Consider the following 65,003-nt stretch of genomic DNA (forward strand, 5'->3'; position numbering starts at 1 on the left):
CATTAACATATCCAAATCAAAACATCTCATATCAAAGTCTCAAAACGACAACCAGATACAAAAAATATCATTTTCCTCGATATTGTCCTCGAAAGATACTTTCTGCTACACTTTCTAATTCATCCATACTTCTTCTTCTTTTCCTACATCAAAAAATAAAACATAAAAGTATCATTTTGTACAAATTAACTATAATATGTAAATACTTACTTCACCGCCATCCTTCTTCTGTTTGATAATTTACATGCTAAGTTATATGTTCAACAGTAGCTTCTGATATATAGTCTTTGTAACCTAGGAGTTAAAGGCAAATAAAATAATAAATTATATGTTTTACGTCGTTGTTAACTCTTATTGGTTCTCTTGTACCTAGCTTGATTACATAATTTATAAACATCTACATCTTGATCTTCTCCATAATATATCATACAATTATTTTTGCAAACATCAATCCTTTCCACTAGAAGACCTAATTCTTTCACAAGTTTTTTTATATTATAAAAATTATTAGGCATTATGTGATCACGTAATAATACCTCTTCAATAACTTAAACAAAATTATTAAAATAATCTTCAGATATATTATGCTTTGCCTTTACATTCAATTGTCTTGGAGTGAGAGATAATTTAGTATGACTATCACAACCAACCCACACAGGTTCATCTGCAGCACTTAATATTTCTTGAAATTTGAGATATGCCTCATTATTCACATTTTCATGAACACTTTATTCTTCTACCCCTCCAACGGTGATGTATAAGTAGTAAATATTTATTCCTCTGTTGGAAGACAACTAGAACTTGACAAACTCGATTCAGAAAAAAAATTATGACCCCCTGCATTAATTACCATCCTCTGATATGGATTTACTTGATTATAATAACTCTGATCACCATTAACCGAGACTTGTATGTTTTGTCTATAATCCTTGTTAGATATAAACGATTCACCATGATATGTCCAATTATATAATTCGAGGTAAACCAAATCTACAAAGATATTTTTGAACTTTATCAGACTATAAAAATTTATCATTGTGACATTTTCTGCACGAACATATAATCTTATCCTTATCCACATATTCAACATTATTACAAACAAAATTCAAAAATTATTCTAACCCAACAATAAATTCATCAGTTAAACCTCACGTTCAAGTTTATTATTTTTATATATCCAACTCCTTTTTTCTACATTTTTTCTATTTTTAATTTATTAACATATTAAACAAAACTACTGCATTTAAAACCTACTACCTCATTAACAACAATAACATAATTCAATCCTGCTAAATTTGTATAACAATAAGTAAAATTATACCTAAAACAGGTGAACCAAAAGCCAATGTATCCACATATTTTATGCCCACATCAAAATGAGACATGCACAAATAATATTACGAAGTCAACAATATAAAATATGTAAATTATATGTGTAATTGTATGTATTGACTAATAAATAGTAAGTGATTGCTAGTTCAGATGGGACTGAAATGGTTACAAAGCTTGCCTCAGCATCCGCGCATGGATCACCTCAATGGTTGTCGCACGCGGCTCACCTGTAGATTTGTATACTTGTTGTAGCGTGATTCCGGCTGCTGAGATTGCTTCTGTCGAAGGAACGATCACCAGAATTGGAAAGGCTCCTTATGTTCCACAAACCAAATCGCGATTTGGTGTTCTTCTTACCCTCTGGCAGTTTATCCTCCTCACCTCTGATCTTGGACGCAAACACACACTGAGCGCCTGATTCTCTTCGTAGGTTTCCCACATCACTTGTTCAGGGCTCTCCTCTCCCTTTAATAGGGAGAGGTTGTCACGCCCCGAGAAGGCCGTTCGAAAATTTCGGCAGCATCTCCCCAGTAATCGTGACAATTTCCCTAAATACATATAAATATACTCAGCCACAGGCGGCTGGAATAGGACTACTCGTCCAATCAACACACACAACCACAGACAATTATAAATAAGGCCCACACGGCCACACGACAGCTAACACATGCACACTAAACAATATAATGCGACAAAAGCAACACATACTAAGCGGAAACATCGAAATCCGAAACAACATCCGATAACAAATATAAATCCAACACACTACAGTCATAATAAATCCAAACTATAACGACATATCCATGAAATAGTGAATATACTAGAGACAACGACAGACCAAATGCAACTAACAGGAAAACCTTCCGAGTGAGATAGCAGCAGTCGACCGAAACTCCAAGCTCCAAGTACCTATCGGTTACCTGGGGAGAAAACAAAGTAACCCCAGGGTCTAGGTAGTGAGCATTAGATGCTCAGTGGGTACAGGAAATGTGCATGCAATATAATCATAAGGAACAGCAAGAATATACAAATCTGAATAGACATGTATAGAAGAAACAAGATAACACATATATGGTAGCAGGTATCAACAGGGTATCAAGAGTGTCAACGAATCAAGCATGGTATATCAACGAGGATGATATGAAAAGATCAATCTGTGCAACGGTCTAAAAATCAGGTACATGTAGCATGTATGTGATGTCATACAAGTGCAACAATCATAGCAAATAAATGCAACAATTAACATGCATATGAATAAAATAAGCTATGTAATAACCTACCAACAAATGCATGTAATATGCATCAACCATCGCAATCAAAAATAACAAGTCAAGTCACTGTCTGCACTCGTCGTCCCCAGCCACTCCTCTCGGAAATGAACATGAGGCGCACAACAGGACATACTGCGCAAACTCCAACAACTGACCACTAAAGATAAGTGAGGAGGGGCAGTGTGGCAGGAGGGCAATGTAGCCAGTCCTGATCGCACCCAACTGTAGTGCAACCTCTTACCTATGTGGCACCACAACACGGTGCAGGTAAGATCCAACAACAAACAACACCTACAACTACTATGAATGCATGATGATCATCCCAACATGTAATAACTAATTTAATTAGCATGCTCAACAAGAATCAGCAGGGATCAACATAGGTCAATGATATCATGGTTAAGATTATTCTAGTCGGGAATAGATCAGATGGAGATCATACAACAGGTAAGAAACAACGAATGGGATGAGTACCAACTGGGTAAATTCTACTGAAACAAAGGTATCAGCATGATATCAAATAGATCATTATAAGATTAAACAACAGGTATCAAGAAGTGATCATCAAGGGTATCAACCAAATACTATCTATAGAGCATGGATAATTAACAGAATAGATAGAAAAGCAACAATACATGCACAGAAAAGGAATTCCTGTATTGACCAAGTACAGGGTACCCACCTGATCAGATGATCGTCAACAAAGAACCCCTAGAACTATACTCCAAATATAATAGGACCAGTCAAGTCAAGGCCCTGCAACAAACATTAATACAACACTTAATATACTTTCCTATTAAATTTATCATAGTGTTTAAATTCTAAGTAGATCAACCTAATCACCATTCCCACAAAATAGGGTTTCAACCTAATTAACCTTCAACTTGATTCCACAACACAACACAAATAATCCAACAGTAACTAATATTAACCCCAATCCAAAATAGCTAATCAACTAAACAAAACCAAGTTATCTATATAGATCTACCCAACAAAGCTACAATCCATTGCTAATTAGGGAAAGCTTAACCGGATTTCAACAAGCTTACCTCGAAGATCAACTAATGCTGCCCTAGATCGGTCCCAATCAAGCCTTAGCTCACGGTTGATCTTCAATGGCTTCACCCCCTCCCACGGCTCTGTTCCAAAACAGGGAAATCAAATCACATGGCACTGCAAGGTATAGGGATCCCACCTAAAACCTTGGCTAAGCCACCTAAATCAAAATCTAGAACCCTTACCTTAGATTGAGCCCTATAGAGCCCTGATCAAACTTCGGGTCTTCTTCTTCTTGCTGCTGCCGGCCGGATCCAAGAACTCCCACCGGCTGACCAACTCCAAACAACTCTGAAAATCAGGAACAACTCAGATTTAAACTCAAGAAAACCCTAGCTAATTTCCCTTACCTTTCCGATCCGACGGCGCCCTTGTGCGATCGGGAGCAGCAAGCGGCGTCGGCGTCCCGCGACAGCAACTAAGGGCGTGGCGACGGCCGCACGATGGGGGAACGGCGAGGAAAAGAGGGGAGAAGCGGCGGCCCGCGGCGGTGGCTTCAGTTGGTGAGGAAGGCGGCGCGAACAGAACCACGTCGACGCGATGAGGAAGAAATAGAGGAGAGGAGAAGCGGCGGTGTCGGCGGCCCGCGACGATGGCTTCGGCTGGAGAGGGAGGCGGCGCGAGGCAACGCAAGAGAGGTGGCGTCGGGCGAAGATGAAGAGGAGCTCGCGACCGAGAGAACAGAGGAAACGGCGCGCGCGTTGGGAGAAGGCAAAACTCACGATTTTAGGTTTACTATAGGTTTCTGCACCGATTTTATTCCCTCTCTTAACGGGTCGGGTCAAATTTTAAACCCCTTAAGCCATATACCAAAACCCATTCCTAATTTCTATTAAGTAACCTAGGATTTGATGAACTAATCTCATCTACCAATTAACCCTTTTATATAACTTAGGGTTTTATTAATTAATCTAGAAAGAGATTAGGTTAATTTATTTACGAATAAACCCCTAATCTTCCGGTATTTTACATTCTCCCCCACTAACAAAAATTTGGTCCCCAAATTTATTATCTACATACTACGATACAAAATACCGTAAGGATATGACCGTCGAAATCCAATGGGCATCCCCTAATCTCCTGATCTGTAGTCAGCACTTTACCCGAAGGTAAAGAGACTGCCAACTATACGACCTAATCACCGAAATTTGTCTAACTCTTCCTAAAAATAATCTAGACATGAACGAATATAAACTATTTGTATCTATCAAGGTATCAACAATTATAACATAAACTAAACCATACCCCGAAAAACCGATCCGTCGGCCCGCTGAGCCTCATCTCGGGTAATGGCATACGCCCGACCAACCTCTGTGCTGGACGGCTGTGCGGCTGGCTGAGAGATAGGTGGCCTCCACTCGGTAGGAATCGGACTCTGAGGTACCGAAGGCGGCTGCTGGACGTAATAAGGAGGTACACTGTAAGTCTGTGCTGCTGGTGGTTGCTGCTGTACTGGAGTCGCCTCGTAACAGATCTCTGACTGGGAATCTACCGATAATAACATATACTCCCTCCCCTAGATATGATACATCCGTCCTGTAGTAGGTAGAGATCTCTGCGGCTGAGGTGCTCTAGATATCGATGGTACCCTCTGATGTCCCGGCTGAGAAGATTATCCTCCAGAGGCAGAAGTGTCCGTGCGCTCCAGCTGAGCTCTCCGAGGGCAGTCACCAATCATGTGACCAGGTTGTTTGCAATAATAGCAAACAGACTGATCTGACGGGCAATCAGAAACTCGATGACTATCCGATCCACAGTGAAAACATTTTCTCTCTGAAATTTCTTTCCTCTGGCTACCACTTGAAGGTCCCGCAGGTCGCTTGTCTTTCTGTTGGCCGGAAGAATCTTGTGTATCAGAACTCTGAGCTGGCCTCTTCTGACCAGAACTTCGTGAACTCTGCCCCTTTGATTTCTCTGTGTCTCTCTCCTGAGTCACCTGCCTCTGGGTCGACTCAATAAGCTGGCTCGGTCCAGTGCCTCTCTGTAAGTGGTGACGATGCAACAGGACATCTTCAGACGAATATAAGGCGCCAATCCTCGAATGAACTGCTGCATGCGGTCACGATCCCGTGCCACCATCTGAGGACAAAACTCTGAAAGCTTCGTGAATTCTGTATGGTACTCATTCACTGAACGATCTCCCTGCTTAAGCTGTAGAAATTTCTAACACTGATCCATACAAAAGGTCTCTGAAAAATATTCTTTTTCGAAGACCTCTCTGAACGATGACCAGGATAAACTTTGATCTCCAAGGATGGTCCTCTGAGTCTTCCACCACGTGACAGCCTGATCACGGAGATGGAATACAGCCAGCTCGACCTGCTTTGCCTCAGTGCAGGTAATATATGTGAAAACCTCGATCACGTTCTCCAGCCATGAACGTGCAAGCCATGGGTCAGATCCCCCATGGAATGTAGTCATCCGTTCCTTTACTGACTTGGCCAGCACTAAAATCCGGCTCCTAGATCCAGTCTGACTAGCTGCAACCGATACAGGATCCGGTATAGGTATCTCCGGAGCTCGAGTAGCTGGTATCTCCGGAACTTGAGGACTCTGCTCAGCTGAAGGAATATGGATAGGCTCCTGATGAACCATATCCTCCTCGAGAACCTCCGGATCCACATACCTAGCAGGTCGTCTCCGTAGCCGACCACGTCCACGATTTCCAGGGGCCATGATAACACCTGGTAATATACAACCACTATAAATTTTCTAGAACAAGAGTTAAATGTGCTAGAATTTTACTTACAACTTGCTTGGAAGGTTCGTGCCGCTGTCTGTCCATCTCTCATCTCGGATGTTGGCGATCTGGATCTCCGTCCTGCGATCCGGATTCTATCCGCTCCGAAGAGCATAGAACCCCACAGAACAAAAATTTATCCCGCCTTGGATCAATTGACAAAGTCTACAAAAAGACTAGATCAATTGATCCTTCAGGATCGCCGATTCCTAAATTATTATCTACGGTATACTACTAATTCTAGTAAAATTAAAACTGCGGAAAAATATAAATTTTACCAGAACCTCGAAGATGACCTCGCTGCCTTCCGCTGTATTCCTTTCTTCTTCCTGGACGTTGGGTGGACAACGATCCTCCAGGAATAAGGACTGCAACCTCCGGATGAAGAACCTTGGATCTTGTCTCTTCTTCTCGCTGCAACTTCACCTTGTCTCTTCCCTTTGCTAGGATCCGGCCACCACTTGGACAAAGAGGTTCGGCCACCTCAAGAGAAGAAGTAGAAGGGGCGGTGGAAGAAGAAGAAGAAGGAAGAAGAGAAGGGGAAGAGCTAGGGCCGGCGGCACCAAGGAGAAGAGAAGAGGAGGGTATCCGAAATCGTTTCGGTATAACTTCCCCTCTCTTGAATGAATTGTCTTGTTGCCGCCCACCCCCTCTTCTTTTATAGCCTCACGCCCAAGACCAAGCACCCTTTGCCAATTCTTAAGAATTATTCCAATTTGAATTAATTCCATGAATTATTTCCAAATTATAGAAACATCTTAAATCTAGGCCCTTGGATTAGCTTGCTTGGTTTCTAGCCGTTAGATCTTTTCAGAAATAATTAAAATAATTATTTCCAACCTTATCTATTAGTGGCCGGCCATATATGAATTAATTCCATGAATTAATTCTATATTAAAAGGAAATAAAACTTAAACCGAAGAGATCTCATCCATCGGATGCAACTTAATCTCATCTAACGGTTACGATATAATCTCCTTTAATATAACTTGATCTCTTCGATCCAATGGCCATGAATACTTCTCTTGGGCGTGGGGTTCATATGAACCATGTCTGGTTCACCTCGTGAACCGGTTCTTCCTTCCAAAGAGAATTAAAACCGAACCGGATAGATCTCGTCCATCGGAGACGACTTAATCTCATCCAACGGTTCTAATCTATTCTCTTCTATTCCTCTTTATTTATTTCGATCCAATGGATGCAACTTGATCTAATCCCACGGATACAAGCTGATCTCATCCATTAACTCATCCTACGGTCGAGAACTAATCTCATCCAACGGTCGAGATTAAATCTCATCCGACGGCTGAGAACTAATCTCATCCGTTTGATTGCATCCTTTTGAAGATGTCTTTAGGCTACAGCGGGGACCTCGAGGAGGTATTGGATCTGGCCTTCTGATGGGTTTCGGATCCCGTATTCAACCCCGAATACACACCTACATCCATCAACAACGATCCATTCCACTAGAGGATCATTGTTGCACTACCAATCCAATCCCCAAATTACATTATGGGTTCCTTCTTATTATTTTATGCATTGCTCCCCGTGTTTAAGATATCGTATGTCCGTCAATTATCTGAGTTCACTGACAACTCAATAATCGACATCTAAGACCTTGAATAGTACCACTCAACCTTATTGTCAGCCGGACCAAGTCCACTTGCAAGATTTGACTTGACAATCCTTATGAGCTCTCCAAGGGGACATCATCAGCCCTACTGGGACACGGATTCCTTCTATAATTAATGGCACACCGTATAGATAGTAACATCACCCAACTTACCGAGAATAATTGATCTGACGGAAAGATCTCACCCTTTGGTAAATCAAAGCAATAATTACTACCTATAGGTGCCCATTTATTACATCGGGATTAAGAGTGCATAATTTATAATAACAGAGGTCTTGTTCAATTTGTGAGTCAGAGTAAATCGAACAACCTCAATGGTCCTACTCAATACACACAAAGTGCACTAGTGTAATTCTACAGTCAAGACAGACAGTCACCGAATTACACTACAACCGTTCCCGATGGGTTGTCCAACGCCATCTTGGTTGTGAGCCTTAGTTTATAATTCACAAGGGACTGATAATCATGGTCTTCTGTGTCTCACAGACACCAAGTTATCTACAATGTGAATTAAGAGGACTTTATTGCAAAATACACTATTGCAATCATTTGACCAAAACATGATTTCTTATTTCATAAATGTCTTTTTATATACAAAAGACAAGTCTTTTCAGTATACTTCCTAACACGTTGGCGGGTGGTTCGCGAGAGAAAGGGAGAGGCGGCTGGTTCGCGAGAGAAAATAGCGAGAAAGAGGGGCGGCGGCGGTTGTTTCGATCGGGAGAGAAAAGAAAGGGTAAAGGGGAGTTAGGTTAAGTGAAATTTAGCGACGAAAGCTTTTCGTCGCCAAGTTCGTCGCCAATTTGGCGATGAAGACTCAGTTCGTCGCTAAATTAGTGACGAACAGACGGTTCGTCACCAAATTAGCGACGAACGGACGGTTCGTCATCAATTTGGCGATGAAACATGATTTTCGTCGCCAAATTGGCGACGAATAGTTTTTTCATCGTGGATTTTACGACGAAACCATTTTTCATCGCAAACTTCATCACAAAATAAAAAAAATTCCCTTTTATGTTTTTTGGATGATTATCTCATATATACAAAAAAATATCGATCCAATCAGTTTGATTCATAAATACATATGACCTGTCATCAAACAATCACATCCAATCCAAAATACACCAATACAAATCAATCAATAACCTCCATTGATTACATCCAAATATCAATAACATACAAAGATTCATAACAACATCCACAATCCATTACATGCATAATATATAATCCATCCAACTCATACAATCCATGTCTATATATAAGTCCAACCAACAGTCATAACAATCCCGAAAATCCATAAAAGTATTGATATAAGCAAGATCAAGTCTTGTTTTCTTTTGCAATCAAGTGACTCATCTTTGTAATCAAGTCACTCATCCGGGTCATCCTGACCCCGCCAGCTACTTGAAGATGATGGGGGCGGTGAAGCTCGGAATTGACATACTCGCCTCAGGCTCTGTTCCACCTCCCACTCGCTAAGCATCTCATCAGCTTGCCGCGCTCCCATCGTGCCCTCAGCCATGTTTTGTTGAAGCTGATGGGTGTGACTATGTGTCTCCGCAATTTCCCGCTCCAATCTTTGTGCATTGCTGGTAGCTCTGGTCAATTCTTGTTCCAACAGCCAGATTCGTTTGTTTGCCACATTGCGCTCTTGTTCACGCGCGAAGGACTCACCACGAAAATGGGCAGCCCTCTGAGCCCAAGTTCTAGCTTCTTGCTCAGCCTCTTCCTTCTCTTGGGTCAATTGTTTCAATCGTTGGAGTAGAGCAACATGATCCATAGCTTGAGAAAATTCAATAACAGAGGAACAAGGATATGAGGGGATGTTTGAAAAAATATAGCTAATCAGGCCCACCGCCGGCCAGCGCCGCCATGCAACGCTGGCCAGCGCCGCCCTGCGTCGGCCAGCGCCGCCCAGTGCCGGCCAGCCGCCAGCAACCACGTGGCCAGTGGCCAACAACGGCGTGGGCACCAGCGTCCGCGCGCAGCAACCGCACAGGCACGCCCAGCGCGGGCTGCGGCCTAGTGCCGACCAGCGGCAGGCAGGGACCGGCCAGCGGCCGGCCGACGGCGGCGATGGCCCCTACAGCTGTCCGATGGCCAAAAGCAAACAAAACGCGAATGAAAAATAAGGAAGAGGAGGAATGAAGAAGCTTACCACACATGACGGGCAAAGATCCGGTCAGAAAAGATGAGATTTGGCTGTTTGCCATGGTTGAAAGCGGCGGAGGTAGCGATTTGGCGTGGAAAGCGATGGAGGAAGAAGATGTGCAGATTTAGGGATCATTAAAGAATTTGGCGATGAAACAATTTCGTCACCAAATTCGTCGTCGATTGGCGACGAATAGCCTGTTCGTCGTCAAAATCGACGTTGAACATGCTATTTGTCGCCAAAATCGGCGACGAAAGCGTTGTTTGTCGCAGATTTTGTGACGAACACGCTGTTCGTCACCGATTTTGCCGATGAAAGCTGCCTTTGTCGCTGATTTTGGCGACGAACGAGCCAGTTCGTCGCCGATTTTGCGACGAACAGGATGTTCATCGCCAAATGTCCGTGATTTTGAATTTACTCCGCGGTTTTGCGATGATTTATTGTTTCATCACCAATTTACGATGAATTTGACAACGAATTTTATTTTTCCAATGAAATTGGCGATGAAATTAATTTGTTGCTAATGTAGCAACAAATCTTGATTTGTTGCAAATGTCGTTGCTAATTAGCAAGGAAAAATGGTTTCGTCGCAGAATTTGTTGTAAATTTGCGACAAAAAAATTTCGTCCCTAAAAATCTATGTTTTTGTAGTGTTAGAGATTTTAGAATACCTTATAAAGATACACTTCATACCCCTAGGTCCTAGTTTTCCATATTTGTGAGTACGATCATGAACATAGGCAGCTGACCGCCAAGGTCTCAAATTACTTAAATCTGATTTTCTGTCTATCCAGCATTCATAAGGTGTAGAAGGAACAGATTTAGAAGGCACTCGGTTAAGTATATAGATTTCTACTAATAATGCATCTCCCCAATAAGAAATTGGCAAATTAGCTTGAGCCATCATAGACCTAACCATATCTAGAAGAGTTCGATTTCTTCTTTCAGCAATCCCATTTTGTTGTGGAGTTCCTGGGATTGTTAGCTGTCTAATAATTCTTTTATCATTACATATTGTCTTGAACTGATCAGACAAATACTCACCTCCACGGTCAGTGCATAAGGTTTTAACCTTACGATCCAGTTGATTCTCAACTTCGTTCATATAACGTTTGAAGCAATCCAATGCTTCATATTTATGAAAAATCAAATACACATGACCAAAACGTGTGAAGTCATCAATAAATGTAATGAAATAGAAAGCTCTATGTCTAGCCTTCACATTCATTGGACCACCAATATCCGAATAAATTAATTGCAATGGTGATTCAGCTCTAATAGCCTTATCAAATGATTTTCTAGTTGATTTTCCAGTAAGACAATGCTCACACACAGACAAGTTTATCTTAGCATGAGTGCCTAACGGACCCTCTTTAGCTAATCTATTCATTCATTCTTGTCCAATATGTCCTAGTCTAGCATGTTAAACTTCATCATTAATATCAGCATCACTAGTAAGAGCAATGTTTGAAAAATTACCATCAATTCCATAATTAGAATTCGGTTCTACATCAAGAACCATAAAATCATTTGTTAAAAAAATCATAACCTATTAACACAGAGTTAATTCGAAGTTCCATACACCGGCTGTAAAAACTAATACAATAACCTAATCCAAGAAGACAATTAACAGAAACTAAATTCTGTCTAATATCAGGTGCATAAAGGACATCATGTAGAAGCAACGTATGTCCACCACGTAGGTTGAGTTTGCAAGAGCCAACTCCTTTGACCTCAATCCTTGCATTGTTTCCTACATATATTCATTTGTGGCCAGCTGGTACTCAACGGTACTCTACGAATGTAGCTCGCTCACGTGCTACATGGTTTGTTGCTCTCGAATCTATAATCCACAAAGGATAAGAATCAGTTAACAACACTATACTAGCAACATTATGCTCATGAATAGAAAATGAACATGGATATACCTTCTTTGACTCAGTACATTCCCGAGCAAAGTGACCCTTCTTGCCATATTTATAGCAAATCAATTTTCTTTTCGGTTTCTTTCCATGTTTATTTCCTTTGAATTGTTTCTTGTTTGGGTCCAGCCCAGCACCAGTTTCTTTTCCTTTTCCCTTCTTGAACCATTTTTTCTTGTTTTTATATCCAAACGTTCTAATAGAACCTTCAGCTACAAAAGCTTGTCCAGAGATCCTTGCGGATTCAATTCTCTCCGCTCTAATTCAACATGGCGTGAGACATCAGAAAAAGTCTTAATACTTTCACTATGTGTAAGATTCTGTTTCATTGTCTCCCAAGATTCAGGAAGGGAACGGATTACTGCCTGAACCTGTTGTTCATCAGTCAACTCATGACCAGCAGTCTTTAACTCCCGAATCGTATTGGCCATTTCCCTCAGATGTTGGGCCATGGATATATTCGGGTGTTTCTTGTAACTGTCAAATTTAATTGTTAGTTGTCGAAGTTACTCAGGCTTACTCCACTATATTTTTCTCTAAGGGCAACCCAGATAGCATGAGCAGAGGGTAATGATTCATACTAAAAAACCAGGTCATCTACCATTGAACTTATCAATATACCCTTAGCAGTAGAGTCTTTTTTCTTTCATGTTTTATAGACTTCAATATCACGTCTATGCTGTGCTGTTGGACCATCAACAAGTTCTTCCATAACCTGATTGATATAGTTTCTAGAACTTCTTGTTCCTCAAGTACATATCGTATCTTGAGATGTCATATTTTGTAATTTTCACCATTTAATTTTTCTCCTTTGTTGAGTTCAGCTATGATGTTTTTAGTAGTCATGATCTATTATAAATAAACACATTATTAGTTATTCAGTATAAATCATATGTATGTAATTTTTAATTGACTCAATGCAAATCTGAGTTGGTATACAAAATCAAGTGACAACTATGTTTTCACTCATCATTTGTATTGCCCAATCTAATCAACATTGATCAATTATATTATATACATCCCATCTAATGAATTAATCATTAAATAAACATCATAAAATATCAATAAATTTGACTTTTCGCAGCGCGCAATTTAGCTATCCGCAGCGCACATCGCGTGCTGCATAACTCTAAGCTGTTAAAACTTCTAATACATCCGCAGCGCGCGGGCTGCGCGCTGCGGAAAGGTGCATCCGCAGCACGCGGGCCGCGCACTGCGGAAAGGTGCATCCGCAGCACGCGGGCCGCGCGCTGCGGAAAGATGCACCATTCCGCAGCGCACGGCCCGCGTGCTGCGGATGCACCTTTCCGCAGCGCGCAGCCCGCGCGCTGTGGATAATTATATTTTTAAAATATAATATACCTACTATATACACAAATATATAATACAAATATAAATAATTATAACCTGCTCAAAGTTCTAACATTTATAATCCAACATACACATATCAGATAACATCACATTCACAATTATAAAATCAGAGCCCAAATATATCAAAGATAATCATCTACATTTAGTTAGACAAAATAATCCAAGTTCATGTTCATCTTTACTACAAACAGTATATGGATTCGTCCAAATCAGTCAGACAAAACTATAAACATTGATGCCCAAGCTACTATGCTTCCTATTGCATCCTCAAGATCCACCAAGAGGAACGTGATGTACTTTTGCTTTTGGATCCGTAGATGCAATTCGACCTTCTGCAACAGCTCCATCAACAGACCAATGAAGCAGCTTACATTTAGCATTAACACTGATATCTCCAGCAGTCATCTTCTTTAGTTTTGACTATATCACAATAAAAAATAATTAATTATTAAAAAAATTTTATAATAGAACATGCTATAAATAATAAATGAAAGTATAATATTGTGTTAAGATAGTTACCTGAACTGCAATATTGTTATCGCCACTAATATAATTTCCAACACCGCTTCCAATGCCACCACTAGCAACCTAATTTGACAAACAAATTAGTTATTGTTAGTCTAATACACAATAAGATTATCTTATAATATCAAATGTAGTATGATAAAATATACATGTATATAACAATAGAATTGATCAGATTGTTCCGTAACTACACAATACCAATCAGATTCCATAAATACCTAAGTTGGGAAAAAAACATAAACACCAATCAGATTCCATAAATACCAATCATGCATTTAAAACAGAAATACCAATCAGCAATTCATCAGAAGAAATACAATATAATTCTATAATAAAAATAGCCACATTACTAACCTGTTCCTTTTCGTTTTGTAACTTTATAGTTTGAAAGTAGGACCTCATTTCTTGCATTTCTTCTTGAAGATTATGCACTATACTTTCAAGATGCTTAACAGTTGATTTTTTTTTCCACAAAAGCTCTGACTTTTGATGGTTTAACTCCAAAGCCCATTCCACGCACTCTACCTCGAGATTCCTTGCCAAATACACGACTAATTGCATTATCGGCAATGTTAGTTGTGTTTAAAGCTTCGGGTGGGCATTCTTCTATTTCTTTCTGCAAATAGCAATATACAAATATTGTAAAATAAAAAATTTTGATTACTAGTGCTAGCATAGGTATGAAAACTCTTATTACTATTTTATCTCCAATAGCTTGACTAATAGGTTCCCCATTTTTCTTCTTGTGACCTTCAATCCAAACTTGTGACCTTGTAATTGTTGTATCTGCAGGACCTTAAGTATTTGACATATATAAATATATAAAAATTGTTAGAAATAAATAATAATATATAAGCACATGTATAGAAATTTTGGATTCATAATTGTTGATAAATAATAACACTTACCATAATGCTCAATGGAACTCTCAATTTACACTCCATATAATTTCATTCTTAGAATCACAAAGTGGGGTTAGAACAATCATTACAACCAAGTCTATATCTCTCATATGTGCTCAATGGAACTCTCAATTTGGTAGCAATTAGTAGATAAGAAAATCCAGTCTCTAGGTTGATGAGCTTTAGACTAGTAAATAACTACAAAGGGACATATCCAAATAGAAGTCTTAATATTTTTGTTGATTGGCAAAATGTTCTTATTATGTTTATCGGGTTTATCTATTGGTTGCATGTTTATCTTATTATGTTCTTATCTTAGGTTCGTATAATCAGTTTTAATTCATGAGCATAAGCTGTGGTCAGTAGTATGCAGCAAGTTCTTTTGAAGGGGTAAAGTTATTAGGGTGCTTTTCTAAGGTTGAGTCTTGTGGCTCAATTAAATGCCCCTTATTGTGAAGAATTGCTGTGAAAAATGATGTTGGTTGCCATTTGGGTAGCAGATATGCTCCATATGGGAACCGAGTCAATATAACACCCTTCGGAGTTAGTTTACATGACAGTTGATGGCTCTTCAAATTTAAGTGAAGAAGAAGCTTTGGGTGCTATGACTAAAACCTAAGTAAAATTTTACAACTCTTTGAATCATAAAACTTATAGCTTCCTAATTTAAAACCTTCGAATCATAACTCTATTTGGCTTCTTAGTAGTAAATTTTACATTCCTTATCATTGCATCGAATCGTAAAGGCTTAGTAAAGGTGATTCATAACTGGTTAAAGACTGATAGACTTGCTCTAATACAATAAATATTGCCCTGATACAGAATTCAAGGAACAGACATTCGAAAAAAGGTCTTTCGTGCACAAGTAAATAGTCTAATAGTTAAATTTACGGATAAATACTATGTTTACCTGAACAAAAGGAGGAACACAAACAGAAAGGAAAACAATGAAACTCAAACTTTGCTTGTTTATTTGGAAGGAAATATACAAGATGACAATTCCTCTAATCTATTTCCACCTACACATGAAGTTTAAGCATTTAATAAATTGAGCAAACATATTCCTGTTTCATTTCCCTCCTAGTAACCTCCTTCAAGTAAACACAGCAAAAAGGATGGGAGTTAGTCACACCTTAACTTTGTCCCAACTCTGGAGTGAAAATCCTCAAGTGTTTCGACAAACAATTTTGAATCGGCAATGACATCCTCATACTTAGCCAAGGGCTCAGGATAGTGATGATCCACCATCACAATCTCCAAATCATGCTTGCCCTTCTCAGCATCTTCCCCTCCCCTCTGATCACTTTCCTCCATTCGAACTGCACGAGCAAAACCAAAATTAGCTCAGATAACAAACAGCATTCTGCTAGAAAATCGCAATGAGACTCTTAATCCCACTTGCCCAAATGAGTTCAGAACTGCTAGCCCTAAAATGCCGGATAGGGTTTAAAAGGGAACAACTTTTGCCCGACGGAGCCATTCCCACCAGAGAAACAACATCCACAGATCCATGAAGCAAGAAAGGAGGTAACTTTATGATTCTCGCGAAGGGGGAATCTCGCGAAGGGGGTCGGCCGAGCGCGCGAGCGCGAGCGCGAGCGCGAGAGATCGGTGTCGGAGGGGGAATCTCGCAAAGAAGAGACGCGGTCGCGACTCGATCGGGAGCGAAAAAAACCTAAGGACGGGAGCGAATAGTAGTCTTTTAGTAAAATAGGATTTTTAATATTTTTTTTAATAGCGTATTATCCATGTGGGCTGTTAATATTATTTTTTTAACCCTCTTTTAACACGTATAATTTTTACACGCTGTAAAAAAATATTATTCGCAGCGCACAGTTATACACGCGCTGTTAAATATAAAATATAATATATTATCCGCAGCGCACATATTAGGTGCGCCGTAAAAATCACTATTAACAGCACGCTATAATTGTGCGTCGTTAATGACGTGCTGTGGAAAGTCACATTTGTTATAGTAGAGAGAAGGCCGGAGAGAAAGCTAGCCGAGAGGAAGTCAAGTGGAGCTCGCTGCCGGTAGGAGAGAAGCTGGAGAGAAAGCAGCTCACCGAGAGAAAGCCGAGAGAGGAGAAAGCAGCTCACCGGAGGAGATCGATGGAAATAGCCTCACCGTCGGGAGGAGACAAGGCCAGAACTATCGCCGGGACAAGAAAGCCCGCCGGGAGAAGAGATCGCCGAGAGAAGGGAAGAGGTGTCGCCGAAGAAGAACACGCGCGCGTGGAGAAAAGAGAGGTTAGGGAATCGTAAATCGCGACTTTAGCGACGGATATTTATTTTCGTCGTTATTTCTCCGCTAAATAGCGACGGAGAATAAATTTTGATCGCTAATTTTTATTTAACGACGGATTTAATTTATCTGTCGCTAAATTTAACGACGGAAAAAATTCTATCACTAATTCCGTCACTATTCTATAATATTTTTGTAGTGATATAATCTAATCGGTATTATAAGTAGAATTCTATTAGATCCACTTTCATACTTGATTACTCGAATATTCATATTTGATTATCTAATTAAATAATTTAAAAAATCTCTCTATACCCTCCGAGTGGAATGTAGAATCCTTTATGAAAATTGAAAAAAATATTCATATTTAATTATCTAATTAAATAATTTAAAAAATCTCTCAATACCTGCTAGTGGAATATAGAATCCTCTATGAAAATTGAAGAAAATTATTATCCCTAATTACAATAGGTCTTCTCCATTTTCCCTATGGAAGTGTGAATTTACGATCCCACCTCAATCAAAGCTCAATCAAGGGGTGAAAGCGACAATTCATTTTTGTATGGAGTTAAACGTGTATCCACTGACTCGACGAGAAAGTGACACTAGAGTAACCATATGTATATGATTCCATCGAATATTCACATGGCAGCACTTTAAACCAGCATATGCATAGATACTATGATTTCTAGTTGTTTAATGCTTAAACTAACAGTATGAATGGCATATTAAATCATGCCATAATTCCTAACTTAAATTTAAGCAAATTAATCAGATCGAACATACGAAGTTCATGAGAAGTAATTAAAAGATATCCCACGCACCTATATGTTCAGATTCAGCAACAACGCTTACTCTTCATGACCAGTTCCTCCTCTCCTCCTCTTCCTTTTCAGGTTGCCTGCTTTCATGTAATCTCGATCGAGTGAATCTAGAGAGGACCATAAAAAGCATAAGTTGTTTTGGAAGTTACTTTGTAGCGTATTCAATCGTCAACCTTCGGAAAGACCAGAGCTTGATAGGATCGTTCATGCATGGATGGATATTGGAGGGAGGCTGAATGCAAGAAATTGCACGATCCATTGTTTCATACAAATTTGCGTGATTCGGAGGACTCTGGATCGCTGCAGGGTCTCTGTACTTCCTGGAAGGAGCCATTATTCGTCCCGGGGCCGATCATCGTCGGCGGCGGGCCGTCGGGGCTGGCCGTGGCCGCTTGTCTAAATGCGAAGGGCATCCCGAGCGTGGTCCTGGAGCGAGCCCACTGCATCGCCTCGCTGTGGCAGCTCAAAACATACGACCGCCTCCGACTCCACCTGCCCAAGAAGCATTGCGAGCTGCCCCTGACGCCCTTCCCCTCCTGGTTCCCCACCTACCCGACCAAGCATCAGTTCGTGGCCTACCTCGAGGCCTACGCTCGGGAGCACGGCGTCCGGCCGCACTTCAACGAGACGGTGGTCGCCGCCGACTACGACCAGGTGCTGGGCTTCTGGCGGGTGCGCACGACGAAGGGAGCGGCGGAGAGGCGGGAGTACTTGTGCCGGTGGCTGGTGGCGGCGACTGGGGAGAACGCGGAGGCGGTGGTGCCGGCGTTGGAAGGAAGGGCGGACTTCGGTGGGCCCATCGTGCACACCAGCGCGTACAAGAGCGGGGACGCGTTCCGCGGCAAGAGAGTGCTCGTCGTGGGGTGCGGCAACTCGGGCATGGAGGTGTGCTTGGACCTCTGCAACCACAACGCCAACCCTACCATCGTCGTAAGAGAGTCGGTGAGTGAGCCATTGATGACCATTAATTAATTATACTTTCCTCCTAAATTATTGCATGAACATCAGTTCGCATGGCATTGTACGTGCAGGTGCACGTCTTGCCCCGGGAAATGCTCGGTCGCTCCACTTTCGGGCTGTCCATGTGGCTTATCAAGTGGCTTCCTTTGTGGATGGTGGACGGATTGTTGCTGCTCCTCGCTCGGCTCATGCTCGGGAACACAGCCAAGTTTGGCCTGAGACGGCCGCAGCTCGGCCCCCTTCGCCTCAAGTCTCTCTCCGGCAAGACCCCTGTCCTCGACGTTGGCACGCTCGTCCTCATCAAATCCAAACACATAAAGGTATAGTATACGATATATACTAAATTAAAGATGACTGAATTAAGCTGGGCGAAGCCAATTTCCGGCGCTTTTATGTCGTGAACGCTGAATTTGCCGGCGTGACTGGTGTAGGTATTAACTTAAACACAGTAAATTGCGTCGCAAATCAGGGAGCAGTACACTCTACAGTGCCTGTTGTTAACTCGACGATCTACATATGCATTTTAATCGAGAAAAATCATTGATTAATGCAGGTGAGGCCAGCTGGCATAAAGAAGCTGATGAAACACGGGGCCGAGTTCGTCGACGGTACGACTGAGGAATTCGATGCGGTAATCTTAGCGACAGGTTATAAAAGCAACGTACCGTGTTGGCTAAAGGTACGCAGTACTAGCTCGATTTAAGTTGCATGCGTTTCTGTTCTGATGATTAATTTCCAGATACTGACGATCCACTGTGATAATTAATTAATGGCGTGGCATGCAGGAGAAAGATGAGTTGGGCAGTGGGTGGAAGGGGACGAGAGGGCTTTACGCTGTCGGATTCAGCAAACGGGGGCTTTTGGGCACCTCTCTGGATGCAAACAGGATTGCTGGAGATATTGAGGAACGCTGGAAGTCTGAATTGGAGAAGATAAAGTGACCTTAATTCACATGTTCGATTGCATTTTGATACAGTAATTCTAACCTTAGGTAACAAAAGATGGAGGAAAAGGAAAAGAAAATTGAGGTTTGTGTTACAAGTTACGTATAAATTTTGTGGCAGGGATCTTTCTTTCCGTTTCATTAAGTGAAAGTCACTTGGATTGAGTGAGTTTAGATTAGCTAGTGACGTACCAGTTTGCGTGGAAAATGTGTTTTTCCTCTCCTCTCTTTTTGTGTGTGTTTTTAATTAACTGTAAATATTAGCTAGCTAGTCATTATTATGACTGTTTTTTGTCTGGTAAAGGATTGGTTAATTAAATAGAATGCCTTAAGTTAGTATTTCTTAATTAATCTGTTTTCTTTCTCTCATCGTACTTCGGCTTGGTTTAACCGATTTGGAAAAAAAAGAAGATGTTATTATGCAATAAAAACCAAACGAGTTAACACAATAATACAATTAATTTGATAAGATAATAATTAATAAATGGGATTGACAAAGAGAATGTGTAAAGGTGAGGGAAGCTCTGGTCCTGACATGAAGATCCAGTGTCAGTGCAGATGATATTCAATCTTGTGGAACACGAGGCTGAATTCGATCCTTATTAATTATCTTTATCGTTGACAAAACTGCAGAATCCACATGATTAATTAAATCAAATGTGTGAACCATTAAAGTTTTAGGCACGGCTTTATCCTCTTCTTTCACACCTTCAATTCCTTGAACCATTTCGACTGCACGCACAAGCTAAGCCGACTGACTGATCGCCAAGTAAGAACTCAAAGAGGCAAACTTAGACAGCGATCGTCTCATGATTTATTCATTATATTTCCTCCCACTCAAAAGGGCAATCATGAGGTCGTAAACATGTCGAATTAATACTTCATGCATGTTATAGTGGGCGTTCAGAGCTAGGGTTGTGTTACATATATCTGCATGATCATGTGACTAATTACCTCACCACTTTGTCCTGTAGCTGAAGATTGAGATCAGAAGGAATAAATGCGAGAGACGTCTGTCGACCTGCTACGTGATAAATGAACGAAGTGCGAGTGGCGGTCCCAAAGCAAGACACACTGTGCATGGGACAGACTGCTACGCGCAGTCCCCTTCACACTTGATTGCACGAAGACAATTACAGATCCGCATATGAATCAGAGAATCATCTAACAGATTCATAAGATTTATGTTCTATTAAATAACAAGATGAAAATTGCACTTTAGCAATAAACTAGCTAGAACTATGGTATAAACAAGCACTTGGTTCCATGGCATGGTAGCAGAACATGCACTCATCATCTATTTCAGCATTTAAGAGAAATGCTCAACATCGTCATTGCAACCCCGGCCCTTCAAAAGGATGCGCACCTACGTGCATCTTAATCATAAGTGGAGCTAAAAGTGCAGTTGTAACAGCTCTGCCTCCCTGCACAGTATATGTATAGTTTGTTTTGGAGAATTTGGACTGCCCTAAGCCCTCAAGTTTCGTTCGTTCTCAAGTTAAATGATTCCTGCAGGCCCCCATTATTCTGACTTTGTTTTGTGGCAATGAATCATTCTATTTTGTCCCCCTGCATCAATCTCAGAGGGGTGGCCGGGCCTGCATTATATTGCCACTCCCAGCCTGTAGCCAATCGATCTGCATGCACCCCGATAACTGCCATATGGAAGCAAGGAAGCTTGCAGCCACTGGGAGCGATGGAATAGTGATTGAGCACATGGTGCTTGTGGATGCGAATGCAATCTGGAATCAGCTCAGTGAATATTTATGATGGGAGATATACACGACAAGTGGTGGAGGAAGAATCCAGGGGAGAAGATATGCTACGTACCATTATTTTTTTTAGTGACCATCTGGAGCTTTTTGCAGGAGAATGGACACTTCACCTGACACGAGCAATGAAAATTATAAGGTCTTCGACAACAATCTCTTTGCTCAACAAGATGGAGTGCTAGTAATGGCTGTGCCACTTAGTTACCACTCAGCGTCACCTCTGCTATCCATAGTTGGTTCCAATGCTTTTGATCTAGTGGCGTACTCCGACATTCTACCATCTTGTCTGGGAAAAAGTCGGCGGCCGTATGAAATTTAAACAGGGATAGCAACTGTTTTTTCCTGCTGATAGTGGAACAAATCTTGTTCCACCGATTCAGCTTATGGAACAAATCTTGGATGTAAATGCAAAAAATTATAGTAATATATTTATTAAACTCAAACGTATAAACTTCCAAGTTTCCCATTGGATTAATCTATTTGAAATTTTAGTATTATATTATGAGTTAATAAAATTGATGTTCATCTTGTTCCTTTAGCGAGGTCGCTAGTTCATTTAAATCAGAAACTGCAGGATGGCACTTTTAACTAAATAAGGAATAAGCGGGCCAACGAAGGAACAATAAACCAGATATGAAACGTAGCTTTAGCTGCATAAACAACATGATTCCCAGACGACTATTTAAGTTACATATATTATTTTCCCTTCAATGTTCAATTTAACATCATTTTGCAAAGTTGAAGGATGTAATCCCACTATTAGTCACTGCTAAACATGATACACGATTCACGAATTCACATCCCTTGCATGGACCTCGTTAGACCACCTTATGTCCAAGAAGTTTATATACATGTCATTTATAATTATCCCATTTTAGCAGCTTCCTAATCCCAATTGGTCAGTGAGGCAGTTCGCTCTCTTTGCTTCTAGAAGGACTTGATTACTGATTGCATGTCATTCTCCCAGTTCGCTTCTTTCTTGCAAGAAAAACGCTCACTTTGTATGGAAATGGACTACTGTTTTTGCAAATGATTGCTAGAATCACTACGGTATTCAATATTAGCCTGCTGATTCATGGGTGGTTCTTCATTAGGATCAATATCCACCATAAGCTGGTCGATAATAACACTGGCTGAGGAAGGCTGCAGTATGGGTTGTGCTGGCTGTGGAGAAACCAAATACTGGTTTAGAGCAGCCTCATATGCACCGCCAGTTAGGCTTCCTCTCATGCGTCCTGTAGGCCGCCAACTCTCATCATATTGAATCTCAGGCGACTGATCCAAGATTGATGAATGCACTACCCCATTTGTATCAGCAGCTGTTGAAATGGATGTCAATCTGGAGATGGGGGAATTCCTGGATGGCCATGGTTGAGCTGCTGCCTGCGTGATATGTGGGGAAGATAACAGCACATTGCGAGTAGCTGTGACAGTTGTTCTCCCTGAATATGTAGGAGGATGGGATGCTTGCTGGACCAAACCTGCAGGTACAGCAGAAGGCTGTGAAACCTCAGGTAGATTTGTAGAATGATGCCTTCTGTGATATACTATATGATTGGGATCAGGATTATAAGTGTTTGTTCCTTGCTGTTGGCCTTGTGGTGCCTGATTGGTACTCAGGCTTGGTGCTGGAAGGCCAACAACCGACAACTGTGATGAATTACTGTGGTGGTGGTGTTCCTGGTGAAACCAATTTGAACAATCATCTCAGATGGATAATTTCAACCAAAGATTTGACAATAAGAAACACTTTTATAGAAATTATAACAATCCTCTATCATATGCCAGAAACTAGATAGATATATTGACAAATTCAAGTAGTATATAAAGCAAAAGAGAATAAACAGCTTGTTAAAGGCACATGTCCAAGATCATGTTCTAAAGCTGATGTGTATAACAACATTGTGCCACGAAACAAACAAAATAAATTAACAATGTCAAGTAATTAAGAAAGGAGAAAAACCAGCATAGCAACCCTGCTAGGTCCAAAGGCACTTAGTTTTTAGCCATCAAGGCATAAAAATGACATATGTGAGGATAAGAACCTAGCAAGCATTTTAGCATCAGGGATGCACTATGCCTTGAGCCAATCGAGTGTATATGGTACCCATCAGTGGATCTACCCAACCTAAGGTAAATCTAGCATAAGATCAAAATGATATGCAAATTCCTTATTATACGCAACCTTAAAATACAAACTAATTTGTTTTGGAAGAGTACGTCCAAAGGTAATGCAAATAATACAACTTAAAATGAAATAACAATGTCTCCACAACCTTGTGGATATAACCACATAAGGTTAGACTTTGACAGCTGGAAGATTGTAGACAAGGAAAAATGATCCACAGCCTCCACTCAAGCCACATCCAAGATTAACTAACAAATCATGAGCTTTTTCTCTCATTAATAATCAAGCATCGAGACACGATTTAATAGGAGACGAAACATTATATCTACAATTTTCTCAATGAGCATGATTGGTATGGAAGTTCAAATTTGAAGATGGACCCATCTTAAAATAGAGAAAAAATAAGCAATACCAGGAAGGAGTGAGTGTACTAGAGAATGAAACTTAAAGAGGAACTTGCATGAATGATCGAGAAGATGGGAACCACCTAGAGGAAGAGGCCGAATATACTTATGTTTAGAAATATATAAGTTTCAACATAAATGTAAAAGAATCAGTTGCATCTTTCTGTTTTGATGACTAAACATAAAAGGCACCTTAATAAGATGATGATAATCTCACGCAAGGTATGTCAGCATAGATAAAATCATCTTTCCAACAAGAAATACTTATCAACCATAAGCCATTTCGCTATAGTCGTTTACAATGCTAGAGTGTGAGCTATGTCTCACGCAACTTATGTCAGCATAGATAAAATCATCTTTCCAACAAGAAAAACTTATCAACCATAAGCCGTTTCACTATAGTCGTTAACAATGCTAGAGTGTGAGCTATGTCACTTGCAATAATTCAAATTTAGTAGATTACCTGGGTCATGGGGTGAAGATGCAACAATGCTGAAGGTACATTAGAAATCTTTGAGGGTTGATCTATTTGCATCTCCTGACTGACTGAACTAAGTCTATTAGCCATCACTGTTATGCAGAATATGTTTGTAAGATAAAGAAGCATTTTTTTCTAACAGAAATTTTAGCGTTAGCAATCATAGGACTGAATCTCAACAAACCTGACTGCACCCTTCGTGATGAATTGTGTGATTGTGAATGTGAAGGAAGTGCCTGAATTACTGTTAGTGTTCTGCTAACTTGTCTTGGTATGGTTGGCCTACCTGTTTCGTTTGTAATTACAGCACCAGCCACATGTGATGACTGTAATTGCATGTTTTCAGCAAGTTGTATCATTTGAGATAGGGTAGATTGTGGAAGTTCAGGAACTGTTGGACCTCGAACAAAAGCTGGAGAAACAGCATCAGTTTGTACAGGGTTAAGCATAACATTGGTCATGTTGTTCTCCAAAATCCTCTGAGCATTAATAGCTACATCAGCTATTCTGTCTGATGTGAAGCATGAAAATACAGGCAAATTCCTGGGCCAAATACCATCACCTGCATAATGAGTTTCGTGTGTGCCTGCATAACTACTTGCAACTGATGCCGCAGGAGTATGACTGACTGCAAGGCCTTCGTTGTCCCTTAAAGGTTTCCTGTCTTCTGGCACAAAACTAGCATTTTCAGCTTTGTCCTCAGGCGTTTGCAAACTTACTTCTTGAATTCTTGCTATATCAGATGTATAATCTTCTTCCATGGTAAGATCTACAGTTGTACTATCATCATTCTCGATACTATCATCCTGAAGTTTGGACCCTTTTTGTGCTTGATTTTCAATCCCATTATGTTCAACATATTTCCATGACCCATCAGCATAAATAAGAATATCATTAACATGATTGCCAACCTCTTGTAGTATCTGCATATACAGAAGAAAATAATACACTTGTCCACGTAGTTAACATTGTTACTAAATCTTATCTTAAGTACATGCCTTGACCATTTTTTGATCGATACGCAAGTCAATGCAGCTAGTAGAACTGTTACAACAAGGGCAGCGCCAGCAAGGCTTCCGTGAGTTCATTTCCATGAAATTGTCATAATCAAAACACTGAAAACAAGATCAGAGTCAAAGAAAGGCATCCCTGCTTTTCTGACCTATCCAATCATCCAAAGGGCGTCTAACCTGATGATGTTTGCAGAGATATCCTTTAACAGGAATCATGATACGCTTAAAGCTGCATACAGTACATAGAAAAACTTTCATGATTACTAACCATTTGAACTCTCTCAGGAAAAGTCAGATGTTCATAAACATAGGCATTTCATTGTGTCATATTCAACTACATCTAGTAAACAAAGGAACTGAAAAAGGTGAGCTTAATTTAAAAGCTAGCAGTCTCCATGCATCAAAGCTTTATACCAACTCATCTAATTAAGATTATGGTGAACCAAGAGCTATAGAAAAATTTTGAGAATGCCATCAATCGTAAATATTGTGCTTTTAATTAGCCAAGATCTGCAGCCGTCATCCCCATAACTTGTGTCAGAACATTGGCTAAACATGTGGGACCTTGTACTTACTGCTGCCCTGGGTGTCTTGAGAAATCAAAACAGAGGGAGATGCTTGGGCCTTGATGGTCATCATTAATGAGTTGTGTCATTCGGAAAGATTGTTAAATTAATTTGATCCTATACTTTAGTTAGAACAATGTGACTAATAGCCTTATTCAGTTTGGCAGATTTGTAACTAAAGATTATAATAGGTAGTATTAATAATAATGAAAATATAATTATATCATATAACAAACATAGATTATAATAGGTAGCAGTGATAATACTGAAAGATTTAATGATATCATATAACAAACTTAGATCGTCTAGTGTTTAAGAATATACTCATTGAACAATATATATACCTCCTTTGTTCCTTATTTCCAATAGTTTAAACTGTAAAATTATTGTTTTCCTATTACAATCCTAATCTGAAACAGTGCACACTTAGGATTTGGGATGACCAGTCCAATGCTGAAATCAATTCTGCCAACTGTGTTTTCATCTACTGCTGGACTATACAAGGTGAAAGATAGCATTTCTTATTGATTGATTCACTTTGACTAATAAGTAATAGCATCACATCAAGAAACCACTATCAAATCCACTATACATAACTAAGAATATGCACTGACCTTATTGGGCAATTTAGTGTTATTCTTGATGGTCCTTCAATTACGTCAAGATCTGCAGTTAAATCAAGCAAAAGATTTAGTAGAACATCTAAATTTTAAATCAACAATTAGTTGACATAATTAATTGCATATAATAAACCGCAGAAAATATCTTTGATGTATCTAGTGAAATATTCCTTGCAGTGTTCTCTATTGATAAGAATCTACAACAGCATGCAATGACATAGAACTGATCCATGTTGGGTCAAACCAGGAAACCGCTCATTAAATTAAGTCAAACAATCATGAACAATATGTTCTACTTTAGCCTAACCAGGTAAAATCTCAGACAAGCATAGATCAAGAGATGCTACATTACAGGAACAATTCAGTGTATATATATGTACAAATGTGTATCAGCATCATGAAGGCATTCAGTACAATCGAGGATGCAACATGAAATGATTATTCCTTATACCCTGCTAACACATGCTCAATTACAAAAATTCATGCTACTATTACACTATTACATGTTGATTAGTGTTTATGGTCCATGTAGTTCCCTTTTTTGCTGAGGAAGGGGAAGGCCAATGGATGATTCATATAGTGTTGTTCATATGTTAATCATCTTTTCCTGTTGTATGACCATTCAACATGAAACATGTGTAGCATTTGTTATACGATGAATTGTTTAAGGTGATACAAGTTATTCATGTGCTACAAGTATCAATGATGAATAGGTCACTATGCCTTATTGATTTCTAGCTTGGATCATATATAACAGCTATATCTTGACAAGTCCATTAGGTCAATGAGATGATTTAAGGACCCAGGTGCTAGGTCAATCTCAACAATGAATTAATGGGTATGTTGGATGTTCGAAGTTTTTAGTGACAACAGCCATCCTATGCTTGTGCAGACATTTATATCGTTCTATGGTATTACTGAAGGAGAAACCAACTAGTCCTATTCTCAAACTGTTTTCATAGCATTTAGGGGTACCAGGATCATTGTCATCCTAACACAGGTGTTAAATTGATGCCTTATGTTGTGGGCTCAAGGTGGCATTGATGTATGACTTGCTAGCATGGACTTGCACTAATGAATGAGCGGGTATTGTGATAGCATGGAGTTGCATTGGTGTCTGGTATGAAGACGGTGACAATGTGGTTATATTTGGTGCATCATTTTAGCAACATGTACTGAGGTGCAGTATGATGGTGTAGTATAAGATACATGGTATTGCATGTGTTAGTACCATTCATGATTCTGGTTTGAAATGCATCAATTTCATACTTGCAATATTGCTCAGTTTTTCCTTTCTGACTTTCTTTGCCTCCAATTTCAGGAAAATTTGTTGAGTCGGCTATCCTGAATCTATAAGGAAAGTTATGATTTTGTGATTGTATATCCATGCAAAATGTTATGCTATCCTCAAGTATACTGACTTTGGGCAGGCATGACATTAAATTATAATTTCAAAGAAACAAAAGGAACTCTTGCTGTATCAATATTCGGCTACATAAATCATTCTCTCAAGTCCTCAATCCACATCATATCTTATATGAATAAACAGAACACCAAAATGGCCGCAAAGTCTGTTTCCTTGCCTGAAACAGGATTTTCAATCACTGGATGAGCATAATCTGGCAACTTCGGAGTACTTTTAGTCGTCTTGCTCATAAAAGCTATTGCAATAATGTAATTACCTGTTTTTGAATTGAAAAACATCTTAAGATTACATGCAGATTCATAACAAGTTACGAGTAGTATAACTTAATGCAAATTGAAACTTGAATCAGCGTACTGCTAAAATATCCAATAGCCTGGATAATGTTTGTGCCATACTTGAGCATCCTCGTAACATCAGTTGGAAACTGAGGTCCTGTATCCTGTTCAATATGCCAAAACAATACGATGATGACAACATTTTCCTTTTTAACGCTGGCAAACAATTAAAAAAAAAGTCACAAGCAGATCCGAGGAGTTACTGAAGCCCACAAACCATTGAAACATTTGTCCTCCTTTCAACACCCTTTCCATTTAACAAAAAACTGCAATAAAAAGCAGGTTTATTTATCAACTTGCTTAACTGTAAACTGGGCTGCAAAGACATATACCTCACATGCTGGGGGCTTATAATAGAGGACGATGATTCCAAATTATCTGTTTGAGCAACAAGTAGGTACTGCACAGAAAGCATATCATACCCTAACATCAAGCTCATCTTAGAATAACTTCTACTGCCAAGAACTTACTAGTACATTACAATGATCATGCAATTTTGAGATCATCAGGGGCAATATAAAAAGTTAATGTGTTAATCAAGCAGAATCCAGTATAAAGCATAATTTCCACTATTACATTACTGAAAATTATGCAGAAGTAACATGATAAATTGTGAGAATAATATTAAACCAAAAAACTAATGTTTACTCATATAAAATGGGTTTTTTCCTCTCTTTTTTTGTTTCACCAAAAAAATTATTTGAACTGTTATCTTATTAACTTCTATTATAGTGGCACCTTGACTCTCAAAGCCTCAAACACAGCAAAGCAAATCAAAACATGCTAATCGGCAACTGGTTAGCATTAACAACACCATCAAATTAGACAATCATGCCTTGAACAAGTCTAAAAGGTAGATGTGCGATCAAATGCCATAAGAATTAGAAACCTTTATTTAGTTTAATGCAATGCCAATCATTTTAAACTAAAAAAATTCATGTTTATTGGGAAATATATATATTTGCAAATATATATTTATTGGCTGAATCAGAAATTCAGAATGAAGAGAAAGAACACAAAAGATTGATGACTGATTAACACTAAAATTAAGCCATAGTAACCAATAGAAGATTTGTAAGGATAACAGGAAAATAAAGCAATATCCAATTATGAAATGAAAACATAACTAACAAAAAGAAAAAAAAATGTTCATCTACCACAAAATTGAAGATAAAAGGAAGGAATAGAACAATGAAGTGACCAAACACTCAGAAGTCAGAACAAAGAGGAATGCCCATGCATAGCATAAGGTTGCTAGATAAATTTTCGATATGATCTGTGTTTCATTTTCTACAATATGACTGCAAAAAATAAAGTGGAAAAACCTTCACTCATCTAGGCTAGAATATTACAAAATTCAACTAAAGAGGCCCACTTACAATCTTCTCATCCACAGGTATGTTCCTCGGAATGTGGAAATCAGACATTAGGATATCATAACCAAGCTGCAAGAAATTGTACCCGTGAATGAATACGGCAATTCAAGAACCAAATTAACAGAATTTCTACAGTAGAATAAACAAAACTAAAGAAAATGATCCAAAACAAAGATAAAATTAGCATTTTAGCAATATATGATCCCTAAATCTAGGACATATAAAAGAAATTTGCTTTTAACTAAGGTTTGCAAGTATGTACTACTTGATACACGCAATACAGACCAGTTCAAGCCACAAAGACTAGTGAAAGAATAAAACGGGCACAAATGTCATATATCACCTCATGCACCCAATAACAAGCAACATGGGGGAACAAAAAAATCAATAAGAGTGATTCAGATATAAATATAATACAAAATGCAGATAAGAAGAAATAATCATCAAAATCATATTGAATACACATGCACAAAGAAAATAAAATCTTAAAGAAACTCTCTGATTATCCCCAAACTGAGTACATATGAAACATGCATGATATTAAATTAGAAAAAGCATGGCTAAAAACATGAATGAAGTTTCACATTGTCAAGCGTAACATACTAATCATTTCAGAGTTTTTATTCCATAACCAGAAAACCATTTAGCATTCAAGAAATGAACAGTTCTTATCATTAAGATCCAAATCAAAAGCAAGCAAAAGTTGATTCACAACAAAGACAAACTGAGTTACGCTATTATTGTCAAGAGAGTACATAGCTGACACCTAAGCTTTCAACAGAGCACCAAATTCAAACTTGAACTACAAAATTTTCAATCCTGTTTCTCTATCTCAGGTAACCTAATAATTAGTAACTCCAAAAAACATGCCAACAGGACTTGACAGAAAACACCACCTGGCAACACCTGAAATCACCAAGGATATGAATTTTATACTTGGCTCATGTAGCAAATTCTACCGCTCTGCCCAGTTCCATTGGGTTGCCCAATGAAAGCAAGGTTCAAAATCACAAACCATGCCAGAGTTTCAGACTTTGACTGGAATGATATTATTCTTTATCGTATTGGGTTTCAACATTGGAGGGGAAGGAGAATTGGAGGGGAACGATGAAGAATTTTAAAAAAAAGATAGCACAACTATATAACTAAGTTTATAGTATCTCCTCTGAAATGATACAATTTCGATATTGTATTGTAGAACCACAAGTTATAAAAGATAACAAACATAAATGACACAAAACTCATCAACTTACACTACAAGAATATCATCAAACAACGACAGAATTAGCCATGGAATTTAATTCCGTTGCTAATTTAGCAATCGAAATATTATTTCGGTCGCTAAAATTAGTCGGTATAAATAAGAATTGTAATTTCCTATTTAATTAGCGACTGAAATAAAATTCCTTTGCAAATTTAGCAATCGAACTTTATTTCGGTCACTAAACTTGCGACTGAATTTTATTTTAGATTTAGGGTTTAGCAACCGAAATATGCTTCGGTTGCTAAATCCTAATTCAAAAAATCCCAACGGTGGAAATCCCAACCCCTAAAATCCTAAAAAATCCCGAACCCTAATATCTCGATCCCTTCCGATCTTTAGCCTCGGCGTGATCTCCAGCCTCGGCATGATCTCCTCTCCTCTCCTGCATGATCTCCGAGCCGGTAAACTTCTCTCAACTCTCCTTCCCTCTCCCCTCTAATCGTTGTAAAATGCGGCGGCCTGGCGCGACCACCACTTCAGCCATGGCCCAACCACAACCTCGTCGCGAGGATGGGCATGTGGCTTGCCACGGGGCTCACCGCGAGCTCGACCCCTGCCTACCACAAGTTAGGACTCGGTCGACCTCGAGCTCGGAATCAACCAACCGCGAGCTTTGCCCCGGTCGACCGCGTGGCTAGTTGCGACCTCAACCTTGAGTTGCCATAACATCAACTCCGGACAATCACGACCTCAACCCCGGCCCTTGGAGTATCAATTGGCCACGAGCTCAACCTTGTTCGGGTGGTTGGGTCGTGTGCAACCCTGTTCGGACGCACATGCAGTCTTGGCTGGGAGGTCGAGTGCACAAACAACCTTGGACGGGCAGTGGACGACCGCGGGCTCATCCTTGGCCACTAGCTCAGCCGCAGCCTTAGCCCTGGCAGCGAGCTAGACTAACCGCGAGCTCAGCTGCAAGCAAAATGTGATACATAATATGATGCAAAAGGAAATTTTTATATTTTTATATATAAGTAATTGATTACTAGATTATGTCCAAGAGAATAAGTGATAATATTGAAAAAGTTTCATTGTTGTATTTAAGACATATATAATACGACTGGTGTTAATTTTTGGTTATTTTTTGTTATCTTTAGGTATACTGCATTTTCTAAGCTCTTATCTCCAGCTTGTTTGCTATCTTCTCTTTCAATGGTACTGTTTCTTTTGAGGTTCAAACTTCATGTTTGTTTAAATTTAAGTGTTATTGATAGGTTATTTTTTTGTTATCTTTAGGTATACTACATTTTTTGAGCTCTTATCTCCAACTCGTTTGCTATCTTCTCTTTCAATGGTACTGTTTCTTTTGAGGTTCAAACTTCATGTTTGTTTAAATTTAAGTACTATTGATAGTATTATGTTTTAATGATTTAATTAAGTTTATGTTATAATTATATGCATGTCTATCTTTACACATTTAATAATGTTGCGAATTTATTTCTTTTTAAGTTACAATATATATATGAATAAAGTTTGGATGAATAATAGGTTAGAAAATGAGTTTATCACTGATGAATATTTTGATGGAGTTGAAGAGTTTGTGAATTTGCCTTGCATCATCCATACTGTATGGATGACAAATTACGTTGTCCGTGTAATCATTGTAAATGTAGATATACAACTTTCCGTAATGAGGATACTCTGAAAGTACATCTAGGTAAAAATAGATTTATTCCAAATTATTACAACTGAGTACTGTCATGGAGAACCTTATATGTTTGAACCAATTAGACATTCTGGTGCTTCGTCATTTATCCCTATTGCTCAACAAGAATCATCATTTAATGACAATGCAATATAATCAATGGTTTATGACACGATGAATGTATTTGATTATAGAAATGTTAATGAAATATCAACACTTGAAATTCAGAAACTATTTGACATATTAAACGCTAGTGAAAGAGAAGTGTGGGAATGCATTCCTTCTGATCATTCCCAACTATCAGCTACTGCTATTGAACATCAAGGCAGAACATCATTTCTTAGAACGATATTACGATGGCATCTGTCAATTAATGTCAAAGTTGCTCACTACTGATAACATAATGACTGATAGCTTCTATAGTACAAAGAAATTAGTTAAGGGTTTGGGTTTGCTTCTAGACAATATTAATTGTTGTATAAATAATTACATGACCTTTTGAAATGAAGATAGTGAACTTATTGAATGCAGACTGTGTAATTACCCTCGATATAGTTAATGCAATCACATATTAGGGAAGAAGAAAAATTTAGCATGGAAAGTTATGTATTAGTTCTCGTTAACTATTAGACTTCAACAATTGTATGCATCTACCGCAATAGCAAATCACATGAGGTGGCATTATGAGCATGTACACAAAGGAGATATAATGTATCATCCTTCAGACTCTCCTGCATGGAAACATTTTAATACAATATTTTCCTCATTTCCATCCAAATAGATTTCAGCATTTTAATCAATCTGGACAGCAATATTCATCTTGGTCAGTCATAGTAACACCATATAACTTACCGTTATGGATATGCATGAAAGAGAAATTCATGTTCCTTACTATACTTATTTCAAATCCAAAGACTTCAAAAGAGAAATAGATATTTTTTTTCAACCTCTGATTATCGAATTGAAAGGATTAAAAAATGTAGAGTCTCCGACTTATGATATTGCAAGTAAAACTAAATTTACCTTGCATATTGCTTTATTATGGACGATAAGTGATTTTCCAACATACTCAATGTTATCAGAATGGAGCACAGCTGGTAAGTTAGCATGTTCACATCGTATGACAAAGTGGGATACATTTTCATTATCTTGCAGTGGGAAGATATCTTAGTTTGATAATCACCATAAATTTTTATCAAAAGAGCACTATTTCAGGCGAAATAAGAAAGAGTTCATAAAGAATATAGTGGTCAGAACCGTAATTAAGTCAGGAAAAGAAATCCTTGAAGAAATAGATAACTATGGACTTATACCAGTAAATCAGATGGATTCTGATGATTTAAATAAATACATTGCTAGGATGTGCAAGTGTTGTCATACATTGGACAAAAAAAATAAATAGATATTGTGTAGTTGGTTGAAAGAAATTAAATTCCTTGATATGTATGTCTCAAATATGGCTCGATGCATGGATATGAACAAATTAAAAATGTTTGAAATGAAAAGTCATGATTATCACATGTTCATGCAAAGACTTATTCCAATCGCCTTCAATGATCTACTTTCTAATAATGTTTGACGAGCATTTACAGAATTGTCCTTTTTTTAAAAATTTAACATTGAAGATTATTATGACAGCGGAAATACTTCGGCTTGAAACAGAAATACCTCTTATACTCTGTAAACTTAAACACATATTCTCACTTAGTTTTTTTGATTCAATAGAACATTTACCAGTTCATTTATTTTACGAGACACAACTAGCTGGTTCTGCGCAGTACAGATAAATCCATTTGAACGATTTTTAAAGAGATTAAAAAATAATGTTCGTAACAAAATAAAAGTTAAAGGGGTCAATATATAATACTTGGTTGAAAAAACATCTTCTTTCTGCTCATATTATTTTGCTAATAATGTGAAAATCAAACATCGCAAGTGTCTTCGAAATTATCATAATACTCAACTGATAAACCTAGAGATGTTTTCTATTTTTAAATTTCCTGATAAGGTAATGGGTGCAGCGGTTAGTAGATGGTTAAATCCAAAAGAATACCATACAGCAAGTATATACATACTCCTGAACTGTAACGAGGTCAAACCCTACATAAAGTAGTTAATTTCTAAATTTAAAGATGTATCTCGTTATGTTTATTTGTCATACAATATGTTTTAAAATACCCTTCCTTAACAACTTGTACGACCAACTATAACTACAAAATCCATCAATAAATGCAAGTGACATAGAGAAAAAGATGGAGATGGAATTTACATTTTGATTTGAAATCTAAGTTAGAGAATAAATATTTTTCCCGGTATATGTTATAATCAATTTATATCATAACTACTTTTTTTGGGGAATAATCATAGAATTTCAAATGTGCAAGACGAAAGAATAAAGAATCTACCAACAACACAAATACCGAATTTGATTACTATGGCAAACTTGACGAAATCATTGAGGTCAAATATCCTATTTTACCCATAAAAAGACGTGTTATTCAAATGTTCATGGTATGATCCAACTCCAAGAATAGATATTATAATACATTCAAACTACAATTCAATTGAAGTTAATACAAACAAAAGATTCAACAAATTTGAGCCTTTCATTTTCGCAGTACAAGCTGCTTAAATTTTATATCTTGAATATCCGACGAAGAGAAGAGATCTAGTGAATGGTTAGCAGTTTGTCGAATCAAGCTTCGCTCGAACATAGAAATGCTAAACTCCATCATAGCCAAAACCATTATGTATTTCAGAATAAGGATGTGGTAATACATTCAGTTGATTCAGAGATTCAATTCATATCCCAATTACTTATAGATGTAAATGTCACTTACAAGGACATAGATGATAGAGAGATGCCCAATAGTAATGAACTTGATGATCTAATAGAGTCTAACAATAAAGAATTAGAAACTATAAATGTTAATGATTTAGATTAAAATAATGATTAAATATTAAAGTTGAAAACTGTTATTGTGATGGATATGCTTGCTTTTTATATATTGAACTGTGTATGTATTATAATGTTATTTTAAAGATATAATTATGTCAGCTAGTGCACTAGTACACAGTGGTCAGATGGTGTTGAGGATTGTTAGGGATTGATATGTATTTATATTATTAGTAATTCAAATTCAACTCTTCTTTTATATTGAAAAATGATAATTTTTTCATACAGTTTTATTCACAATGGTTATAGTATTTCTGTGTACATCACAAAAAATGTAACGAACAATAGTGCGCTTCTGGTTCTACATGGAAGCATATAGAGCAAGATCTGAAAGATTTTTATTATCATAAATTTTTCTTAAGTAATTTGAATATTATTGATATTGTACAATATTTTTTATACTAATTTTTTTAATATTATTGCAGAAAAAATATACTTGGGAGAATGACCACCAGACAAAATTCAAAACAATATGGAATAATTATTGTCAGAAGTTGTACAAATGGAGAAGAAAGGGAACAAAACCATCATACATACCATATGAGATTTGGAATGCATAGTAGAACATTTGGCTTGTAAAAAAATGACAACGAAAATTCATCGACTGCTCGAAGCAATAGAAATACTGAGGTCGTTGACCCGAACAAGTGATCATCAAAGCATACAGCTGGATCACGATCTATTGTAAAACATGCAATAGACTTTGTGAGTTTACAATGTTATATAAAATTTTTATAATTGTGAATCAACTTATTTTAATTTTTTAAATATTTTATCTTTGCAGGCAAATACTTTACACGGACCCGGTACTTATTGGGAAATATTTCACAATACCCATAAGAAAAAAGATGACACTTTTGTAGATGCGAGATCAAAGGTCATAGACGTAAGAATATAAATTTTATTACCACTCGTATTTAAAAATAACTAGCTTTATTAATTGTATATTATATAATACTATTTTTTTAATAGGACGATATGATTGATCGAGTTGCACAGGCATCTCAACCTACTATAGAGGGAAAGAACCTACAGATTTTATCAGACAATGCTATAGATGATATATACTATGAGATTGTCAATGGAAGCAAAAAGAACTCCCTCTGCAGCCTTGACTCCCAGGCACTTGTTACATATAATCGTGTGATGGTTCTTGGGGCCAGGGGTTGACTTAGTTCTTCATTCACTGAATTGCAAGAGTTACAAGTAGAAAATCAAACATTGAGAGATCGAGTCACTATATTAGAGCAGTTAGAACAGTCAATAGATGATCGGATCAAGATAGCAGTAGAATAGTCAGAGCGATCAATGAATGATCGGGTCAGGACGATAGTCAACAATAAATGAAAGAATTCTTTGCTCCCTATTCATTAATGAGTCCTGTTTTTCCAATGCCACATGTTTTCGATTTACAAGAGACTCAAGACCCAAACGCTACTGCTAAGTAGTAATTCTAAGATGTGTTGACTTTAACTTAGTTTTTTTATATTTCACTCATAAAACAAAAAATTGATTCTATTAATTTGATACTATATGCAACTATAATTGTATTACATTTTTTCAAAAATAATCTAGATATAACTTCAACATTTGAAAAACCGACGATTTGATATTATATTCTAGAATTGAGGTATGTATTCTTTTAAAACATGTTAAACTTATATTAATGATTTAGTTTGCGTATTCTTCTGATAAGTTACTTTAACTTTATGTTTATATATTTTAACATTAGCTACATTGTTTGTACAGTCTTCTAATATTATATTCTGTGCTTGTTTTATTTAATAACCTATAGTATTCTACTTATTGTAGGATTTGATGATTAAGCTATTTTATTTTTTAGCATGATGACATGTTTGAATGTATTGATTGGATATGCTTTGTATCAAAGTTTGGATATGGTTTGTATCAAAGCTATGATTTATATGTATTATTTGAATATTATTTGTGATATCGTTGGTTGTGAATGTTGATTATATTTTGTTCGTGTATTGTGTATTGTTTGGATATGGTTTGTATGTATTATGAATGTTGATTATATATTTAATATTTTGATGTAAATAAGGTGTAAATTATGAAACAGGAATGTGTTGAAATAATTTCTAGGAAAATTAGCGACGAAAATAAAATTTCCATCGCTAATTTAAGAAAAAAAATTCATTCACAAATTAGCATTTCCGTCGCTAAATATTGCAACGGAAACATAATTTCCGTCATTAAATGCATTAACGAAGAAAAATTTTACGATGTTTTTATTCCATCGCTAAATTGGTTTAGTGACTAGCGACGGAATTATCCATCACTAAATATGGTTATTTTTGTTGTGATAATCGACATAATACATGATAAATTATCTATGTTGAATAGTGTCAAATTTTGATAATTTATCGAAACAATATGTTTCGACTGTGCGGCCTGGCACAATACGAGAGTTCAAATGAAGAATGAAGTTACTAATTTACTAGATATTAGCGGGAAGGAAACTTTTGAGTTTGAGTATGAATGAAGTACTCTACTATGATGTACCTATATCATTTTCACTATAATATAACCTATTATACAACTTTTCATGCAAGGATTTTTTTAAAAAAAAAAAGAAAGACAACAACAAAACAAAGAATTGGATAAAGTATATTTTTGGTGGTCTTGTCAACATGATATCTCTTTTTATACAAATTTGATATTCATATAAAAGGATTAAATTGGAAATATACGACACTGGCTAGCATATAAATCCTTGATGACTTAAAAGACCTTAGTGTGAAAATAACTATAGAAAGAAAAAACTGTGACTGACTTAAAAAGACATAAGGGAATAAATATTCAATCAAAATCACAATATCGCAGTGAAGACGTGCATTTCATAAACTTCAATTCAGGATAGGTTAGGATGTACATCACCAGACCTTTGCTGTAAAAGAAAGAACTAAATGGCGAAACTTCAACTGGGGATAAAACCTGCAAATGGAAGGGACTAAAAGTAACAAATAGCAGAAAGTAAAGTATGGATGAAAACATTACTGTATAAAGCATATGAGCCAACAGCACTTGAGCAAAGATGATTATAATTCTCAAGCAATGAAAAGAAAGAGTTTTCAAAAAAAGAAGAAAAATCAATTCCAGAGACCAAGAGACAGAATCTCAGACCATTCATGTACTTATGGATGATCAGCAAACACCGTAGATTTGAAAGCACAACAAACCAAAACTGAATGAGTAATGCAAAAAACCATGGAGTCGGCGTGGAGTCGGTCAAGTATGTCTGACGTGTTATCTCCACGTGAACCAAACCTTAACTTTCTTGACCAGATATATCAACCCATAACACAAGTCTCTCCTACGAGTCTAGTCGAAAGAGACACGAGTCAGACTGACTAGACCAGTTCTCTAGTACGAACTCGGGTCAAACGTGGGTCAAGAAAGTCATATGACGAGTCGACGAACCGGGTCTACATGGAAGGTCGTGTCCGATTACGTGTGCCCTCGAGTGAAGTGACGCATACCTTCGCTACGCACACATTATCTGTGCATGCTATTTCTGAGGCGTATTTCCGAGGCGCATTAATGAGGGTGAGGCGTCCGATGCAACAACTGAATCGCCATCATTGCCAAGATTTGATGGGACAGTGGGTCAAATCCAATGGCCCAAAACACGTCCCGCCTTTTCGTCTGGCCGATCGAAAGGTTCGGACGAGCAAACCAACACATATATTAGGGCGGAGGGGTGATTCGCGCAGTGCTCACTATCGCTTCCATCCCCTTGTTCCTCTCCTCCTACCTCTTCTCTGCTCTCGCTCCCTTTGTTCGTCGCCGACAAACTCATTTCTGCTTCTTCTCCATTCATTTCACCCGTAAGTTCTTTTCCCTTCTCCATTCTTTCTTTTTTAAGCCCTAGACATGGACTTAGTAGGAGCTTCTACCCCCTAGTATATGTCTATTTAATCCACTGTCACCTGCGAGACCAGAGAGGAACTTAGGATTCTGTTCGAAGTGTCGGGCAACTATAGAATTAGAATACCAAAACCCCCCACCTCCCGACTTCGTCACCTTTTTCTATGACTAGCTAGCCGGCGGCCTCCGTTTTCCCCTCCCCAAGTTCTTCCAAGATGTAGCCACCTATTTCTACATCTCCTTCAGCAACTAGCCTCCAATTCCTTCTGACTCCCCTGTGGAGTGACCCTCATGTTTCAGACCTATTTAATCCCGCTCAAACCTATCTTCTTCCATTATTTCTTCTACCCGAAAAGGATGGAGTAAGGTGTGTTTTACTTTACCGTGAGGTTGGGTTGCAACTTTCTTAACAAATACCCGATCTCGCACAAGGTTGAAAGTCGAAGTACTTCTTTGTCAGACCCCCAACTTCCTTCGCCTTCCCAACCAAGTGGCAGCCTGAATTACCGAGCCCCCCCCCCCCCCCCCCCCCCCTTAGAGTCCTATAAGAAAGAGCAAGCGTATATAGAAGTGGCTGAGTTGCTGAAAGAACTCCGCTTCGGCGTCAACAAGTTGGTAGGCGAGGATGGACTTTTTTACTAGGGGCGTTTAAGTGCAATAGACGCCGACCTGCCTCAATCACTCGGTAAGTTGTATGCTTTTACTTGTGTCTGTGATAACTAAGTCTCGATTTTTTGATGCAGTGGGCATGCTAATGGACACCTCGGTCAACAAGTACTTGAAGTGGGACTGAGTGGCCCTCGAGGCCTTGGTAACATCAGCGGCGTCTAAAGAGGCTACTGGGGAGGTCGGGAACCAAGGCAAGGCATTGCCAACTACTGCTGCCCTGACTCCAGCAGAAGAGCCAAGCACGAGGGAAGAGGTCTAAAACCAGGGAATATAACGATTGATCTACAACTATATCCGAGTCGAAAGAGTTTGTACCCTAAAAATGAACAATCACTTATAGACGTCGCTAGTCTAAGACCAGAGGATATAAGGCTCGATCCACGACTATGTCCGAGTCGGGACAGTTTGGATCCTAAAAATGGGTAACTGCTGATGAACATCGTTGATCTAAAACCAGGGGATATAAGGCTCAATCCACGACTATGTTCAAATCGGGAGAGTTTAGGCCCTGAAAAGAGGCAATTGCTAATGGACGCCACTGATCCGAGACCAAGAGATATAAGACTCGATCCACGACTATGTCCGAGTCGGAAGAGTTTGGACCCTGAAAAAAGCAATTGTTGATGGGCATCGCTCGTCTAAGACCAGGGGAATATAAGGCTCAAGAAGATGAGCAACCTATAAGGAGGACATGTTCATTAAAGTAAAGGAGTACAAAAAAGTGTACATAAAGGGTCGATCTGGTGCACTCAAAGATCTCTTCGTTGGCTGTCAGCAACATACTAAACTCGGTAGGCCTTAAGTGAGCAGCATTTCAAGGTCGATTCAACTCCTACCTTCGAGATCTGCTAAGTAGTAAGCTCCCGAGCTCATCTTCCGGACGACTCGGTAAGGGCCTCCCCATTGCGGCTCTAACTTACCCACATCTCCAACCGGCTTGACCTTCTTAGAGACGGGGTCGCCGACCTGGAAAGCTCAAGGAATGACCTTTTTGTTGTAAGTATGGCACATCCTCTGCCGGTACGCCGCTAAGCAAGTAGTTGCCTTGTCTCAGGTCTCACTGACCAGGTCGAACTCCATAAGTCGCCTACCATCGTTATCTTGATCGTACAGACTTCTCTGGTCGAACTCAATTCCTACTTCCACGGAGACTACAACTTCCCCTTCATAGACTAAATGAAACGGAGTCATACCAGTACTTTCTCGAGATGTAGTGCGGTAGGACCAAAGGATGCATGGCAGCTCCTTCAACCCAACTACCTCCCTCATGTCGAGCTTGATCATGAACCCTCAAACTATCTCCCGGTTGACCACTTTAGCCTATCTATTACACTGCGAGTAAGCTACTGAGGTAAAGACCTGCTGAATACCGAAGCCCTCGCACCACTCTTTGAGTTTCTTTCCTTGGAATTGTCAACCATTGTCAGAGATCAATCAGTGAGGCATACTATATTGGCAAATAATATTCTTCCAGAGGAATTTGAGCACATCATCCTTAGTGATTCAAGCCAAGGCCTCGACTTCGACCCATTTGGAGAAGTAATCAACGACGACTAGGAGGAACTTCTTCTGTTGGAGTCAAGTCAGGAAGGACCCTACTATGTCCATCCTCCATTGATCGAAGGGACAGGCAATAGTAGTCTTCAAGAACTCGATCGGATGCTTGGTGATGGCTTGATACTTTTGACAATGAACACAATTAGCTAGCCGAACCATGTCGGCTTGTAAGGTGGGCCAAAAATACCCAACTAGAAGAACTTTCTGAGCTAAGGTCCGATCTCCAACATGATTTCTACAACTTTGATGGATTTCCTGCATCACATATTCAGCATCGTTAGGGCCCAGACACTTAACAATGATCAGGAGAAGGCACACCGGTACAAGCTATCTCCAATCAAAGTAAAATGTACAACCCTTCTTTTGAGTAGGTGAGCTTACACCGAGTCGGAGGGCGTCTCCTCTCTCTACAAAAAGGCTATGAAGGGAGATCGTGAATCTTCTGGTTCGTGCTACCTCGACTGTTGATCAATTTTGAGATATCAATCAGACCTGCACAATGGGGTCCTCGGTTGTCCAGTTGGCTAAAGAACTAGCCATCTTGGCTAACTCGTCGATCTTGTGGTTCTTGGTGCGGGGATCTTCTACAGACAAACCTCATGGAATTAAGCTTTCAACTTTTTGAAGGGCTCGGCATACCGTCTCAACTGGTCATTTTTTACTTTAAAGTTTCTTTCGATTTGCTATACAACCAACTAAAAGTCAAAATGAATGAGCACTTTAGAGCGCTGACTGTTTAGCAGTTCTAAGATCGGCGAGCAGGGTTTCAAATTCTGCTTTATTGTTTAAGGCTCTAACTTTAACCGAATGGAAAATTGTATCACCTCATCTCGGAGTGAGATCAATATAACTCCTACCCCGCCGCCTTGCTTGGACGCCAATCCGTCCACAAAGATTTTCTAGACGCCTTCTGGGTCGGGCTAGAGGATTTCTGTGCAAGGTTGGTATTGAATATCGTATTCATGCAGCTCCACTGCCCACTTGATAAGCCTTCCTGAAGCCTCAGGGTTGGTCAACACACACTCCAAGTTGCTGTTGATCAATACGGTGATTGGGTGAGATAGAAAGTAGGGTCGGAGTCTTCGAGTCATCAGGACTAAGTTCCAAGCTAGCTTTTCCAGACCAGTGTATCGACTTTCAACATCCTTCAGTAGATAGCTCGAGAAATATATCAGATGCTAAACTTAACCTTCCTGTCTGATTAGGACCAAGTCAACAATCCACTCGGTAACCGACAAGTACACCCACAATGACTTAGTAGTGGTTTGGAGAGTCGAGACAAATGCAACAGGTATTCTTTGAATTCCTCGAGAGCTTCGTCACAATCTTCATTCCACTCGAACCGGTAAGTCTTCCATAATATTTTGAAGAAAGACTCTGATAGGCTGACCAAATGATAAATCAGGAGAGGACAATGATCACCCCACCAATCTTTGAATTTCTCGATAATTGCGAGGGGCGTCATGCTTCTAAGGGTCTAAAACTTCTTCGGATTGGTTTCTATCCCCTGCTCGGTCATTACATATCCGAGGAATCGGCCAGCTTTGACTCCGAAGATACACTTGCTTGGATTCAGCTTGAGTCTGTACTGTCTCAGAGTGTTGCAGGTCTCTTCTATGTCCGAGATCAGGTTCTCCGCCCGAGACATCTTATAAGGATGTCGTCCACATATACTTCGAGATCTCTGACTAGTGTTGGAAGACTCGATCCATTAGACGTTGATAAGTGACTCCTGTATTCTGTAGTCCGAATGACATAACATTATAACAGAAAATATCGTCGACTGTGACAAAGCTAACCTTCTCTTGATCCTCCCACAGTTATGGGAACTGATGGTAACCTTACTAAGCATCCAACACATAAATATAGTCACACCCTGCCGTTGAGTCTACTAGTTGATCAATGCAAGATAGAGGGTAACAGTCCTTCGAATAAGTTTTGTTGAGATCTCGGAAGTCCACACAAACTCTCCATTTGTTGCGACCGGTACAAACACCACATTAGACAGCCAAATCGGGAATTGCACTTATCTGATATGCTCGGCTTCTAGCAGCTTACGAACTTCTGCTCGGATCACTTGGTTCTGCTTGGGTCCAAAATGCCTCCTTTTCTATTTGATGGGTCAAACCTCGAGAAACGTGTTGAGCTAGTACGTCATTATGACTGGTGAGACACCGGTAGGTCCTTAGCTGACTAGGTAATGGCGTCTCGGTTGCGGGAAAGACACACGCCCAACTCTTGCTTAATTTCTGGAGGTAGGTTGGCAGCCACCTGGACTGTCGCTTCGGCCCGGTCGGGATAAATTTGCATCTATTCTCGATCTTCGACGATTCGAGAAATGGGTGCATCCTATACGGCATGCATTTCGCCCCCTTGAATCTTCCGATTCTTCCGCATGTCGATTCGAACCATGTCCACATAACATTTTCGAGCAATCAATTGGTCCCCTCGGACTTCCCCAACCTAGTCCCCGACGGGGAATTTCATCTTCTGGTGAAAGGTGAACACCACAGCTTAGAAAGTTCTCAAGCTAGGTCTTCCCAATATGGTATTGTAGGCAGAAGGGGTGTCGACTACGGTGAAGGGAGTACACCGAATCCTTCGTAGGGACTCCTCTCACAAGGATATGGTCAGACTAATCTGACCGAAAGGCTGCACCTCATGCCCTGTAAACTCGAACAGAGAAATAGTCATAGGTTGCAACTCGGCTTCGTCTATCTATATTTGATCGAAAGCTCTTTTGAAGATGATATTCATAGAGCTGTCCGTATCCACAAAGACATGCGCCACATTATAATTTATAATAGTGGCGTAAACGACCAAGGCATCATCATGGAGGGTTTCCACCCCTCTCAAGTCATGGGGACCTTCTTCTCCTCCTTGATTAGTGCTAATACCGTAATTCTCGAGACATCAGTCATGGGCTTTCCTCGCCCGATTCTTCGGCTCATGCAGTCTGGGTAGCCCTTAGGGAAGCGTACAGTGGAATTAGTCTGAGTAAGCTTCGACAGCTGACAATGAAGTTTGACATCTATAAGAAGCGCCTGAATGTATTAATGGTTCAACATCTCAGGAAAATGTCGAACATGATTCGGGAGCTTAAAACTGCCGGTCATGAGTTGACCGATGAACAACAGGTTCAGGAAGTTATTAGATCCCTTTCAAACTCTTGGGAAACCATGAAGCAGACTTTAACTCACAGTGAGAGTATTAAGACTTTCACTGATGTCTCACGCCATGTGGAATTGGAGGCGGAGAGAGTGGAATCCGCAAGGATTTCTGGCCAAGTCTATATAGCTGCCGGTTCTGCTGGATCATCTGGATCCAAGAAAAAGAAATGGTTTAAGAGTGGAAAGGGAAACAGAAAAGAAGCTGCTACTGCAGGAGTGAGACCGAGCCCTATCAAGAAGAAGGGAAAGAAGACTGGGAAGAAATCTAAAAGCAAGTTGACTTGCATCTGATGCCCCATCTCCTTCAAGCGTACTCGAAGAGACGAGTATGATTGAAAGCGTGCTAGGGGGTGAATATCGCTTGTCACTTTTTCACTTTTTATAGAGATGTAGAAAAAATAGAAATGTGAAAGAATAAAAAAGATTTTTTTTACTTAGTTCATAGCCTATGGCTGCTACTCTAAGACCCACGGTCATTGACCACTTTTGATGGGTAATTCACTAGTATCCTCCTTCTTAAAAAGAAGGAGATTTCATCTTTTTCAAAGAATAGAACTGGTAACAAGTTTACAAGCCCCTTACAATTTAAAGCATGAAAAAGACAAGTAAAGAAAAGAAAGCTATCGATAAAAGATTAATAATTTGAGCAGAGTTGTTAGAGCTATACTTTAGTGTAGAATCAGAATTTTGGAGCACAATGGAAGTAGGAGGTAGTAAAAAATTATTGTACAGAGCTGTTGGTCGTGACCTTCTTTTATTAGTCATTTCGAGAACCTAGATCCCCTTTCGGGCACCCCAGCCCGATTGATTTGATTCGATCCTAATCAATTTGATCCTACGATCACCATGATTTTGTCATCTTCGAGCACCTGGAACCCTTTTGGGCACCTGGATTGCTGACATGGCTACAGCTAGCGAGGCATATCGGATTTGTATTCGATCGCATGACTTATCCATCCTCGGGTGCTGGATTGCTTCTGGGCGCCTAGAGCGTGAGGTGTCCCGGCCAATCCCCGCTTGCCACCTCATCTACTTCGTTGGCCCAAAATATTCTTATCCAAGTGCCCGGATCCAATAGGGGCGCTTGGACCATTCGGGCGCTCGGATCCAATAGGGGCGCTAAGAGTTTAATTTTCCTCCAACCTAATTTTCCTGCATCAAAGAGTTAGCACAGTATAATACAATACAATATAGAAAGTTATGTTAGGATAGTTTTACAACTGTCTAGTCTTGACTTTTGAATTTCCAGTGAAATCCTAGGTCAGACCGACATCTACTGTTCCCTTCTATGGGAATGCGTCCTCACCTACTCCTCTCAGGAGATTTTACCTATTTGTCAAACATCTGGTCCTCCAGACCTATTTGGACTTTCTGCTCAACATTTGATCCTCTAACCCCCAGTCTTTGGTCCAACTCGATCTTGGTCCTCCAGACCCCATCGAGTCCCTCCACCTAGGTGTCCTTGATCTGCCAAGACTTGCCCTGCCTAGTCCTTCCGACTAGGACTTACCTTGCTTAGCCAACTAGCCTTGCCAGCTAGGACTTTTCCTTGCCTAGCCTCCAAGCTAAGACTTGCCTGTTGTGCTACCTGCACACTTAGATCAGTTCATCAATTCACAAATAATACTTAACTTTAGACCTTTGCCAACATCAAAATATAGGTTTGATTCTGGTGCTTCCTGCACCAACAATCTTCCTTTTTGATGTTTGACAACCTGATTTAAAGTTAAGTTTAAATTTTTCATAAAGAAGGATTTTTCATAAAGAAAGTTAACTCCCCCTGAGTTTAAGCTCCCCCTTAATTTAAGATCTCTTTTAAAAAACTCCCCTTAAATTAAGACGTTCTTTTGAAAATATTAAAAAAAAATTTTTAAACCTCCTCATTTTTTCTCCTCCTTTGACATACATAAAAAAAATGAGGAGACTCACTATTTTCAAAACTTAATAAGATTTTCAAAAATTAAAAGTTTTTAAGTAAAAAGTACATACAAGAAAGCTCTAAGTGACAATTTCAAGATTTAATTTTAAGATGGATTCTAATGCCAAAGAATAACTAAGTCCTAGAGTCCAAGCATGCATCATGTAAAAATATAATATTTTAAAAATACAACATCTATAAAATTATTTTTATTAACATGTCTAACTTTTGTTACTAGCTGACTATCAGAAGATAGCAGTTTTCACTAAGTTAGTCAAATTAAGTGTGGATTTCCAACTAGTCATTTACTATGATAGATCACTTAACTTGATCAATATTAATTCATATTTATAGCCTAGATTTATGATGATGCACTGACATAAGCATCTAAAATTTAGACTTTGACCCTAAGCATCTCACACCATTCTAAGTGCCTCAGTACACAAGCAAGTTAATCTTAAGGTGCTTGTGAGATGCTAGCTGCCTAAATCTATAGGTTCATGCTTTCTACGGGAAGACCTAGGCTAAGTCCAGATTTTAAATAATTAATTTTGAAAAATATAAATTTTTGAAAAATAGTTTTTGAAAAATAGTTTTGAAAAATTATGTTTGAAAAATATAATGTTTTAAAAACTATAAACTTAAATTTTGAAAGCTGATTTAAAACATAAGGTTTGAAGACCATAAGTAAAAATCTACTACTCTACTAGAGCACATTCCTAGTTGTCTTATTTGGTCAGTAAGTCTAAAAAGTTTAATTGGATGTTGGTGCTAATCAATTTTATTTGTTTTAAGATTTTAATTAGATTTCAGTTTTAGATTATTTAATTTTTAAATTAATTTTTGACTAATGTTTAAAAATTATTTTGAATCAATTACCTGTAGATTAAGTTTTCTGTTATTTAATTATAGATTTGGATTAATTGATTAAATTAAATTACTTAGATTAATTAAATTTTAATAAGATTAGTTGAATTGATTAATTTTAAGTCATTAAGTCCATTTCATCTCATTTCTAGATTGTCAAACACGTTAGTCCTATGGGTTGTGTGAGCTGGTAGTCAATTTTTTCTTGATTTAATTTTAATTGTGAATCTAGAGATTTACCTAACCTTGTGTTAGATTTAGACTTAGCTTTAGGTCTGCCAAGCTGGTCTTTTTAGGATAAGCTTCCAGGCTATGGTGAGTCACAATGGAAGTTATTAAAGTAACCACATGCCTAAAATAAAGCTTTCCTAAAACAATCAACCCAAGGGACTTAATACTAACTCTTAGTCTGATTAGCTCATGTTGAACTAGGGTAACTCAGTTAGTTCTGCTAGACCAAGTGCACCAAGTAGAATACATATGATTCAACCTCGACATGCTTCGCCCTAGCTTCCCTAACCTACTATCATTCAAATCCTTTCTAATGCTAGGTCGTTAAGGTTAGGTTGACCTTTTTCTAATTGATCATTCTAATTTAAGCATAAAATTAATCTAAGCATATATCAAAAATAGGAAATTATACAATCATACAATTTATCTAATTAAAACAATTTTTCTATTGACTCCCTCTGGATCAAGACCCTGAATTGGTCTAGTTAGATAATGAATCTGATCCTTGGGGATCCAATATTGATTAGTCAAGTTGGACTTGGGAACCCATGCTTGGACTCATTCTCTATTGGTTCGTGTCGCTAATGACAAATATGATTTGTATTAGAGCTCGAAGTGAATCATTCCAATGAACCTTTAAGGTCCTCAACACAAGAATTCACCGGAACGGGTTTCCTAGTGTTTCCCATCAGACTGGACAGTCGAGTCAATCGAAACATGGATTCCAGTCGACTTGAGCTCGGAAAAGTGTAGCGGAAGTCGAAGTTTATCGACACCCTTAACATCAGCTTCAAGTCGACCTGAGTAGGGACTCCAGTCGACCGGAAGGCGAAGTCAGCTAGAAAGAGGATCATGGTCTACGTGGTGTCGACCTGAGATGGACTCCAATCGACCTGAGTGGGTTATAAAAGCAACTTCGACCAGAGACTTTTTACATCAATTCTTACACTTCCACAAGCAAATCTTATCGAGCCAAGGGCATCCTGAGTGAGCAGAACCAACCAACCAAGCCGTCGTAACGCCAGATTCACGCCCAAACTAAGATCTACAAAGCTCCGGCACTTGGGTAACAAACTTTATACTTGCATTTGTAAATCCGATAAAAGGTTTTGTTTTATCGTGATATATTTATAATTCATTACAACTTTTTTCTGTAAGGAAATAAGTTAATTAGTGGATTGCCCGTACGAAAATGATCATAGATTGTAGGCCTTGAAGTAGCAGCCTTCGGCTGTAAACCAAGTAAAAAATACTTGTCGTGTTCTTACTTAGTGTCTTGAATTTTCAAAAACCAGGAAAAATGCTTAAGCGCTATTCACCCCCCCCCCCCCCCACTCTAGCCCTTAACTCGATCCTACAATTAGAGTGGGGTCCTCGGATTCAGTGCAATCACTGATCGAGGATGTTTTCAATTAAAGTTTGAATTTTTCTAAGTTTTTTCAAAATATTTTTTTGTTTATTTCTTTTATCCCGCACTGCTAATCTAAGACCATGTCTTAGAACGGTTTGCTCTGTCTTTCTGTGTGCTAGATTAATGGCTCACCAGAAAAGCTTCAGTACCGCGAGACCACCTCTGTTCTCAGGGGAAAACTTCGCCTACTGGAATGGTAGGATGAAGTGTAACTTGAAAACACAAGTGGAGATGTAGATAGTCATCCAGACGGGATTCACAATCCCGTCTGACAATGACGGTTTACCACTTACTTGCGAAAGGTGGGACGCGGCCACAAGGAAGAAGATCGAGGTGGATGCAAAAGTGACTCAAACACTCCAATGTGGACTGACCAAGGAAGAACTAAACCGTGCCGGTCCATTCATAAGCGCCAAGGATCTCTGAAACAAGCTAATCGAATGCCATAAAGGCACATTATACACCAAGGTAAGCAAGCGTGATTTGCTTCTTAATAAATTGTATAATATCAAGATGATGGACGAGGAGACAACAAGTGGACTACACGCTTAGATCCAAGACCTCTTCAATGGCCTACACGCGATTGACTAGAAAATAGAGAATCACAACGTTATAAGGTACGCACTTAAAGCGTTCCCTATAGGAACACTTTGTGGGCATCTATAGTGGATGCTTACAAGGTCTCCAAGGACCTTTCTAAAGTTAAATTAGATGAGTTTTTTTTAAATTTGAACTTTACGAACAGTCTAATGCCGAAGTGGAAGAGAAGGATATTGCTCTTCTTACAAGTATAGGTAAAGAAAAGAAGTCAAAGAAGATTATCGAAGACTCAGACTCATCCGACTCTGAAACAAACAGCGAGGTAACTTCCAAGCTCGTGAACCTAGTTCAGAAAATGATTCGAAGGAAATGAGGAGTCAAGAAATCGGAGATAAAGAAGGTCATGAACAAATCAACTAATCTGACTACAATCGACAAAACTGAATTAAGCTGCTACGGATGCAATCGCAAAGGACACTTTAAGGTCGCTTGCCCAAACCAAAGGAAGGACCTGAGAACAAAGAAAAAGGCCTTTAAGGCGATGTGGGATGAGTCGTCATCTGAAGAATTGGATGAAGAACCAACTCCAACAAGTTTCCTCACGCTTCCGGTACGGAACAAGACGGCAGAAAGCGATAGCGACTCGGACACTGATGAAAGCCACAGATCCACATTTGTTTCTGAAGATTCCACTCCCGCTGTAAGTATCGACCGCTTATATTCGATAATTATTAGTCTGTCTAAAAAGTTAGCCAAGTCTAATGCTATGGTTGAATCGCTCCAAGAGGAGTTAGTACTCCTCAAAGAGAAAGTCAACACTGAGCCGTCAACCCAGGCTACTTTAATTGAGAATTTGACTCAAGTTCAACTTGAGGAAGAAAATTCTCAATTAAAGATCCAAGTTGACGAACTCAGATGGTCGCTTGCTAAATTCACTTCTGGGTCTAAGTATCTGGACATGATACTTGGATCTTAGAAAGCTGGATACAATCGATCGGGCATTGGATATAAATCCAAAAATAGATCATTCATAACATTACTGCACATAACACACAAACCGAATCGATCTAGAGTCCAAGCGTGGGTTCCAAAGTCCAAATTGGTTAATCCAGTTGGACCGAACCAATTCTGGGTCCCCAAGGATCAAATATTTTTGATCCGACCCAACAAGGGTCATGATCTAGGAGGATCCAAACCCAATTGATTGACTGCATATTTAATTTAGTTTTTTACTTTTCCTGCATTAGAAAAACTTAGGCTAGATAAGGACCAACTATTTGATTAACTCTTGCCAACCTAGTACCAGGGTGGGGCGAGATGATAGTACGTTAGGGAGATTTAGTTTAAGTAATCAAGTGGGGTAAGGAGTACCTTACTTGGTTTGCTTAGTCAGGTTGAACTAGCCGAAGCTACCTCACCACATCCTAGACTAGTTAGACCAGAGTTTTTCCTTAGACTAGCTAAACTTATAATTTCTTGAATAAGTTTTATCTTAGAACGTGGTCATTATTCCGATAACCAAGAAGGCCCTTATGCCTCACCACTGCTTGAAAACTAGTTTTTGAAATGTAAGTTTAGAAAGTCGAAAGGTTAAACTTGAATCTAACTCAAGGTTAATCAAATAATAGATACCTAAAATAATAATTAAATATAAAATTGAAATGTCATCTCACAAAAACCTATAGGATTAACTGCTTGATAATTTAGAAATGGGTGAGATGAATTAGGTAATAATTTTATTTCTCAACTAAACAAATTAATTTAATTAATTTTTAACTAAATTAATTTTACTTAATAAATATTAACTTAATTAAATTTTTAACACTAATAAATTTTAACTTAATTAAATTTTTAATAACTTAATAAATTTTTAACATTAAATAAAATTTTAAAATAATTTTTTAACTTTAAATAAATTTTTAAAATAATTTTTTTAACTTTAAATAAAATTTTCAAAATAATTTTTAATTTAAATAATTTTCAAAAATAATTTTTTAAAATAAATTTTTTTTTTTTAACTTTAAATAATTTTTCAAAATAATTTTTAACTTTAAATAAATTTTTTTTCAAAATAAATTTTTAACTTTAAATAATTTTTCAAAATAATTTTTTAACTTTAAATAAATTTTTTAAAATAATTTTTTAACTTTAAATAAATTTTTTAAATATTTTTTTTAACTTTAAATAATTTTTAAAATAATTTTTTTAACTTAAATAAATTTTCAAAATAATTTTTTTAACTTAAATAAATTTTTAAATTAATTTTAAAACAAATTTAACTTAATTAATTTTTAATTAAAAGTTTTTAACTTAATTAATTTTAATCTAAATCAATTTAACCTTAATTAAATAAATCTTTCAATTTAACCTTAATTAACTTAAATAATTTTTAATCAAACATAATCTTACACTAACACTAACTTTAAACAACCCTAACCTAAGTCTAAAACTATCAAAATCTAAGTTTTGATTTAAATAAATTAAAATCTGAAATTAATACGAAATCACCCTTAAAAAGGCAATTCAGACGACTCAAGTCGACTGGAACCCCTATTCCAGTCGACCTGAACAAACCCTAAACCAGCCGCAAAAGCCCAATGAAATTCTAACTCAAGTCGACCTGAACCAACTGTCAGTCGACTTGCACCGCCTCTAGTCGACCGGAATACCCATTCCAGTCGACTGGAATACCTTTATAAAAGTTACCGCGTGGCCCACACGGTAAATCTTTTTTTCACTTTTCTACCCTTTTTCTACTTTCTGGCGGCGCGGGAAGCCTTTTAGGATGATAGATCTTTCCTTATACTACTAAAATGCCTAGGTAATCCTCTAAACTTTCCCAGTTAATTAATTTCTAGTTTTCCATTATTAAAATTCATTATTATTATGTTTTAGATGGGTAAAAAGAGGGTGTGAGGCTGGGACCTCTAGGACCCCTAGTACAGACCCTAGATTTCCCACAAACGAGCTTAGACATAGATTTGAGGAATTATCCTATGTCCCACTACATTCTAGATATTTAGATAGGGCATTTTTCATGAGATCTTGCATACCATCCACTGAGGTCATTGAGCATTATCACTTGCATAGACTGGTTTATTGTACGACTCCGGTCAACACGACTTTGTGTGCCGAGTTGTACAATAACTTAGTCCAGGTCGACGACCTGACCTTCTCTACCCGAGTTGGAGAGAGGGACATTACCATTACACCCTCCATGATTAGTGTATTTGTAGGACTTCGCCCCTCCCAGTGCACTTTTCTGTGCTACCCACCTAGGGATCTACCCTTTGGAGATCCCTACTCCCACATCACTTTAGATACCATGCATACATACTTCTATCAGGAGGACCGAGCTCCTGGTACAGTTCTGTTTCCATCTGGCAGACTTAGGATACAGGATTATGTCCTGTATAGAGTCATAGTGAACTGCATTCTGCCACTGACTACAAGGGACCTCAGTGCCATGAGACCCTTTCATTCATTTCTTCTTTATGCATTCATACATAGACTAGATATAGATATAGGTTTACTTATATTTCATACCATCATTTTTGCATCTTCTGTTGTTACTAGCAAAAGGGTCCATATGCCCTACTGCTATATTTTGACTCACCTATTAGACTCACTAGGAGTTGATATCACCATCAGTGATATCTTTCCTCCTATGGTGACTTTGACATGATAGGGTCTAGGAACCTTTCATTAGGTGGTGTCCATATAGATGATGATGGGGTACTATCCTGGAGGCGACAGCCTCAGCTTCACCTTCAGCCCCAGCCCCATCCCCAGCACCAGCCAGCGGCATAGATATTGAGGTCGAGTTAGAGGAGCTGCTTGGACTACCGGCACCTCCACTTCCACTTACGACTGACCAGAGGCTGACCCGACTAGAGGAGTCTTTACAGAGCTTATAGCAGACGATGATCGATCGGTTGGATAGTCAGGATGCGAGCATATCAGAGTTGTTGGAGATGATTAGAGCATGGGGACATCCACCACCACCTCAGTAGATGTTTTGACTTATTAGACTTATTGACTTGGACTTAGTAGACTTATAGACATATTAGACACTGGACTAGCTTGTATAGTTTTCTATTTCTGCATAGTTCTATTTTTCTTTACAGCATTTATAGTTCAATTTTATTCTAACTTTGCTTGGTAGACTAGCAAAATAAAAGTTTTCAAAATTCACATCTTTGATTTTCAAATCTATTATAAAATAGTTTTTCAAAAGTTTTCAAAAAGTTTATTCTTTTATTTTGAAAAATCTATTTTTAAATTTTTTCTTTTATTTTCAAAAGTAAGGAATGAATGTTTTAGCCTTAGACTAGAATCAATCCCCTAGAAAGCATGTACCTATAGATCTAGGTGGAGCATCTCACAAAGCATGCTAGATACCTTGCTTGTGTTTGTAAAACATAGACTGAGTGTGAGATGCATAGGATTCTAGCCTAAGTACAAGATGCTTAAATCAGTGCATCGAACCTTACTTGGGCTTTAAAATATATTGATCAAGTTAAGTGTTCCTAAGCCTAAAGCTTAATGGAATGATACACTTATACTTGGCTAACTGGGTCAAGCTACTACTTTCTATCAATTAGCTAAAATCCAAGTTGGACACTTGCCCCATGGATAACATTTTTTTTGTCTATCTATTTTACTTATTAAAATGCTTGGACTCAAACCCTGTAGGTTATATTTTGATTATGTCAAAGGGGAAGTAATTATGAGTTTCAAGTTAAAATTCTAATTTTAAGGTTTTTAAAATCTTTTTTCAAAAATCTTTTCAAGGCTTAAATTTATTTTAAGGAAAAATGTTTTCAAAAAGGTATTCAAAATTTTTTAAAGTGTTTTCAAAAATTCAAAATATTTTTCAAGTTTAAATTTTGACTTAGACATTTTTCAAAAACTTGAATACATATTTTAAAAATTAAAAAAGTTTTGAACTTAAGCTCAAAATTCTAAATTGTTTGAAAAAGTTCAAAATTTTCAAAAGTTCTCAAAAACTTAGTGTTTTATTTTAAAAGACTTGGATAATTTTGCTTAAGTTTTGTTCAAAACTAAGCAATATCAAGTTCAGGGGGAGAGAACTGAAAATTTATTTTTTTCAAAAATTGCTTGTTTTTCAACTAAGTATAAATTCTGGAAGAGCCCTGAAAGCAGAAGGAGTTAAGGTTACACTTATTGCACTTCATGCATAACATGTTCTATTTATCTGTTAATTTTCTGCTTTAAGTTAGTATTTTTACTTAACTTGAAACTTGAGTTGTCATAATAAAAAAGGGAGAGATTATTGGTGCAGGAAGCACCTAATGATCGAACCTTGGTTTTGATAATGGCACCAGGTTCAAGTTAAGTGTGTTATTGGACTGATGTGTTGATCTAGTGTGCAGGGAGCACAGGTAAAGTCCTAGTTGAGGCTAGGCAAAAGACAAAGTCCTAGTTGTAGGCTAGGCAAGGACAAGTCGTGATCTAGAGGATCATGCGGAAGACTTGGCAAGTCGAGTGCACCAGGTGCAAGCCCATATAGTGTCGGAGGACCAAGAAGCATGACAAAAGTCCAATCGGGTATAGTCAAGAGGACCAGAGGATTGGTAAAGTCTGGGCGGTCTGGAGGACCGAGTCACAGCAACAAACCCTGGGGGCCAAGGACAAAGCCGAGCAGGAAAGTCCAACAAGTCTAAAGGACTTGGTTGGCGGCCAGGTAAATTCTCTCGAGAGGAGTGGGTCAGGACGTGTTCTCGAAGAGGAACTGTAGGCATCAGGTCTAACCCAAGGTTTTACTAAAAACTTGAAGTTAAGACCAAAAATTAGTTTAGAGAACTGACTTTTCGATTTGCAATTTTGTATATTTGGAACTAACTTGTCTTGCAGATCGGGAAGTTGAAGTCTTAGACTCCGGGCGACTGAAACCGTGGTTCAAGTCGACTGGACGGTCGAGTCGATTGAAACGTGGATTTTAATCGACCTAAGCTTGGATAAGCGCAGCGAAAGTTGAAGTCTATTGACACCCACCACGTCAGCTTTGAGTCGACCTGAGTAGGGACTCCAGTCGACTCAGAAGGCACAGTCAGTCGTAGAGAAAGAGGAACGCGGTCTACGTGGGGTCGACCTGAGATGGACTTCAGTCGACTTGAGTGGGTTATATAACCAACTTCAACCAGAGGCTTTGTACAACAATTCTTACACTTCCACAAGCAAATTCTATCGAGCCGACAGCATCCTGAGCGAGCAAAAGCAACCAACCAAGCTATCATAACGTCGTAATCGCGCCAAATTGAAGATCTACAAAGCGCCGGTGAATTGGGTAACGAATTGTTCTTGCATTTGTAAATCCAATAAAAGGTTTGTTTTATCGTGATATATTTATAAGTCATTACAACTTGTTTCCGTAAGGAAACAAGTTAATTAGTGGATTGCCCGTACAAAAACGATCACAAATCGTGGGCCTTGGAGATGCAGCCTTCGGTTGTGAACCAAGTAAAAAAAACTTGTCTCTTACTTTGTGTCTTATTTTTATTCTTACTCTACAAAGTCTTCCGCTATACTTTGATCGTATGCTCGAATATTGGAAAATCAGAAAAAATGCTTAAGTGCTATTCACCCCCCCTCTAGCGCTTAACTCGATCCTAAGTTTTGCAAGAAAAACTCTTTTTATACTCATGCCATGAATACTAAAGGTTTTTTGGCCTTTTTTTATTCTCTCATCAATGCATGAGGCTTTTGGTATTCCACTACAAAAATATAAGGTATTAGCAACGAAATTTTACGACGAATTATTTTCGTCACAAATTTGGGACAAATTTTACGACGAAATATATTTTTGTCGCAAGTTTGCAACGAAATTGGCAACGAAAAAAGTTTAGTTGCAGAAATTGCGATGATAAATTTTTGTCGCTAAACGACGAATTCACGATTCGTCAACAATTTGGCGACGAATTCATGATTCGTCGCCAATTTAGCGATGAATTCATAATTCGTCGCCAACTTTGGCAAAAGAGAAGGGATCGAGACGGTGGATGAGTTAGTGCATTTGGCGACAAAAGCATTTTCATTGCCAAATTCGTCGCTAATTTGGCGACGAATCACAGATTCATCGCAAAATCTGCGATGAATCTGCAATTCGTCTCAAATTTGACGATGAATTCGCGATTCATCGCCAATTTGGCAAAGGAGAAGGGATCGGGATGGTGGATGCATTTGGCGACGAAAGCATGTTCGTCGCCAAATTTGTCACAAATTTGTGACGAATCACTGATTCGTTGCAAAATTAATGACGATCCGTAATTCATCACAAATTTGGCGATGAATGCATTGTTTGTCGCCAAATTGGCGACAAACGCGCTATTTTGTCGCAAAATTTTGGCGACAAACAGTGCGTTCGTCGCCAATTTAGCGACGAACGCACTGTTTCGTCGCAAAATTTTAACATTAAACCTAGATCTAGATCTGAAAATCACCGATCCCTCGCGTTTTTCCCTTCTCTTCGCTGTTCCCTTCTCGCCTCCGCCGTCTCCAACCGTGAAAGCGGTGAAAGCGGATGGGAAGAGATCGGAGTCGGCCAGTCGTTCTAACGAGGCGGTGAAAGCGGTGAAAGGGTTCGTGTGGAGGCTCCCCGTCCTCAAAATCCAGGATCTCGGGAAGATCGGCCCCGGTCTTGGAGTTGGCACTGGATGCAGCGTCAGCGTTGGTTTCGGTCTTTTTGGAGGTTCGTACATCTTCGATCTTTCTGATCTTCGGTCTTTTTGGGCGTTTTAAGATAGATCTGAAAATATATGATCTCAACTGCATCTACTGTGTTGAGATGCATAAAGTATTTATGAACAAAATAAACTGGAACATTGTTTTGAGTTTTTTTCTTAGATTATGACCTTTTCCATTCCTCGGTTAGTGAATTTTGTTGTAGATTTTTAGTGAAGAGGCTGTAACAATGTATTCCAAATTGCTCCTTTTTTTCTTTGCTAAAGTTAAATTTGAGAGCCAGGTGATTTTCTTGACATAAGAAATTACCCGATAGAATTGATGAGTTTCTATTCTTATAAATAAAGATTTATGCAAGTTGCATCCGCACTTTAAGCAATTAAATTGTTACTTTCATCAGCTTGTTTCTAGCTTGTTGTTTTACCCTCATGAACTCTTCGAGACAACTGCGGGATTACGGCTAGGAATGCCTAGCCTACATTTTGGCATTGGAGTTGGTGTTGGATGTGGAATAGGTCTAGGTTTTGGCTATGGAGTGGGAAAAGGAATTGCATTTGATGAGAATGGAAAATACACAAATGTGGGCAAACTATTCCAAAGACCATCTAAGTAAGCATTTTTTTCATGAAAATAAATCGACTTCTATCCAAATATACTGGCCATGGCTAGTGTTTCCTCTTTCTTTGCTTTATTTTTTTAATGCAATTATAAGCTCAAGTTTAATGGGTTAATTTGTATTCCTGTTAAATACAACGTTTCTTTGTTGTTACCCATTTTGTTAAAACAAAAAGCAAAAATCTTTATGGACTCTATTCAACTAAATTTTTTTTATGGATCTACATATTTTCATAGCTGAAGTCATTAAAAGATGCTACTGTTTCTCTTGGATTCCTTGCTCTTATTAGTAATTTTGTGTTTCTTTTATGTAGTTTCATATTGTTTTAGGTTGATATCACTTCATATTGAAGGGATCCACAAGATTGCATAGCATGAAGGTACTGCAAGAAGTGAGAGATGTAGAAAAACAAAAAGAGAAAAAAAATCAAAACAACATAAAATAAGACAAAATAGAGTTTGGTGCTTTAGCAAGTGTCTGTCACTTATAATTGGAGTTTGGGGCATAAAATAGAATAAAAGTATGGTTAATAGGTTATATATGTAAAATCAGTTAAGAGTTGGGAAAGCTACAGTTTGGCGTATAAAGTTCGTCATATATTTTTGGTCATCCTACTATGTAGTAGTGCATCATGCATGCTTTAGTCTTAAGTTTAAACATTAAATATGATTTATATGTCTGTTCCTGTCACTAACCCCAAGAGCCTAGATGCAGTCTATTGCATGGTTCCTGCCAATTTATGGGACATGGAAGGTTACTCAATGTAGCCTTGTCTACTGTGCATCTTAATATTTGTTTTGATTATTGCAATGCTTTCATTTTATAGTTGTTATAAGATTGAACTTTATTAGCATTGTTGATATTTCCATCAATAGTTTTAGATATCCATGGTTTTTATTAATATGCTGCACTCTCATGACGTTCATTTCTTTTCTTGGATTGGATTTCAGTCATCAAATTGGTGCTTTAGTTGATGAGGTTGTATTCAATGCCAAAAGGCTAGTTCAAGCTACTTCAAAAGAGATCGAAAAATGGAGGTGAAGGGCATGAAACAAATTTCTGAACTTTCGAGCTACTTCAATAGAATATCATAATAAATGGGGTCTTGATAAAGAAAAGCTAAAGAACTCCATAAAACAACACAATATATTAGAGTTGTAAGTTACTAATTTATATATTTTTTAATAATACTATTAATTTTTTTAAACAGGTTTTTTGAAGAAAATTCAGAAGAAGAGATAAGTCTTTACATATTTAGTTTATAGGTTTAAGTTTTAATTTTAAGAATGATACTTTCTCTTTATCATGTTTTCTTATGTAGGAGAAGAAAAGATATTGACGAAGAAGGAAGCAGAGTCTCCGGAGAGCAAAAACAAACACGATGATTCTATTGCATCTTCTCTTGGTCCTGATCATCCCTCTTGACATTACATATATTGTATATGGATTTATATAACTGGATGTACTGGTTTGGATTTCATTATGTTGATATTGATGTTGTTCTAGAGTGATATTAATGTTTTCGATCATGATATGGATTGATATGTATATTTGTAGAATGTAGATTGATATATATGGATGTGGATATTTGTGATTTTAATTTGTGTGAATTGATATGTGTATGTGGATGTGGATTGATATTAATATGTGTATTTATGTATAGGTTATTTGTATAATTTGATTCGATCCGATTGGATCGTGTATTGTATCTACAAGATTATCAACAAATAAAGAGGTAGGAAAGAAAAATTTTGATTTTGCGATGAATTTTACGATGAAAATTATATTCGTCGCAAATCTGCAATGAATTCTGCGACGAAAATGATTTCGTCGCATTTATATCGTAATTTACTGTGCATGGATAATTTGCGAGAAAACTGAAATTTATCCCCAAATTCATCGCATATTTGCGACAAAACCGGATTCGTCGTAAATTTGCGATGAAAATTGGATTCGTCGCAAATCTGCGACGAATTTGGGGACGAATTTCAGTTTTTGTCGTAAATATCTGTGACGAAACAAGAAATTTTATCGTCAAAATTGGTGACGACTTTATAGCAACGAAAAAAATTTCGCAAAATTTGTCGCAAAAAATTTTGCGACGAATTTTTTTAAATTCGTCGTAAAATTCGTCACAAAATCATGATTTTTTTGTAGTGTTCTCTCATCAATGCATGAGGCTTTTGGTATTCTCTCATCAATGCATGAGGCTTTTGGTATTCTCTCATCAATGCATGATTAATCTGCATGATTAATCCACATTAATCATGTATGATGAATCAAATCCATTTATCAACTTGGTTTAATTTGAGTCTAATTCAAATTCAACCAACTTGAGTCTAACTCAAGTCTAGGTCATCCAATGAGCTTAATTGTTCTCTTAGTCAAACTAAAATGAACTCATCTTCAAATAGAGTGTTATTTGTGTGTGACCCAATAAGTTCTTGTAATATTGGCAATATCTCTAAAATCTATTTTAGAAACATAAGCAATGAGTGACATCTAGCAATGCATCATTGTTACCCAAGTGACAAGAATGTCGAGATCCAATATAACCTCCATGACTATGATAATGTATGACCATATCCTTCTATCCTTGATATCTAGATTGATCAATAAGGCATAGACCATGTTATCCTCTTATCAATCTTTATGTTTCTTGATCCCCAAGTAGACTCACTCAAGCAAATGAGCTCAATATCTCATATTGACTCATTTGAGCATGGCCATGCATTTTGTGGTCTTACTCCACTAATAATATCAGAAGAGATAATATGTTAGACTCTGTTCCATATCCAATTTCAGAAGCTTCACCAACCATAGATAATATGCTTTCTGGCTCTAGATCCTCAAATAATATAGATCGATCATCATAATCACCATGTCAACCCACTTCCTCATTGCATCAATAAGTTATTCAAATGATAGTGCTCCTCATCATATGCTTCCCTTAACTAAGATCTATGCATGTTGCCCACCAATGACATGTTGGTGCAAGGTGCACTAGGTCTGACCCTAGAGTTTCGATGTTTGATAATATACCTAGGTATGGTCAGTTTCACCAAGGATTGATCCAAATAAGACCTGATATTTGGATGTGAGTGAAGTCTAACCAGTTCAGTTTGACTAGATGACTAGCAAGAAGTCCTAGTCGGTTAGACTAGGCAGTAGAAGTCTTGATCTGGAAGATTATGCAAGGAAGTCTTGGTGAATGAAACTAGGCAAGGAAAGTCCTAGTTATAGGCTAGGCAAAGGAAAGTCCTAGTTGTAGGCTAGGCAAAGGCAAGTCCTGGTTTGGAGGATCAGGCAGAAGTCTTAGCAAGGTCAAGTACATCAGGTGTAAGTCCAGGCAGTATCAGGAGGACCGGGAAGCATGACAAAAATCTAAGCGAGTAGGGTCAAGAGGACCAGAGACTTGGTGGAAGTCTAGGTAGTCAGAAGGATCGGTAGCCTAGCAACAAATCCTGGGGGCCTAGGACCATGGCTAAGCGGGAAGTCCAACAATTCTGGAGGACTTGTTGGCAAAACTTCTCCTAAATGGAGTAAGTAAGGGCGTGTTCCTAGTGTGAGAACAGTAGGCGTCAGACTAACTCAGGATTTCGGTAGAAATCTGAAGTTAGACCCATAGAGTAAGACTTAGGTTGTTTGCATGTTTGTATGCTTGTCTTGCAGGAACCAGGAGCTGGAAGCAAGATGGTGAAAGCATAAGTGAAGCAAATAGATGCAGCCGAACCAAACTCGGGGTCAACTCAGGTCAAACCTGGGTCAGATGGATCCAAGCGACTCTATTAGATCCAGTCGACCGAGCAGTCCAAGCGACTCGAAGGTGAAATCCAGACAACTCGATTGGGAAGACTCAGCCCGAATAGGATCGAGAAGATCGGATCGGGTCAGATCGTATCCAGTCGATCGGATAGGGTTTTCAGTCGCTTGGAAGGGGCTATAAAAGGAGGTGAACATGAACAACAAGATAATAACTTCTCTAAGACATTCCATTCTTCTAGTGGTGTTATTGAACGCGAAAGGGGCTAGGCTCTTGCAACCGGAGAAGATCCAGGAGAAATGCACGGTGCTCAGGACTTCCAGATCGACTTCAATTATTTGGTTATTTTATTTCTAGTCTTACTTTCTGCATTTCAATCTTATATTCTTTATTGGACTGTAAGATGAGTTTCTCCACCTCTGAACGAACGTTCGGAAAGGAGACCACTAGTGGACGGACGCCTCCCGTACATAGGCCATGAATGTACTAACCCTTGGGGGGTTAGGAACCAAGTAAAAATATGCGTGCCCTTGCATTCTTTTCTAATATCCGCTGCTTAGTGATTTCTGATAGAACGAACAAAAAGAAACAACCGCGCTATCCACCCCCCTCTAGCATGCATCACGATCCTACAAGACAACCCAATATCCCCTTCCACAAGCTTTAGTGGTCTCTTCAAAATCTATTGAACCAATTTATTTTTCACAAGTGAACAAGGATCCAAATTTTCAATGACTACAGAATTTTGATGCACTTATTCGCAATGGAACATGGAACCTAGTTCCACGCACTCCTTCCATGAATGTTGTGGGCTCTAAATGAGTATTCTGCCTCAAGCATCGAACTGATGGTTCTCTTGAACAGTATAAAGCTCGACTTGTAGCCAAAGGATTTAGTCAACAACTAGGTATTGACTTTCATGACACCTTTAGCCCCGTTATCAAAATTACATCTGTCATATTGTTATTTTTGGTAGTTGTTATTTCTAATTGACTTGTACGACAACTAAACATTATTAATGCTTTTCTTCATGGTCACTTTGAGGAAACTATATTTATGGAGTAACCATCTGGGTTTATCCATCCATAATTTCCATCTCATGTTTGTCATCTCAAGAAATTCATATATGGTCATTGATAAGCTCCTCATGCATGATTTCATCGATTATCTAATTGGTTACAAGCTCAAGGATTTTCTGGATTAAAGATGTACACTTTTTTATTCTACAAATATAATGATAGATCTATAATATTTTTTCTTATTTATGTGAATGACATTTTAATAATTGGCAATGATCAAAAGGGCATCATAACTCTATTAAGTTTTCTCAATCAGGAATTTCCTATTCAAGATTTGGATAATGCTCATTTTTTCTTAGTATTGAACTTATCTAGCATAATGAAGGTTGTCTCCTCTCTCAAAGCAAATATATCACTAGACTTCTCCAAAGAACTAAAATGGATGGAGCACATTCGGTCTCTACACCAATTGCTATAAACTATTGGTACGGAGAGCACCAGATGATCGAACCTTAGTTTTGATAATTTTAAATTAAGCTCTAAGTCCATCTCATTGATGAGTTAGGATTTTTATACACTTTATCGATTCAATTTTAGATTCTTGCATGAAAATAAATTGCTTAATGATTTAATTTGATTATATTTATGATATGATACATAATTGGATGGTTGATGATAATTTCTATGATTTAATGGCTAATTTTGCATTAATTAAATTTGATTGGTTGTAGGGCTCAAATTGAATCTAGATCGAGCTCAACCATCATCGAATCGAGCCAAGATTGACCCAATTGATCGATCCAACTTCATGAATCAAGACTCAAGTGTGATTAGGATGGAACCCATGCGAACCGGAGCCAATTTGAAGCTAAATTGAGTGAATTTTGTTGAAACGAGCTAACTGGGACTCAAGTCAGGCTAACGAACCCGCTGCTATAGTACCCTAGCTTTAACGAGAAAGTTACAGTGCTGAAAATCGTGGTTACTATAGCGGGGTTACTGTAGTAGTGCCGTCTTCTTCATTTTTCTTCATTTTTTGTTGCTTTTTTTTAGGGAAGCTCGGATTTCTTCCTTCTAAGTTGATTTCTGGATTCCAAAGGGCAACCACAACCTATTTTCGGCGTCAATCGGGGGTGGTTTCATTCGGTGAGGGTCTCGCCGGAGGGAACTTTGCCGCCCCCATTTCCAACTGAGTTCTTTGAATTTAATCAACCGCAGCAATCAAGATCGTAAGGAGGGGTTCTCCAAGGTTCCTTGAGGGTTTTCGAGCATCGCATTTGCAAGCAATTTGGAGGAGTTTAGCTAGATTTTCAGAATCGAGATTGACTCTGTTCAACGCAGCAAGGAGGGTTTCTGATGCCGCGTTGCTTGGAATTGATTCAGAGCAAGCTGAGTTTGGATTGAGAGAAGCTAGTCTGGGATTTTCGATCGTAGATTGGATCTTGTGTGACGGCAAGATTGAAAGTGATTTAGAGGGAAGGAACCGAGTTTCTGTTTTATGTTTCTTATTTCTGCACTTTGTTTCTGAATTTTGTTGATCAGTTCTAAGAATCCTGAATCCAATTTGTTTGGTCATAAACATCAGTTTGAGTTGTTTGGTTTGATATGTTTTATTGATTCATTAGTTGAGTTATCACATAGCCATTTGAATTCCTTGCTCTGTGCCATTCTGATTTCACTGTTCCGTATTAGTTTCTGTTAGTTTAAGAAGTTGTTGTATGTGTTAGTTAATTATAGCTGATAGGTCAGATTGAATCTTTGTTTTGCAAGCTAGATTAGTTCTTTATGGGT

General features: G+C 38.3%; 2 protein-coding genes, 1 long non-coding RNA gene and 1 pseudogene across 3 annotated transcripts; 3 read left to right on the top strand and 1 right to left on the bottom strand.

The window, feature by feature from the left end:
* The first annotated feature begins 18,183 nt into the window (after nt 1–18,183).
* LOC141826740 (indole-3-pyruvate monooxygenase YUCCA2-like) lies at nt 18,184–19,874 on the top strand. The gene is made up of 4 exons (XM_074714030.1): nt 18,184–18,915; nt 19,005–19,253; nt 19,487–19,612; nt 19,719–19,874. The coding sequence occupies exons 1-4, from the start codon at nt 18,184–18,186 to the stop codon at nt 19,872–19,874; spliced, it is 1,263 nt and encodes a 420-aa protein (XP_074570131.1).
* Nucleotides 19,875–22,310: 2,436 nt separating this feature from the next.
* On the bottom strand, nt 22,311–41,700 carry LOC141827271 (uncharacterized). The gene is made up of 14 exons (XM_074714495.1): nt 41,482–41,700; nt 41,253–41,382; nt 38,763–38,830; nt 29,998–30,063; nt 28,951–29,018; nt 28,836–28,884; nt 28,638–28,722; nt 28,441–28,539; nt 26,852–26,903; nt 25,849–25,900; nt 25,657–25,773; nt 24,843–25,581; nt 24,644–24,750; nt 22,311–23,328 (listed from the first exon to the last, which is right to left on the bottom strand). Exons 1-14 carry the CDS (start codon nt 41,698–41,700, stop codon nt 22,663–22,665), a joined length of 2,517 nt encoding a protein of 838 aa, XP_074570596.1. The 3' UTR covers nt 22,311–22,662.
* Nucleotides 35,952–37,152, top strand: LOC141826258 (uncharacterized; annotated as a pseudogene).
* Nucleotides 41,701–58,294: 16,594 nt separating the features above from the next.
* Nucleotides 58,295–60,005, top strand: LOC141828585 (uncharacterized). The gene is made up of 3 exons (XR_012601781.1): nt 58,295–58,423; nt 59,381–59,467; nt 59,641–60,005. It is a non-coding gene; the product is annotated as an uncharacterized LOC141828585 (long non-coding RNA).
* The last annotated feature ends 4,998 nt before the right edge of the window (nt 60,006–65,003 follow it).

This window comes from Curcuma longa, chromosome 4 (assembly GCF_044706935.1).
Source record: "Curcuma longa cultivar G26 ecotype Majalengka, Jawa Barat chromosome 4, ITB_CL_G26_1.1, whole genome shotgun sequence".
NCBI classification, from domain to species: domain Eukaryota; kingdom Viridiplantae; phylum Streptophyta; class Magnoliopsida; order Zingiberales; family Zingiberaceae; genus Curcuma; species Curcuma longa.

Bases quoted from the DNA above. Each gene is read 5' to 3' on its own strand.
- LOC141826740 (XM_074714030.1), top strand. From the start codon at position 18,184: ATGGATGGATATTGGAGGGAGGCTGAATGCAAGAAATTGCACGATCCA. The intron at 18,916-19,004 runs GTGAGTGAGCCA...TTGTACGTGCAG, and splicing joins CCATCGTCGTAAGAGAGTCG to GTGCACGTCTTGCCCCGGGA. The intron at 19,613-19,718 runs GTACGCAGTACT...CGTGGCATGCAG, and splicing joins ACGTACCGTGTTGGCTAAAG to GAGAAAGATGAGTTGGGCAG.
- LOC141827271 (XM_074714495.1), bottom strand. From the start codon at position 41,700: ATGATCAAGCTCGACATGAGGGAGGTAGTTGGGTTGAAGGAGCTGCCA. The intron at 29,019-29,997 runs GTAAGTGGGCCT...CTTTCTGTGCAG, and splicing joins TACCTGTGGATGAGAAGATT to TACCTACTTGTTGCTCAAAC. The intron at 23,329-24,643 runs GTAATCTACTAA...TGGTTTCACCAG, and splicing joins ATCTTCACCCCATGACCCAG to GAACACCACCACCACAGTAA.